At 37.1% G+C, this 72,089-nt stretch overlaps 3 protein-coding genes across 3 annotated transcripts; 2 read left to right on the top strand and 1 right to left on the bottom strand.

The window, feature by feature from the left end:
• Positions 1-28,171: 28,171 nt before the first annotated feature.
• Positions 28,172-34,297, top strand: LOC127100600 (polyadenylate-binding protein 2). The gene is made up of 5 exons (XM_051037833.1): positions 28,172-28,481; positions 28,878-28,948; positions 33,360-33,551; positions 33,655-33,782; positions 33,880-34,297. The coding sequence occupies exons 1-5, from the start codon at positions 28,271-28,273 to the stop codon at positions 33,926-33,928; spliced, it is 651 nt and encodes a 216-aa protein (XP_050893790.1). The 5' UTR covers positions 28,172-28,270; the 3' UTR covers positions 33,929-34,297.
• Positions 34,298-40,121: 5,824 nt separating this feature from the next.
• LOC127102239 (uncharacterized mitochondrial protein AtMg00810-like) lies at positions 40,122-41,175 on the bottom strand. Its single transcript, XM_051039638.1, has 3 exons — positions 41,033-41,175; positions 40,542-40,614; positions 40,122-40,403 (listed from the first exon to the last, which is right to left on the bottom strand). The coding sequence occupies exons 1-3, from the start codon at positions 41,173-41,175 to the stop codon at positions 40,122-40,124; spliced, it is 498 nt and encodes a 165-aa protein (XP_050895595.1).
• A 15,123-nt stretch (positions 41,176-56,298) lies between these two features.
• Positions 56,299-60,895, top strand: LOC127101368 (uncharacterized). The gene is made up of 3 exons (XM_051038756.1): positions 56,299-57,022; positions 59,874-59,984; positions 60,335-60,895. Exons 1-3 carry the CDS (start codon positions 56,453-56,455, stop codon positions 60,440-60,442), a joined length of 789 nt encoding a protein of 262 aa, XP_050894713.1. The 5' UTR covers positions 56,299-56,452; the 3' UTR covers positions 60,443-60,895.
• Positions 60,896-72,089: the final 11,194 nt, after the last annotated feature.

Below are 72,089 nucleotides of genomic sequence, written 5' to 3'. Positions count from 1 at the left end.
ACTGATGACTGGGAGGAAACTCGACGTTTACTGGACATCGAACAATGATGCTTACTTGACACCAAAGAAAGCTCGACCAGACATTGACCAATGACCGGGAGGAAACTCGACGTTTACTGGACATCGAACAATGATGTTTACTTGACACCAAAGAAAACTCGACCAGACACTTACTGATGACTGGGAGGAAACTCGACGTTTACTGGACATCGAACAATGATGTTTACTTGACATCGAACAATGATGTTTACAGGACATCGAACAATGATGTTTACAGGACATCGAACAATGATGTTTACTGGACATCGAACAATGATGTTTACTGACACCAAAGAATACTCGACCAGACGGTGATCGACACGACACTTACTGGTATCACAAGGATGACATCCACATATTTCTAAACCAGGCAGACGCTCGCCGGGGACTAACTGGGAAATACTGTTGCCCCAAAATCACGATGCTGAACTCCTCAGAGTGACACCTTCACCATCCAGCGAAACCAAATCTCAAGCGGTAACCACGGCTTGAATCGCGCTGATCGCGTAACATTCCCATCTCTGTTCGACAGAAAAGTCTCCTCCAGTATCGCACTACTGGGGTACATTGATGTCATGATGTTAGACTCCTCAGAGTAACATCGTCTAACTTCTGTCTCGCACGACAGAAATCTCCTCCAGTATCGCACTACTGGGGAATACCGTTGACCTGACGTCACGATGCCAAACTCCTCAGAGTATCAACTTCACTGACCGGCAAAACCCATTCTTGGATGGTAACCACGGCTTGGGTTAACTTATGCTTGCAATGCTGATGTTGATCTTCATTTCCATCTCTGTCCGACGGAAAAGTTTCCTCCAATATCGCACTACTGGAAAAGTACTGTTGATAAAAACACGGTGCCACACTCCTCGGAGCAACACCTTCACCCTCAGGCAACCACCTCTCAAACGATAACCACGGTTTGAGACTAGCTTATGCTTGCAATATGATGCATGATTGATTTTTCTGCGTAATGCTCCATAATTATGGAAATGCTACGCGATTTATTATGCAATATGCTATGCTTATTCTACATGATGAATGCATAAAAAGGGCATCCCCCTCAAGGGACTCTTCCAGGGAGCTCGAGACACTCTGCTGAGGAACTCGCCAACACTCTGATCTCCACCCTGTTGGGGAATAGCACTGCTGCTGGGGAAAGGCAACCCTTGCTGGGGAAAAACCTCCTTTGCACCCAATCCGCCCGGGGAATTGCTGGGGATAGAACCACCAATGCACTCTGTGGGGATACAACAGTCTTTGACTTGCTGGGGATGCAACACTCCTGACTCTGCTTGGAGAGACACCACCCACAGATACCTCCGTTGGGAAACAGCAACCTTCAGGCCTAGCTGCTGGGAAAAGGGCCACCCTTGCTGAGGATAACCATCCTGACCCTGCTAGGGAATCCATAGACCTTGAATCTGCTGGGGAATTAGTCATTCCGACTCTGCTTGGGGAGGAGGACAGTCTGGTACTGAACACCCGTCGACTCATCGAACCACGACATTCATATCCAACTCCCATGTCAGTTTCCAATTTTGAGAACTCCCAGACTCGTCTGGACCTTTTCTGCTCCATCATCTTGTATTCCCATCCGCTCCGTGCTCGACGGAGAACGAACTCCTGGGATTTATACAAACTTTTCAATCTTCCGACTTTGAAGAGTCTTCTTGATTAATTTCAAGGGTCGCCGTACATCTTGTCGTCTTTTCACCGCTCTCCTATTCATTCGTCCCTGATCGGACTCCATGGGGATTTGTTTTGTCCACAGCTTCCACATCACAACCTGCAAGTGAGTGAAAAGATCTAACAGTACCTGCAAAACAGATCGTTAGATAAAACCGTGCCCCAGGCGTGTCAAGATTTCAGCACTTGGGCCACTCAGCCTTCCAAATAAGATTTCAAGTTTTCAATCTTATAAACATGCATTGGAAGGGACCTGTTTGTCTTAAAATGCAAGATTCTTTATCAAAATAATCGGATGTTTTTGCAATCAAAGCGGTAATGAAAAACAAAAACAAAATTATTTGACTGAATATGCATTTTATTGATTGAAAAGATGTGTGGCTCAAATTGAGCAATACAAAGGAAGCAATTCCTGAAAAGAGGTAATTGCGCACAAAAGGAAACATCTATCCTAATGGCAATGTGAAACCCATGATCTCATCGAGTTCCAACTCAGTTACACCCCATATGTCCTCAGACTCTCCATGCTTTCTGCCTTCTGAACAAGACGCTTCCAACTGATCCCTACCGAGTATTATCCATGATGCTTTAACCAAAGCGCAAACGACCATGCCAGACGCAATTATTCGTTTCAATCCCTCTTTTGCCCGGACCGCCCTTTCGGGTTTTCAGTCCACCGGGATACCCTTTTTTGCCCAAGTCGCCCTTCCAGGTTTTCGACTTGCCGGGTGTACATTTCTTATTTTATCCCTAATTTTTGCCCGAACCTTTTTCCTGTTTTTTTTTTGGTTCGCCGGGATGCCCATTTTTGCCTGGACTATTTTGTTCTTTTTCGTCCAGCGGGTCTATTTACACGAAGTATTTTTTAACTGCGTCCGCATTCACAGGGGATGGAAAATCTTCACCATCCATGGTCGTTAGCAACAAGGCTCCGCCAGAGAAGACCTTCTTGACCACGAACGGACCTTCATAATTGGGTGTCCATTTGCCCCTTCGATCGTTTTGAGGAGGAAGGATCCTTTTCAGCACCATATCACCTACGTGATATACCCGAGGTCGTACTTTTCTGTCAAAAACACGCTTCATCCGTTGCTGGTACAACTGTCCATGATAGATGGCTGCCAACCTCTTTTCTTCGATCAGGCTCAACTCTTCGTACCGGGTCCTTACCCATTCAGCCTCTTGCAACTTCACGTCCATCAGGACTCTCAAAGAGGGAATTTGAACCTCAACCGGTAACACGGCCTCCATCCCATATACCAACGAGAAAGGCGTTGCCCCAGTAGGCGCACCGAGGTTCGATACCCGGTATACAAGATTCGTACTTGCCACATTGTCGGTGCATTCAAATGCTATCCGGGAAACGAAGGGAACATGGGATCCCTTTGGCATAACCAAAGCACTAACTCGTCCACATTAACCCCATCAGACATCAGAATCCGTTCGGATTCAGGGTCAGGCCCCTCCTCCGGGATCGGTCACTCTCAATCTTTCGATTGGAGCACCTCGAGATGTCCTCATCAGGGAACTCAAACCTCATCGGTTGATAATTCTCCACAGGTTGTTGGGCGAGGTAATCAGACAATACACTCCCCTTGATTGCCTTCTGAGAGTATCACAAATCGTATCAATCAACATCATTGGCCCTTTCGCAACCCGTCCGGTCATTGCTGGCTTCTCAGATATGTACTTGATTAGATCCATCTCGAAATCCACAAAGTGGTATGAACCAGCATATACTGTCTCAGTCGGCGAGCAGCCTATGCCAAAGTACATCAAGTTTTCTCGAACAGTGAATGTATTGTTTCACAGTCGGTAAACTTTTTGCTAAGGTAAATTGCATGCTCTTTTCAACCAGACTCGTTATGCTGCCCCAGTACACACCTCATAGACCCCTCGAGGACCGTCAAGTACAGATTAACAGTCTCTCTCCATAGGGAGATGTCAGAATCAGAGGTTCCTGCAACTTATTCTTTGTGCTTTCAATGCCCCTTGGCAACCATTATTTCACCTGACCGCTTGATCTTTTTTCCTCAACAGCTTGACTATGGGTTCACACGTGGCTGTTAGGTGAGATATGAACCATGACATGTAGTTCAATCTACCCAGGAGACCACGAACCTCTCTTTCTGTTCTCGGTTCAGGCACCTTTTTTTTTTCTCTTTCTTTTTTTTTTTTTTTTTTTTCTTAAGCAGGATCTACCTTGATTCCTCTTTTCCAATGAACCCCAGCAGCTTACCGGCCCGCACCCCGAAAGTGCACTTACTTGAATTCAACCTCAGTCTGAATTATCTCAACCGGTCAAACGACTTGCCCCGGTCTACCAAATGCCCCTCTTCTGTTTGGGACTTTGCTATCATGTCATCAACATAGCATTTGATTCCACGATGAATCATATCATGAAACAAAGTCACTCTGATACGCGGCACTGGCATTCTGCCTCTCTAGAGGACAGTCTTCTCTCCATGGTAGCTTGTGCATAATGACATCGGTATCCGACCCTAGCATATTCTGACACGACCAGGCGAAGGTATCCACATGCTCTTTCAACAGGGCTACCATTCTGCTCTCGACTCGCCTCTGAAACGGCCCTAATTTTTGATTCCTTTATGACCTCGGCGGTGCTTGGAATAACAATCTCGCATCGCTCCTCGAGCGTCTGAATCACCTTCTCCTCTTGTTCCAACAACCTGGCTAATTCCAGTAGATCACAATCTTCTTCGCCTTCCTCTTCGGCATGATAGATCGGATTGTCGAAGTCATACAGAGGTGTAACCGAATTGTTATCAATGAGATCCGGAGACTTATTGTTCGAAGTCGGAACGAGACAAATCAAAAGAGAAGAAAGTGAAAACAAACATTGCCATTTTTATTTGTTTTTTAAACTGCAAAAATAAATGAAAAACAGGGAACACCGCTTTTAATTGAAAAACATCCTTTTATTAATGATGCAAAATGTTGCAAAATGAAACATGAGGTGGCCCTTACAATGGACCAATACGTTTCGGGCAAAACGTATGGCTTTCATGCAAATAAAACTGAAAAACAGAAATTATTACTCTTCCGGATGAGTGACAGTGATGATCTTTTTAGGCCTTCCAGTTCTGGATTCCCATCCCTGGTGCGCACAGTTTTATCCAACCATCAAACTTGCAGTCACTGTCAGTCCTTTCACCTACCGCACAGGCGTGATCCGAATCTTCAGCAATTGCACTCACCATCGCCTGACCATGTGCCGGCATGGGATTGGCATTAACATTCGGAGATGGTGCAAAATTGATGGCCTTGGAGTCTACCAAATCCTGGACAACATGCTTGAATGCTCTACAGCCCTCAATGTTATGCCCTGGTGTACCAGAATGGAATTCACACTGGGTGTTCTCATCATAATTGGGAGGCCTTTGATCTGATCTCATCGGAACCATCGTCCTCGGCTGAACCAACCCAAGATCCATCAGCTTCTTGAACAGAACAACATACGTCACGGGTGGCCTGTCAAAATGGCGATCAATCCCCTTTCCTCTCACCTGGTACCCATCTCTCGGTGCTCTCTGTTGAGGCGACTGTTGTTGCTGTCGTGCAGACTGATTACCAGTAGGGGTGGTTACCGCAGCAGTGTGCTGGTAGTAACGATCCCTACCGTGTCCCCTTTGGGCATACACAGCACTCGATTCACCCTCATTCTTCCTTTGGCCATTTTCGAAGGGTTTCTTAGATCCTGATGATGAAGCATTACCACCCTGGATCTTCCCCATTCTTAGCCAACTTTCGATTCTCTCCCCAGCCACCACAATGTCTGCAAAGTTGGTCACCGGGCATCCAACCATTCTCTCAGCAAAAACCCCTTGCAGGGTACCCATGAATAGATCAGACATCTCCCGATCCACCAGCGAAGGTTGCACTCTGGCAGCCAACTCCCTCCATCTTTGCGCATATTCTTTAAACCCCTCATTCGGCTTCTGAGACATACCCTGCAGCTGGGTACGACTAGGAGCCATGTCAGCATTGAACTGGTACTGTTTAAAGAATGCATCGCCAAGATCCTGCCAGCTTTTAACATCAGAAGATTTCAGCTTGGTATACCATTCCAAGGATCCTCCAGACAGACTGTCTTGGAAGAAGTACATCCAAAGCTTTTGATCCATAGTGTATGCAGAGATCTTGCGGACAAAGGCCTGGAGATGAGTTTCCGGGCAAGAACTCCCATTGTACTTGTCAAAAGCGGGCGCCTTGAATTTCTGCGGGATCACAATCCCCTCAACTAGCCCCATATTTGACATATTTACCACATCGGGAGTGGCATAGCTTTCAAGAGCTCTGATCTTCTCAGCCAGCAACTGAATCTCCTTATTCTGTGGTTGGGCACCATACTGCCCAAACGGCTCATTGTGCATGGAAAACTGATCAGCTTCTCGGTCCTCCTCTCTGTCATCATCAACCCCAAAGAATGGAGGAAACAGGCTATCCTTCATATTAGGACCCATCGGACCATGTTGACCCCCTGTAGCAGCACCAAAGCCGGCAGCATTATTTACTATCCCCACAGTCGTCCTCTTTCCACCATCTCGAGAACCACCCAGCCCCTGGTTGGAGACACCATCCAGGTTTACACCACTATTAGCAGCAGAAGCCCGCTCGAGCTTCTCAACCTTGTCAGCCAGCGCTTTCTGACCAACTGCAAACCCTTGCATGATGTTGATCAGTTCGCTCATCTTATCTTTCAGCTCGAGGATGTCTGAATTAGGGAGATCCATCAGTCTGGGAGTATTGCGTCGAGTGAAATATTTGTGCGGGCGTGTTGAGTGCAAAGGTACAACTCTACGAGCACGAGCAATGATTCCTGAAACAATCAAGCACGTTAGAACTGATACCTGCAAAACAGCAAACAGGTTAATATGCATGAATGCAACGTCTATCCATACGAGGAAACTTCTGTCTTTCGATCCTGGTTTCATCGAGACAGATAATATTTCAACAATAACATTCTGACATCAGGGTGTCTCTCAAACAGAATCTCAATCGAGAATGTACCCTGAGTATGGATAGACATGAGTTAGATGCCAATGAATGCAAAATGGGAATGATGCTGATGAGTAAATGCAATGCATTGTGCCATCCTCCGAGTCATCTGATCATCTGTTGCACTGAAGCCTGATCTCCGAACTGATCACAACCACCTGAGGGAACATGTAACCACAAATCCAACTCAAGGGAGTTCCAAAATAAACGGAACTGAAAGGTACATCATCATCATCATCGTCAGACAAAACTCTGAGCAGATACCCATATCAATCTCTGAATCGGCCCGGGGAATCCTGAAATAAACGGATCCCCACTGATAAATAACACGGACAGCACTCCGGCGTCTCAGAAATAAATGGCCATAAATCCGACTTATAAATAGGACTCTGATCAACGGAACCGTTAGTCACCATCAAAGTCACCATCTGAACATGCATCTGTAAGAATCACCCTCCCCTCATATGTAAATTCTAATCAGGTCATCCTAAGGCGGATAATAGTCTCGACAATCGGGCAGAGATACTCAATGGGTTTGCCCTTTCGGGTGTGCCATTGTAGCTCTCCTGAGATCGTCTAAACCAAAGATCCGGGAAATGATCGGTCACCAGAGTCAATAGTTCAGATGAAGTGACACAACCAAAGTGGATACTCCACAAAGGAAGGGCACTATCAAATGAACCTCGTCCGGCTTGTGGTATGTCACGTTGCAACAATATGCTGATAAAGCAAATGAGGAACGTGAGACCACACTAATCCTAGGTGTATACTCGGGCCTGGGTTTTAGCCCCACTCAGAACACCCACCCCAAAATAGAAGAACCACCTGTACAGAGGACGGCAACATGATAGTATGATGCATGCAAATATTTATGCAAATATATACACAGTCAGAATAATAAATGCAATAAATAAAGCGGCACAAGCAACTTAGACTATCCTAGAGCGCTAGGAGAGACTCGCTTAGGGAAAATGGACCAGCACAGGTCAACATCTACGAAGTCCCCAGCAGAGTCGCCAGCTGTCGCATCCGCGAAAAAACAACCGGCGGGCTAAAACAAAAACAACACAGAGCCGCCACCGTGCGTTATTTATCCCAAAAGAGGGAAAGGAAAGGCTCAGAGTAAACCTGGAAAAAGCATGGTCTCGCGACCAAAGAGAATGGGATCGGGAGTCGGTTATTCGAAGGGAAGGTATTAGCACCCCTACGCATCCGTCGTACTCGACGGGATCCACGCTCTAAAGGAAAGAAAAGGTTGCTAAAACAAACATCACACACACAAGAAACACAGGTGAGAGAAGAGGGGAAGAGGGCTCGCTAGAATATCGCATCCTATGCCTACGTATCTCGTCTGAAACGAGAATCAGAGTTGCCGTAGTTCGACTCACGCACGCCAAACAAGACACACACAAACACGGGCAAACATGGAACCCGAACGCCAATCGCTGGACTTACATCGGCTTCCGAACCAAACAAACACACTCAGGATACGGACAGCCAATCGCTGGTCTTACATCCATATCCTAGCACACAAGAGGGCTAACAAGCAAACAAGCTACTAAGGAGTCGGGAACTCGAGCCTAGCAGCTGTCAAGCAAACAGACACAAAAAAGAAAAAAAGTGCCCAGAGAGACCTCGCACGGTCTCCTGCCTACGTACCTCATCTGGTATGAGGATCAGGGCGACGTAGTTCCCCTGAACGGGAAAGAAATTCTAACCAGATACAAAGGGAGACACACTACTAGGGAGCTGTACTCGAGCCTAGGTGTTATCATGCATCATTGCCCTATGTTATGGTTTCTATCCTAACTTGCTCAACAACAAGCTAATCCTAACCAGGAAACACAAAACACACATGCTCAATCAAAATAAAGCAAACATTTCAAATAGCACACACTATATCCAGTCAAGTGAGGCTCAAACAAAGGTGAGACTGCCAAGGCAAGTCAACTGTACAAGGTAGTGTTCGCTCTTAACCCTGACATTGAGAGTCAGGGTGAAGCAGATGAAAGGTGAGTGAAGATGAGACTTCACAGCTCTTATCCCTGGCCAGGGAGAGCTTCAGACAAAGGAGCGTGGGTCCAGAAAGCGGGAACCCTTCTACACTCAAGACTCTGACTCAACTGTACAACAGTACAAGATCTTGGGTTAATGTCCCAATGCATCAACACAGTGGTGTGAGAAGAGGGACGACTCAAAAGAATAGCGGGAGATAGATTGCGTATCTCTTTGATCCGCCAATTGCCTCATAGAGGTCTTTACCTGCTTGGGGACAAAGTTAAACAATCACAAACATCGCCTCTTAAGGAGGACTTCAGATAGTTGCCTGGCTAAATAACAAGCCAGGTCTTCCAGACTACATGGAGACAAGAGAGTCTACCTCAACTGGTTTATACAACCAAGCAGCAGCACAACAAGTTCTTAAAGAACTAAAGCGACTATGGTACCTGAAATCAATCCAGTACAGTCAGTATACCAATCACACAGTCAAAACAGACAAGTTAAGAATCAACAGTCAATACAATCAACCAATGCAATGTGCAAAGCACAATCAACTCAAGTGAGCCAAGCATCCTACAAAATACCAAGTTAGTTCACAACAATTAGCCAAATCAAACTCAATTAACTTGCATCATTCTCCTTTAAGGCATTTGCATCTCAACCTGTAACACAATTCAAAAGTGAGAAACAAGACCACTAGGACAAGCCTAGGGTCCAAAGGAGATGAAAAATTCAAAACAGCAAGTGAAAATTAACCAAAACCAAAATTTATCAAGCAAAAACAGAATCCAATTGGTCTCACACCAAAACTATGCACCAAATCCATTTCATACACAAAACATGCCAAACTATGCATTTTGGAAACATATTAGAGCAAACAGAATGATCATAATCAAATCAATATCAAAACAGCTCAATAAATTCCACAAAAATTCAAGCTTAAACAGAACACATTCAATGAGTAGCATATCAAATTTCATGCCATTTGGACCAGAGGAAGTATGGAAATTAAATTCATAAAGTTCAGACAAGTTCAAGCAAGCCAACACAAGTCATCAAAACAATCATCAACTTCCATCAATCATAAAACAGTGACAAAACATGATAAATGAATGGGATAAAAACCAAAATGACCTATAATGTGTCTAGAATTCACATGTCAAATTTCACATTCATCCAATCAATAACCAGAATTTCACAAATCAAATGCCAACATGTGTCACAAAAAATCAACAAATGACCAAACAGGGGAGAAAATTCCAATCAAATAGGAAATGCCATCAATAAATCCAGAAACATTCCCATGTAATCTCAACATCCATATGCTCAATCATGCAAAAACTCAACTCAATCCAATGTTCACAAGCACATCAAATAAAATCATGAAATTCACCAAGCATGGTGTGACACAAATTGTCACACCTCTAATCAAAAATTCATATCTCATCAACCAGGGATCCAAAAATTGAAAACTATACATCAAAATCACCAGCAAAGAGTCCAAAACATGCACAAAAAATTTCAAGCATTTCTATGGAAGCATCATCATTTTATGAATGAAATGGCATGGCATACACAAATTGGACACATTCAATCAAACCCTAGGCAATTTATTTTTTCACACGTGCACAAAAATGATAAAAATCACCATAAAAAACTACACATCACAAGGAGAATGGTGAAAAAAGTCTCATCAAATTTGGACAAAAAATGAATCACTTATGAATTTTTGAAGATCATTGATCAAAATGAAATGAAAAAGAAAATGAAATAATGAAATAATATTGAAATAATGGCAGTTTTGTAATATTCACAGCGAAATCCAAAACGCGGTCGTTTCATTTAATGGAGTGGCGCGCTATGATTGGCTGGCGATGGCGGTAAACAACAATTTGAAACAAGCCAAGGCAAAAACAGATTGAACACGGCCTGGAGAGTGTTCTTCATCAAGAACATCAACAAAATTTCCAGAAATCCTTAAGAACACATCTCAACCAAAATACACATGCCATACATCAAAATCACCGTCTAATCACGTACATCATGAATATGAAATTAGTTTCTCCTAATTCTACTCATGTTAACCGGATCGAGCGAAAATAGGTTTGCACATCAAACTTCCAATCAAGATTTCTCTCTCGATACTCAACCAAATTCAAAACCACGAGCAGCATGCTATCCTACGTTGAAAGATCTATCTAAGCCACATCTTAATTCAAGCAATGGTTGAGATCGAAAATTTACCTTATGGATGAAGCAGATGTTGAATCACGCGTTTCCAAGTCCAAGAAGGTGAAACAGATGAAGATCAACGTTGTGGAAGTTGAATGGAATGAATGCCTCAGCTCAAAACAACTCCAGCTCAAAGATTCTTCAATTTGCCATGGTAGATCAAGCCTTCAACAGTCACGATTCAGCAACCTTTTGGCCTTGATTTGATGAAACAGTTCCTCAATGATGCATGTAGAAGGTGGATCCAACAAGAACGAGCCAAATTGATGAAGAATTCAATGAGAAATGATGAAAAAAGTTGGAAAAAGTTTGGAGAAAAATGAGAGAATTTGGAGGGAAAGTTTGTTAGATCTTGAAGAATGAAAAATGATTATCAATTCTGTTACAATTAACATCTTATACCACATGCTTAATCCATTTCTTAATCACAATTAGCAAATGAAGTGAAATTAGTGAAAATGAGTTTTCATGTGAAAAGGCAAAAATGTCCTTTTGCAAATTAGGCAATGTAACAGTAGAAAATCAGTTCAAGCAAGTCACATTGGCCATTTGGAATGTGTTGGAATGAGTTTTGTGAGCCAATGCCTTGTAATTTGAAAATTCACCATTTCACACCAAAAATACAAAAGGAATCACTTGAAAAATGACTTTTTGCTATGATGATTTTTGATGAAATATGATGATGCATCATGAAAGTACATGTAAAATGTGGTTTGCTCAAAGAAAGATCACCCAATTTGGCCATTCCATGTGAAAGTTATGACACTTTGAAAATCAACATTTTTGGAAAATGATTTGATCATAACTTGTCAACCACACATGAGAAATGAGTGTTCTTGGACTTTTTGGAAAGGTGAGAGCAAGATCTAAAACTTTCATGTTGAACAAAATTTCATTTGAAGCGTTTTTGGACACGTAATTTTGAGGTGAAAAACTTTCCATTTTTGGCAATTTTCAATTACAAGTCACCTGCCATTTTTGGAAAGTTTCCATCTGACTTTATTTTCTTCATTCTTGATGTTTGAAATGCCAAATGAAACTTGTTCACACATGAATGAAGTGTATCTAACCCTCTCCCACCTCCAAATCCATCAATTCAGGCACAGTTGACCACAATTGACTTTTTCAATTGATAGATGAATTTGGCTGTGCACTGATCAAGTTGAACCTCAAACTCCTGATGAAATGGCTCAATGATGAAATCCTAGCTTCCATAAGCTCAATATAATCATGTGATGATCCCCATGTCCATTGAAAACCTCATCTCCTTGCCAAGCCCTGATTGGCCCAATTCAGATGATTAGGGTTGACCAGAGGTCAAAACCCTAATCTCAAGGTATCTGATCAAGCACAAGGAATCTCTTGGTGATGACAAGCTCGTGATGATGATGATGTATCATTTCAACCAAGATAAAGCCCAATCTCCTTGACAACCAAGAAACCCTAATTTGAATCACACATCCTCAGATGGTTAATGATCAATCCATTCAATGAAACCCTCAGGCTTGAATCTCAACCTCTTTATCTTCTGACCAAGACCTATGAGGATGACTTGCACAATGTTACCACATGATATGCAATTATGCAAATGCCTAATGACCTAAAAATACAATGGAATATGTTAAGCTAGTCCCAAGAGAGGAGGGCAAATTTTAAGGTGTTACAAAATGCAGTGAAATGAAATGATGATGGGTTAATGGGGATTGTGGCCACCACAGGACTCCTCATCATCTCTATCAGGATTTCTGAAGCTTGGCGGAGATGGAGGAGGAGGCATTGTGTCTGGATTTTGGCCCATGAAGGAGTAGTGCCTAAACCGGTCCTGAACTTCAATACTTCTAAATATGTCCATAATACCAGGATTTTCACGGCAGTCGTCCATAAAGCCAGACATTTCATTGTAGAAAACTTGGTGCCACTTAACCAAGTCTAGGTGCCAAGAGTGTTGATTCTGATACATCCGTGTATGCTCATCATGCCAGTCACGATGCTCCTTATGCCACTCATTTTGTTGTACATGCCAATGTCGTGCCTCTTCATGACGTTCTTTATTGGCAAGTTCCATTTGTTGAAGCATATGAGTGATGTCCGCAGTAGGTGTTGAAGATGACGTACCACCAGAGAACGGAGGAGCCGTAGGTTCAGGTACATAGTTGGTTGGAGACCACCTTCGTGGCACCCAATCACCCCAACCAGCATTGGCCTCAGCTGGTGGCACATCTGCTTCATGCGCATCCTGCATCTCTTCATCAGGCTGGTCTTCAACAACATGGATTCGTTCCGAAGGCACATCAAAATTGTAGATTCTTGTTTTGGATTTTCTGTCAAAGAAGTAGAAGCATTTACGGTCCGTGTCCCACCGATATCCCATATGCGATAAAGTGGAAGAGTCAAACTCTTGGACAGCGGATGGAGATAGGAGAGGAACTAGAGGGATTGCAACATTCCAAAAGTTTAGAATTTTCATTATTTGAGAAGCATAACCGAGAGCAACATTCTTGGAGTTGTTGCGCACGAAAAATAGACGCTTCACAAAGTAATTAGCCCAATTTAAGGGAACCTTATTTTGCAGAATATATAGGAGATGTAAGCTTGCCCTGTCCAACCGAGAGTGTCCACTGTTTGCTGGACGCAGAATGTGCGAGATAATCCAATGAAGAATACGCGGAGTTTTCTTAATCATACCAGACGTGACGTGTTCATCCTCACTCAGTGGTCTGTCTAATTTTAAGATGGATGGAGTAAACTCCTTCATGTTAAATTCAGTATCAAAATGCAAGTCATGCCAGGACTTGAAATTAAGCGACGGAGGCGGAATCTGAAACACTGTTTCCCAATCAGAAGCTTCAAAGGTATATGTTTTGACACCGATAGAACACCTAAACATATAGCCTCTACCAGATTGTAAACCAGCATAAAAGGCCCGGATGAAATCCTCATGGTAATCGTCCTTTGTAGACAAAAATGACCCAAGTCTTTGTGCATGTAGGAGTTCAACCACATCATTTAGATGCAGATGAATAGCATCAGTTTTATCAAAGACATGGGGTTTCATAACTAACCTTGTCTTGAAGGAGTCCTCAAACTCTGTAGCGATTGCTGGATGAAGCAAGTCTAAGGCATTTGGAGGAATGTCCGGTGGCTGCTGAGAAGTTCCAACTGGTTCCTTTCCTTTTCCTTTTCCCTTTGGTCTGGCTGGAATGGTGCGTGGAGGCATGATGATGAGAGATTTAGGGTTTTAGAGTGAGTGATGATGAGGAAGATTAGGGTTAGCCGCTGGTTTTGGGGTTTATGGGTACTGATGATATGAAGTCTTGAGATAGGATGTGATAAGAGTGGCTGATGTGTCGATGCATGAGAGAGAAAAAGATGCATTTAATTCAAATGGCAGTCAGTATGTGTCGATGCATATGGCCATGGATTGATCCAGAGCATGCAATTTTGTTTTTAAAGGGTCTATGTGTCGATGCAAACGACAGATGGATCGATACATCCTGAACCATTTTTGACAAATTTAAAATGCAGAAGATATGGATCGATGCATACATGTTTGTATCGACACATACTGATGTCAAACCAGATTTTAATGAATTTTGGTGCAGTATGGATATGCATTATGAAGTATGTCATGATAATTATGCCCAAGTATGATTCACAGGTCAGAGTTTTAATGTTTAAACAATATAAGCAAAGACATTTACAAAAAAAAATTTGTTCTAACATACACAATCATATAGTTCTAAATGAGATATAGAGAGGAATGATATTACCTCTGTTGATGTAACCTTGTGAGGAATAAGTGTATTCTAAAACAAATCTCATCAAACATGGTGAGGCATAATATAAATAAGAAGAAACATGCTTAAGACATCAATTGAGAAAGATATAAGATCCCTAATTCACGACGAATATTGAAGAACGGTTCCGTTGCCAAAGGTTTAGTGAATATATCAGCAAGCTGATTTTTGGAGTCAACATGCTCAAATACAACGTCTTCTTTTTCAACATGGTCGCGAAGAAAGTGATGTCTAATCTCTATGTGTTTAGTGCGTGAGTGTAAAACAGGGTTTTTAGTAAGGTTTATGGCACTAGTGTTGTCACATTTTATTGGAATACGTTTGAGTTGAATGTTAAAGTCTTGTAGTTGTTGCTTTAGCCACAAAATCTGAGCGCAACAACTACCGGCTGCAACGTATTCAGCGTCTGCAGTTGACAAAGCCACAGATACCTGCTTTTTGCTATGCCAACTTACCAAGGAGTTTGAAAACAGGTGACATGTACCACTTGTGCTTTTCCTATCTGATTTGCAGCCAGCAAAATCAGAATCGGAGTAACCTACTAAACTACAATCACTTCCTTTGGAATACCACAACCCATATTTAGGTGTTCCATGAAGATATCTAAATATGCGCTTAACAACTTTTAGGTGTGATTCCTTAGGATTTGATTGATATCGTGCACACATACAAACACTAAACATGATGTCAGGTCTAGAAGCAGAAAGGTACAGAAGAGATCCAATCATACCTCTGAACTTTTTGACATCTACCCACTTACCATGCTCATCCTTATCCAGATTTCCGTTGGTAGGCATAGGGGTGTCAATTGATTTTGATTCATTCATTCCAAAGCGCTTGAGTAGTTCTCTGCAGTATTTTGTTTGACATACTGTTGTACCCTCATCAAGTTGCTTTATCTGCAGTCCTAGGAAGTAGTTCAACTCCCCCATGAGACTCATCTCAAATTCACCCTGCATAACCTTAAAAAATTCTTCGACCAAGTGTATGTTAGTAGAACCAAAAATTATATCGTCTACATAAACTTGAACTAAAAGGATGTGCTTTCCCTTATGTTTAATAAAGAGAGTATTATCCACTTTACCTCTTGAATATCCATGATTAATTAGAAATTTGCTAAGCCTTTCATACCAAACCCGAGGGGCTTGTTTAAGACCATACAAAGCTCATTTTAATTTGTAAACATAATCTGGATTTTCAGCATTCTCAAAACTAGGAGGTTGTGAGACATATACCTCTTCATTTATGACACCATTTAGGAAAGCACTCTTTACATCCATTTGGTAAAGCTTAAAATTATTAGAACACGCATAGGCAAGCAAAAGACGTATAGCTTCAAGGTGAGCAACGGGAGCATAAGTTTCCTCATAGTCTATGCCCTCCTCTTGATTATACCCTTGTGCTACTAAACGTGCCTTGTTCCTAGTTATCACTCCATTTTCATCAAGCTTATTTCTAAAAACCCATTTAGTACCTATGATATGATGATCTCGCGGACGAGGGACAAGTTCCCAAACTTCATTTCTTTTAAATTGATTAAGCTCTTCTTGCATGGCCATTAGCCAAAATTCATCAATCAAGGCCTCTTTGGCATTTTTAGGTTCCACTTGTGAAACAAAAGCGAAGTGAGAACAAAAATTACTTATCTTAGAACGAGTCATTACTCCCTTTGAAATGTCTCCCAAGATGTTGTCAATAGGATGGTCTTTTGAGGATTTCCAAGTTGTTGGAAGATCATTCACTTCAGCTGTCTTTTCTTCCTCATTTTCTTCATGACTAGTATCTTCCTCCTTCTCATGGGCAGCTGTTTTGGACTGATCAGTTTCCTCAACAGCTTCCTTGAGTATGTCTTCTGTAGATACACCTGCGTCATCAAAAGAAATACTTTTTCCGACATTTTTCGGATAAGACTCATCAAAAGAAACATGAACAGATTCTTCAACAGTAAGTAAACACTTATTATACACTCTATATGCTTTACTTGATAGTGAGTATCCAAGAAAGATACCTTCATCCGCTTTTGCATCAAACTTCCCAATATTTTCCTTACCATTATTCAAAACAAAACATTTACAACCGAACACGTGAAGATGTGACAAGTTTGGCTTTCTTCCTTTTAAAAGCTCATAAGGGGTTTTGTTTAAAATGGGACGGATTAAGATCCTGTTTAAAACATAACAAGCTGTGCTAACTGCATCAGCCCAGAAGTATTTTGGTAATCCACCCTCATTTAGCATTGTTCTTGCCAACTCCTCTAAAACACGATTTTTACGCTCCACAACGCCATTTTGTTGTGGAGTTCGAGGAGCTGAAAAGTTATGCTCAATACCATACTTGTCACAGTACTTATCAAAGTGATAGTTTTGAAATTCACCACCATGATCGCTACGGATTGTAACTATTTTGGAATTCATTTTGTTTTGGGACAGATTTGCAAAATTCTTAAAAGCAGAAAAAGTTTCATCTTTGTTATGAAGGAATATAGTCCAAGTAAATCTAGAGTAGTCATCAACAATTACAAAACCATAATAATTTCCACCTAAGCTCTTTGTCCTAGAAGGTCCAAATAGATCCATATGGAGAAGCTCAAGGGGTCGTGAAGTTGAAATTACATTTTTAGATTTGAAAGAGACCCTTGTTTGTTTTCCCATTTGGCACGCGTCACATAGGTGGTCTTTTGAAAATTTTATTTTTGGAAGACCGACTACTAGATCCTTAGATACAACCTTATTAAGCAAATCGAAATTAACATGCGCTAAACGTCTATGCCAAAGCCAAGAATCATCATTCAAGGTAACTAGACATTTAGTACTTGTTAAAGATACATCAAAAAGGTCAAGCATATAGATATTGTTTACTCTTACTCCTTTAAACACAACGTTCTGTTCAGCATGTTCAATTATGCAGCAAGTTTTTGTGAAAGAAACTTTATACCCCTTGTCACACAATTGACTTATGCTTAACAAATTGTGTTTAAGCCCCTCTACTAAATGGACATTAGAAATAGTAGTGGTAGAGGGATTACCTACATTACCTTTGCCGAGTATAGCTCCTTTGTTATTGTCTCCATAAGTAACATATCCCTTCTTCTTTGCTTTGAAGTCTATGAAAAGCGATATGTCACCGGTCATGTGCCTTGAGCAGCCGCTGTCAAGAAACCATCTTCTATCTACGGAAGCAAGGCACTCATCCTACAATATCAAAAGAGAGAAGTTGGTACCCAATTTTCATTGGGTCCAAGTGGGTAAGTGCTAACATGGTTGCCTTTTGGCTTCCATTGATAAATACCTTTAGGGACAAGAAATCTCCTAAACTTGCATTTCTCAATGGTATGGCCAGCACGACAACAATAATGACATAAACCATGATGATGTGGTTGTTTATTCTTGTTCATTAAATCCTTTGGAATGAAAGAGTATCTTGCATATGGTGGATTTAACGACTTCTTAAACAACCTAGAGTCAACGGCATAAGTAACCTTAGGTTGTAACGCTTTTTCTAATTTGACCTTGAGAGTGTTTACCTCTTTTTGCCAAATATGACAAGCGTCACAATACCTAACTTTACTGCATCCATCAATGTCAATATCTTTTGAATTTTCTGCAATACTAGCTTTTAACGATTCTAAATCATTTTCAGCTTTGTATACTTTACCTTCCAGAAATGAAAAAATTTGTTTATCGGAAGATAATCTTTTAAAAGCATCTACAGCTTCGTTATGCAGTTTTTCAAAAGCTATTTTCAGTTCAGAAAAAGACATAGAAGAGAAATTACTATAATAGGCTTGTTTTACCTTTTTGTCATTGATTTTCTTCTTGTGGTAGGACAAATTTTTGGTGTGAGCCATAAGGCACAGATTTGCGGTTTCATCACTATCACTTGAACTTTGTGTGCTTGATGAATCACTATCACTTTCCCATGCAATGTAAGCTCTTCTTTGTTTGCTGTACCCTTTTGGTGAAGCTTTTCTTTGATCCTTATATTTCATAGGACAATCTGTTTTATAATGTCCAGATTTACCACAATTAAAACAAGATCCTCTTCCTCTACTCTTCTTATTCTCTTCCTGTTTCGCATCTGTAGATTGTCTTCGAAACTTCATGAGGTTTTTGTCGGAATGCTTGACTCCATTCTTTCGAATGAATCTATTATATCTCCTTACAAACAGTCCCATTTCCTCATCATCTGAATCTTTGCCACTACTAGAATCATTGTCACTTTGCTCTTTTCGTGAGGACTTAGAGCTAGAGGCCACAAGAGCTATTGGCTTCTTCTCTCCCTCTTTGTCTCTTTTCTTCTCCTTTTCCTTCTTACTTTTGTTCTCATATTTTTCAAGACTTTCCAATGCTTTCTGATGTTCTTCCAGCTTTCCAAATAGAGTTGTAATCGTAAGTCTTGTTAGATCGTTGGCTTCCTTAATTGCTGTTACTTTAGGTTGCCATTCCCTGCTAAGACACCTGAGAATTTTATTAGTAGCAATTTCATTGGAAACAGGTTTTCCAAGTGCATTCAACCTATTTGTGAGATGAGTGAATCTCTTTTGCATGTCGGAGATAGATTCTCCTTGTTTCATGCGAAAGAGCTCAAACTCTTGATTTAGTGTGTTAATGCGGGACTGTTTTACTTCAGTAGTACCCTCATGGGCAACTTCTAAAGCATCCCACATTTCTTTAGCTGTCGTGCAATGGGATACTCGATAATACTCATCAACACCAAGTGCTGAAATTAGCATATTTCGAGCTTTCCAATCACACGACCACTTTTTCTCATCTTTCTCATTCCAATCAGCTTCTGGTTTAGGAACTATGGCGCCAGCCGCATTTGTCATAGTAATTTGAAAAGGACCATTTTCAATGGCAGCCCATACTAGCCTATCCACAGAATTTATATGAACTCGCATGCAGTCTTTCCAGTAGCCGTAATTTTCACCGTTGAAAATAGGCGCTCTATTATACGCCCCCTTTGGTTCAGAATCCATAATGTTACAGGCAGCCATAGAGCACCAGCGAACCGGCGCTCTGATACCACTTGTTAGACGGTGTGGCTAGTGATCGAGAGGGGGGGGGGTGAATAGATCACCTCTTTAAAAATAAACGGATTAAAAATTTTATCAGAGTTTTTAAACTTGGCGGAAAATTTCAGTCCCGAATCGACTTCCGTCTATTCTGAACCGCTACTAGAAAACCGGACACGCGAATTTATTGCTGGATTTGAATTAGAATGACAGAAATTATTACCACTAGAATCTTATCAAATTGAATGCACTTATCACTAAATCCTAATTCCAATGAATAAAATTCAGCTAACAGTTTTGTCAAACAGTTGGTGTGTGTGTGATCAATGATGAACAACAGTGGAGTTTAGTTAAAGAAGTTTTCTTGCCACTGCTTTATCACAAAAGGTACAGCCACAATACACTAACTGAAATTGCGAAACTGTTGGAAATGTAAAGAGAAGTAAGGAAAGAATACGATACGCAGAGATTTGGTAAGGAAGTTCCCCACGTCGTCCTCGCGTGTGGGTACGTCTCCCTCTCAATTTCAAATGAAATTGAGAACTTTGATTATCAATAATGCTGAATTTGTTGATACAAGGTTACGATACAAAGACAGAATTCTAAATCCCAAGAACTTCTTCTTGTATGAAACCTCCACTTGATCTGAGCACGATCAAGAATTTCCTGCACGAAAATGCAAACAATTCACCGGTTCCACGACCTGTTTGCGAAATCCCCCGATCTCCAAACGCAACGCTGCGGCTAAATCTGTTCTGCAAACGTGACTGACAAACCCGTAAGAATACTCCAGTTCTTGAAGGACAAACCAATTGGTTTTTCCTCGAAACCCCCTTCAATCTTCAACTCAGCTAGATCCTCGATCGTTCCACTGAACACCTCAGCTAGATCCTTGATCGTACCATTGAACATTATCTCGTTGATCCTTTAATCCAAAGAACAAGAATGATTATGTGTTGATGTTCTTGAAGAAAAGTGATTGAGAAGATGAAGAAGATGAAGTCTCTTTCAGGTTTCTAACTGCTCAAAACAATTGCTGCTACACACTCCTTTGATTGGTGTCTCAACTGTTTTTCCCTCTCAGAATTCGTTGCTTTCCACTGCTGTCACAACATTTCTTATATATGCAAAAACAGAAGCTGTTAGATCATAAAACAGACTTATGTATTGATACATGAGTGTATGCATCGATACATACTGTAAGATTAATGAGTTTTTGGGGAATTTAAGTAAGCATGGATCGATGCATAATTCGTATGTATTGATACATATGATATTTCAACTAACATGGATCGATGCATAATTCGTATGTATTGATACATAGGACTTTTCAACTAACATGGATCGATGCAAGGCACGTATGGATCGATCCATAGAGCATTTTGCCTGTCCATGTATCGATACATGACTCGTATGGATCGATACATACTGAACAAAAGAATTTTGTGGTTTACAACATACTGTATGGATCGATGCATAGGATTATGTGTTGATACATACTGACACAAAATAGATTTTATGAGTTCTTTTAAGAGATGTATCAATGTGGGTCTTTATGTACAGTCATGCAACAATAGAATGGGATAAAAACACAAATGAATCATGTAAGGTAATGCACAACCAACATTTGGATGATGATCACACAATTTGCTATCATTCAAAATTTATTCAAAGTAAAGAATTTTCTCACACTTTTGTTTATTTGTGGTGTATGTGCTCTCGTGGAGTACAAGCGACCCGGATAAAGAGCAACTGCTTGAGGTAGATGCCGACTTCAATGCCTCCTTAGTTGCTTATTCATTCGGGTCTTAGTGGAGTCGCTCTGATATGTAACATTGGGGGAACATGTTGTTCTTTATTTTATTTCCGGTTCTTTTTATGCTATTTCAAAGTTTTTAAATAATTTTGAGTATTTTTTTCAATTTGATGAGATTATGGTGTTAAACCAATATGTGGTACCTTGATTCATGATGCACTAACCACATTATTAGTAATAAATACTGGTTCACCAAGTTAGATGAATCAATTAAGAAAGCGATCAGGTTTGCAGACAGTTGTCATGTCATATCAAGTGGAAAAGGAAACATAGTTGTGGTGAGAAAAAAATGGTAAGAGAGCTAGTATTACTGATGTATTGTATGTACCTTCAATGACAAGTAATTTGATGAGCATATGTCAATTACTTGCCAAAGGATGTAACATGGTGTTGGAAGAAAATCTGATGGAGGTGTATAATGGTGAAGGAATGATGATTCTGAAAGCACCATTGACTGATAACAAAACCTTCAAAGTAAAGATCAACACGGTTGATCATCAATGTCTTGCTTCGATTGCTATTAAAGACAATAAATGGCTATGGCATCACAAGTATGGACACCTAAACTTCAGAGGTCTAGGTATGCTCAACCAGAAGAGGAAGGTGTATGGATTACCTCAAGTGAAGGAACCAAGTCAAGTGTGTGACAAATGTTGCAAAGAAAAGTAGGTTAGGAAGGCATTCAAACATGAATTGTTCATGAAGTCGATAGAAAAGCTGAAGTTGATTCACTCTGATGTGTGTTGACCTTTGAAATTAAAGTCGAATGGAGGTAATTGCTATTTTCTAACTTTAATAGATGAATTTAACAGATATATATGGATTTACCTTATTGAAAGGAAGAGTGGGGTATTCACACAATTCAAGAAGTTTAAGTTATGTGTCGAGAAACAAAGTGGATCCAAGTTAAAGAAACCGAGAACTGATGGTGGAGGTGAATACACCTATAGAGAATTTGCAATTTTTTCTAATGAGGAAGGTATAAAGCATGAGGTCATTTCACTCTATACATGTCATCAAAATGGTATAATTGAGAGTAGAAATAAAATTATACTGAACATGACCAAGAGTATGTTAAAAGTTAAAGAAAAGCCAAAGAGATTTTGGGTGGAAGCAACTTTGACAACAATATACATTCTAAATAGACGTCCAACCAAGAAGATAGTAGAGAAGACACCTTATGAGGCTTTGACATGATTAAAGCCAAATTTTAGTCATCTTAAAGTATTTGGATCAATGTGTTTCAGGCATGTACCTGAATAATTGAGGAATAAGCTAGATGGTCAAAGTCAGGTCATTATGCTCATAGGTTATCATTCAACTTATGCATACAAATTGTATTTTCCAAATGATGATAAGCTAGTGATCATTAAGGATGTTTTGGTGGACGAAAGCAATGAGTGGAATTGGACTCAGGGGCCAGTTCCATGATCAAGACACGGTCAAAACTATGCTTGAAGAAAATCAACAAAATGAAGTCTCAACCAATCGAAACGAAGAACGACCTGAGTAGAATGTTAGAAGATTTACTAAAATGAGAACTGAGTCGACAAGGCTAGTTGGATATGAGAGATTTCCAGATCAAGCAATCAATGCAGATGATGACTTCATAGAATAAGTGATGATGATGGTTGAATCATAACCAATTGATTTGGGTTAAGCATGAATGATCCAAATTGGTTGTTATCCATGCAAGAAGAACTCGGGGAAATCGAGAAGAACAAAACTTGGGAACTTGTAGAAAATTCAATCAAGAAGTCTATTATTGTGAAGTGGGTCTACAAGTTGAAGCTAAGGTCAAATGGTGAAATTCCCAAGCATAAGGCAAGACTGGTGGAAAGAGGTTTTCTGCAAAAACCCGATATTAACTTCAACGAAGTCTATGCATATATTGCAAGGCTGGAAACCATATGAATTATTGTGTCGACCACAACATATAAAGGATGGACGGTACATCAATTAGATGTAAGGTCAACATTTCTAAATGGACTTTTGGAAGAAGAGGTCTATGTCACTTAACCATCAGGATTCAAAATCAAATGGCAGAAGCAGAAGGTGTACATGTTGAGGAAGACTTTATATGATTTGAAGAAATCCCTAAGGGCTTGTAACAAGAGAATATATAACTTCCTAATTGAGGCAGATTTCACAATTACATCTCAGAACATGGATTGTATGTCAACAATGCAAGCAGGCTCAGTCGAGTCATTATATGCTTGTATGTGAATGACTTGCTGATTACACGTGCAAATGAATCAGAAATAAAAGGGGTCAAGTTGAAACTGATGCATGAATGAGAAATGTCCTACCTAGGGAACTTGTTGTATTTCTTAGGGGTGGACTTTAAAGACATAAGTGAAGGAATGTTCTTTCACCAGAAGATGTATGGCCAAGATGTCCTGAAAAGGTTCAAGATCAGTAACTATAATGCAACTGTCGCACCATTGGAGATTGAAGAAAAGTTGAGAAAGGATACAAATGATGAACTTGTAAGTTTAACAATGTACAATAAAATCATTGAATCCTTAAGCTATTTATGCAATACCAAACTAAATATTTGTCAAAGTGTCGGATTGTTGAGAAAATTCATGGATAAGCCATAAGAATGTCATCTCACTGCAGTAAAGAAAGTGTTGAGATACATAAAAGGTACAATTGATCATGGTGTACTGATGCCAATGAGAAAGAATACCATCACATATGCATAAGTACATGGCTACAGTGATTAAGACTTCATTGGAAATCAAGACGAGAAAAAGAGTACCGCAGGCTACATATTCATGATTGAAGGTGCTTCAATCTCTTTGAACTCAAGAAAACAAAGCATTATGGTTTTGTCATCTTGTGAAGTTGAATGAATTAATGCATTATATGCAGCATGTCAAGCAACATGGATAAAGATGCTGCTCGAAGAGGTCAAGATCATGGAACCTAAGAAAATGAAGTTGTTTGTTAATAATAAGTCAGTTATTGACTTGGAAAATCATCTTGTGTGTAATGGTCGAAGTAAACACATAGAGAGAAGGTATCATTTTCTTAGGGATTAAGTAAATAAAGAAAATCTTGAAAATTGAGCATTGCAAGTCCGAACGACAACTAGCTGATATACTCACCAAGCTCCTAAATAAAGTTAGGTTTGATGAGTTGAAGAGGAGCATTGGGATAAGAAGTCTTAAAAACATGAATTATGAGGTGTGTTAGAATATATAATTGAATGTTTTAAGAAATCTGTATTCGACATAGTTGTATTGGTCGAATACAACATGTGTGTCAAAGTGTGTAAGCAAGTGTTCGACAAAGTCAAATACTGTAGTTTGTAAATTGTATTTTGTTGCCTATACAATTAAGCTTGTAAATCAATACATCAATTTTTTACTTCAATAAGGGTCTCTCTCTCTCGAGAGTCTCTCTCTCTCGAGAGCCTCTCTCGAGTCTCTCTCTCTCGATCTTCTCAGAGCTCTCTCTCTCTCTCGATCTCTCTAGAGAGAGCTCTCTCTCTCTCTCTCTCTCTCTCTCTCTCGAGCTCTCTCTCTCTCTCTCTCTCTCTCTCTATCTCTCTCTCTAGCTCTCTCTCTCTCTCTCTCTCTCTCTCTCTCCTCTCTCTCTCTTCTCTCTCTCTCTCTCTCTCTCTCTCTCTCTCTCTCTCTCTCGCTCTCTCTCTCTCTCTCTCTCTCTCTCTCTCTCTCTCTCTCTCTCTCTCTCTCTCCTTCTTAATATATTATATATTATCTATTCTTCTTCATTCTTCTTGAAAAATCATAATTGTTCCGACACTTATTCCTCTCCAAAGAAGAAACAAATAAATAAAAATAAAATTTAAGTAAAACAACATAAACAAATAATATTAATAATATTAATAAATGAATTATAGAAAAACTGTATTTGTAATTCATTCCTTAATGATTAGAAAAATTGTAGAAAGAACCTCACATAACAGAAAAAAATGCACTATAGTAGATTATCTTCACATTGCACACACAACTGCAATTTATTATTTAGATGATAAATCAAATATTTTCTCTCTTTGGTTTCTCTAAATATGAAAAAATAATTAGTAGAAATCTACGTAAGACAATAGAATAAAAAACTGTGATTAATATAATGAATTGTGTGTGTAATTCATATTCATCCGATTATAAAAATTGTACAAAAAAACTCACATAGTAGGAAAAAACACACTGCAGTAGATTATCTCCACATGCACACATAACTATAGTTTATTAGATGATAAATCTAAAGATAATCTCTATGATTTTTTTAAAGATGAAAAGATAATTAGTAGAAAATAAAGACACGTTTGATTAAACAAGTGAAGAAGAAAGAAAAAAAAGAACCTTTTCACGCAATCTCATAATACAAAATTTTATTTTTCCTTAGTAGAAGAACAATTAAAAAATTAGTTTTGGTAGAAAAATTATGAGATTATGAATAGTAGAGTTAATGGAAATAATAGAAGTTTTTGTTTTTTTAATAAGATCGGTAGGATAATAGAATGAGTGGGGAGTTAATGAAAATATGAATATGAGTAAATGAGTTCATAAGTAAATTAGTCTAAATAAAACGTTGGTATAATAATAATAATAATAATAATAATAATAATAATAATAATAATAATAATAATAATAAGGGAGAGTAGTGGTAGAGTGATGATAATGTGTTCTAACTACTAATTTTGTGTAAGGTGGATGTGTTGCTACAATATTATTGTGTTCACGTGTTGGAGCATCTAGTATGACATCTAACCTTAAGCATGTGTGAGCTGATCTGGTTGTGTATGAATTCTGATGTTCTTGATATATAGTAGTGGTGGTGTGTGTTGACTTCTGACCTGACTGACAACTGACTACTAACTTTGATGTATGTGCATGCTGATTATTTATGCTCCTAACTTTGAGAGCATTGTATTTTCTGTTGTAGCAATCAAATTTCATGTGTTTTTACTATGCTACTTCTGCTGTTGCTGATTGCTCTGAGTGTCTGTGTGTGGTGTGCTTAATGCTCAACTTATGTTGCACATCTTGTATGTTTTTAAAAGTGTTGTTTTGATAAAATTTGCCAAAAGGAGAGATTGTTGTTCCTTTTGGATTGACTGCTTTATGCAAAAACAACATGATATGTTCAAGCTGTCTCTGTGAAGATCTGACACATGTTAGACATGATGTTCTAGCAGGAATGACACATCTGACCCAATTGTTTTGTGAAGAAAAGACACATGTTACACATGATGTTCTAGCAGGCGTGACACATCTGGCATCTACTACTGCTATTGCATTGACACGTTTTCTGTTTGAACTTTGAACGCGTTTTTGGATTTTTCTGATTGATTTGTTGCTATCTTTTAGCAACCTAATTAATTGGATTTGTTTGATGATTTATTAGATTCAAATTTAAAATATTTGGAAATTTAAATTTGAATTCAAATTTGAATTCAAATCAGATCATATCTTGTCGTGGAGTTGTTTTAGAAAAACAAATCTTAATCAAATCTCCACTTTATTTGTTGATGCCCATTGAAGAAAAGTAAACATATGAATTATATTTAAGAGATTCAATCCCATCATTGAAGACAACAAGCAAGTATTTAAGATACCTAATGTTAAAGTTTTTATTCCTTTGTTTGTATTACTTGTACACCATGCCAGTGCCCTCATTCATATCATAAAACATAATGTTGGTTTGTTTAGTTGAGTTGTAATTCAACATTATCTAAGTTGTTTATTGAAGGAACAATCACTTGGGGTTAGTGATTGAAAGAAGGTAAGAGGGATTCTCATATTTAGGGGGGAACCTAAATAAAAAGTCATTAGGATTAGGAAGAGACAGTAGACAACATGAAATTGTTGGTCCTATAAGACTAATTGTACTAATTTAAGACAATGAATTTTCTTTCTTGAGTAGAGTGCTCCCTAGACATAGGTATCGTTTCATCAAACCGGGTTAACAATTCTGTGTGTTCCCTTATTTCTTTTCTACTTTATCATCTTGTTTATCAATTGTTAGGTAGTTATAGTGTAAGATGTTAAACACCCTTACTTAAGTACCTGGTCCAACATTTTTTCCTTAAGAACATAATTTCATCTAGTTTGAATTAGACGACATCCTTGGAGGTCGACCTCAATTGCTAAAGGCTTCCCCAACTCCATAAGCGCCTAACAAGCATTTGGGGCAACTATTCTGGACCAGACAAATGCTCAAATGGCCAAGACCCGAATCAACTCAAATTCACTCCATTTGATCCAATGTATAAAAGTCATCTCACATTGAGAAGCAAGATACAATTTTTGATCTCCACTTTTTACTACAATCATCTTGAATCTTGAACTAATTTGGATGTTGGAGTGCTAGTCTTACATGTTCACCATGCACCGCCATTTCTGATATCAGCATCACCGTTTCAAGATTTCTCACAACTTACTTCAACTATTTTTGATTCCAATATGGAACAAAGGTTATATTTATATTGATTACTAACAAACAAGTAAAAAAGAGAAGTTTACGGGGCAATTGATTTGCTGAAAAGGATAAATTTGGTATTACATATATATTTTTCTTAGAGAGTGGACTCCATGAAAAACTAGTGCATATAAAGAGAGGAAAATGAACTTATTTTCAATAACCTAATTCACATCTCAATAGAATTTCATTGCGTAGAATCAAAAGATGGATGAGGAAGAGCACGAGGTTTACGGAGGAGAGATCCCAGACGTCGGAGAGATGGAAGGAGACGTCGACATGCCCGCCGCCGACGATGATGCCAGCGGTATGAAGGAGCTCGACGAGATGAGGCGGCGCTTGAAGGAAATGGAAGATGAAGCCGCCGCTCTTCGCGATATGCACGCCAAGGTCGAGAAGGAGATTGGTTCCACTCAAGGTTTTCAGAATCCTCTCTTATTCATTTTATTGATCTTATCATATTTCCTTAATCACTCTTGAAAACCTTGTTGAGAAATCTATAATCCAATTCAACGTCATCGTGTGCAATTATCTCACTACTGTTTCAGCTTTTAGCTTTTACATTTGAACTACACCCGTGAACATGATTATCGTTGTTACAGAACGTGAAATTCTTCAATTAACAGAATTCGAAACTTTTCAGTTTGCTCATATTTTATGATTGCTGATATTATGAAATTAGGAATAGCTTGAATTGTAATTAAAAATCTTGCTTTGAAATTCGAAATTGTATTTCGGAGTTGTGATTTAAAGCAAATTGAAGTTTTATGATGCTCTTGGTTTTTTCAACTCATTGATTGTATTTCTTTTGTAGATCCTGCTGCTGCAGCTGCTTCTCAGGATAACAAGGAGGAGGCAGATGCTCGTTCTGTTTTTGTTGGCAATGTATGGATCTCTCTATTTTTTATCTTTTACAGTTTTTCAATTGGAACCATGGTTCCTTCTTTATGTGCAAGTTTTGATACTACTCTTATTTTGGATGCAAAAATCTGACTCTGTTTTCCTAATCAACTAATTTAGTAGTCTTGTATACGGAAAGTAAACACTTTCCTCTTGTGATAAAAAAATAAAAATAAAAATGGCAGCAGTTTGTCTCCATCTACTAAGAATCCTGATCACCCTACACATATGCATTTTCATCACGATTAAATTTATACAAAGAATATAGAAATCGGCGAAATAGTCCGAGTAGGAAACCCTCTCTTCCAATTTGTTATTTTTTGTGGTCTTCACCTTAACTGTCCTCTATGTGGATACAACTTCTTCCCCCAATAAATTTTTTATTTATATCCCTGTTAATAGCACCACCCGTTGCGTTTACGTTATAGTTTGTCATAGTGTTAGCTTGGTTCTTTCTGTTAACTTAAATGTCCTCGCTAGACCAAATGAATGCCACATAAGCTTGTCTCTTAATCAGACTTGTCTAATTGCAGCTATAGTAGACCTCTAGCATAGCTGAATTTGAACAAATTGCCATTGTTCCACAATACACTAGTTAGTGCAAACTGTCGTCAAGTAGTGGTTATAGCGGCACTATAGCACTGTGGCATAGCGAAATTTACGCTACTTCCCTGAATCCGTGATTGAGAACATTGCTCTTAACTCCATTATGTCTCAGTTTCCAATGACACATCTGACAGCTTATCTTCTGAAGCCATTATTTAGCCATTTTCCCTCTTAGGCCAGGCATTAGTTTGAACCCATTTATCCAATGTTCTTTATATCAAAACAGGGGTCGCCGAAACTACATTTGTAAATAATGGTCCATAGTATAGTTATTGAACCCATTTGACATCAAAGCTGCTATAGCTAGATGACCGCTAAGTATTTAGATTGCAGAGTGGAGAGGTATAAACAATTTTAAAAAAATCGAGAGTACGAAGAATCGGTAGAGGATTGAACAATCACAACTCGAGGATTGTAGCACAAATTGTAAGATCCTATAGTGAATTTTTTTTTATTTATAAGAGAAAGAGGGAGCACAGTTTATAGTAAGGAAGATGAAGCATGGTTTATAGTAAGGAACAATGTTATCAAATATCTGCCATTGTGGCGCTATGGCGGATATGTATGACGGTTTTAGGGCTCGCCGCAATGGTAAATATTGTCTGATATTTCGGGGTTTTCCACCATAAAACCCCTATATCAATGCCACAAATCGGCTAGTATGGAAGAGGAATTTATAGAGAAGAGAAAGGTTTATACTTTACAATAAGGAAGAGGAATTTATAGAGAAGAGGAAGGTTTATACTTTATAGTAAGGAAGAGGAATTTATAGAGAAGACGAAGGCTGCTGGATGACGGTTGGTTTTTTGGGAAGAAGTAATACTGAATCATAATTATTCACGTTAATTTGTTTTTTTTTCTAAAGGAATGTGAAAATATGTCTGAATAAATTTCTAATTAATATTATTAAATATTAATTATGGGTTTTAAGTGAACCCGACCCATATCCAGCTCATTTTAAAAATTTATGTTTTTTTCAAAACAACCTCAAAATACAAAGCGCTGCAACTTAAAACTCCGAATGAGTTTGCTGATCAACTCGTGCTAGTTTGCCGATCAACTCGTGCTAGTTTGCCGAGTTTACCTACTCCGATCCCACCTGAATCGCAGCACGCCAGTGTGAGTTTGGGACGTTCAACCTACTACAGTCAACTCGTGAGTTTGCATACACGGTTATAAATGCTCAGGAATTAAAAATTACCATATTTAAACTTTAAAGTCATTCATAATTATTAATCGAAAGTTAGTATTAAGCTAAACACACAAATGAACAACAATAAAAGTCAAGGATCATAAAGGGGGGGAATCAGAATAAGTGCCACTTCAAAATTAAAAGTTGAAAGGCAACTTTGATGAGCAGGCGAACATGTTTGTGACCTCTCTTGAAACAAAAAACAACACAACCATTTATATATAAGCATAACACTAGAAAAATGAGAAATAGAACGAATGAAAGCTGAAAAATTAAACAGACAATTCTCTGAATTCGTGAGGATGTGAACAGAACAGAGACCAAATGACAGTTGTGTTCTGATATGTGAAATGAGGATTAGCTGGAAAGTGGAAACAATGCCGGCTTGCTGCTGAGTTTTCCGGAAATGCTGTTAGAGAGGCGTGCAACCAAGATTAGACCAATGTGCTTTTGTACTTGAAAAATACCATATTCCATTTTCTTATTCCAAGTACTTATTGTATTCTGGTTAATCAAGAACTTGTTACTCTTGACTGTGTCCAAGAGTCCATATACATGTGCTTTTGCACTTCTTGAAAAACACTATATTCCATTTTCTTGTTCCAAATACTTATTCTGGTTAATCAAGAACTTGTTACTCTCGACTGTGTCCAAGAGTCTGTATAACTTATGTAACACATTTTTAGCTTTATCTATTCTTTATTAACTGCTTAGTTCAAATTTGTTCACATACCTTATTAGGGTAAATGCTTTTCAAAAAGCATTTGTAACTATTCGTGTAGTCATAGGAATCTGAGGCTTTCATTGGTTGTAAGTGGTGGAAAAGAGAGATCATCCTTTGTCACTCAAATAGTGCTGGGAGAGACTGACCATTTTTTCTAAAATCAGACTTATTTCTATGGATTTCTGGTTGAATTATATAGATTCATTTCATATGGCATTCTTTTTTTATAATTTATTTAAAACTGTACATTTTTTGTTTGGAGTGATTACTGACAATCTTCAAAGACAGGGTTTGACACGTGTCACTATGATCGCAGGGTTGTTATTACTCAAGTCCTATAATAACCGCTGGATGTTAACATTGTATTTTGTGGGTGGGCGGTTGGTGTTTTTTAGGCTCATAGTAGAGGGGGAAAAGATTGTATATTGTTATGAAATTTAGTAAGATACATTGTTACTAAAAAGAAAAGAATAGAGAAAAGAAAGTAGAAAAGATTGAGAAGAAAAACTTGTAAGTTTATGAAAAAAAATACAAAAGAAAAAATTGAATGTAGTTGAAAAAAGGAAAGAAGAAAAGAGAAAAGAAAAGAAAAAAAAAAAAAAGAAATGAGAAAAGAAAAAGAGAAAAGAAAAGAAAAAAAAAGAAATGAGAAAAGAAAAAGAGAAAAGAAAAGAAAAAAAAATAAAGAACATTTTGAGGAAACTGTGAATGGCATCACTTATGAGAATGGCAGAATAGTACAGCTGAAGGTAGTATGCATTAATGATGATTCAACTTTACAACTGGAGCAGACAGCTTGTGGTTCTTTTGGAAGAACCTTCTGAAGTTTTGGGCATCCATAGTCATAGAGTCCTTTTGTTCACTGCAATTAGGTCAGTGGTGCCTCTATTGTATCATTTGGCCGAAGCGCCAAAGGGTATGAAGCTGTTGCTTCCCTTTGGACTTTATCTCATAATTGTTTTCACGTTTATGAACCAGGCTTACTGATTTTTTTTAGGCTTTTCCTTTTTCCCTTTTCTGTAATATCTTACAAAAATGATTTATTTTTTCAAAAGCAGTTAGAATTCTAACCAAGTTATTTCATTAACTATTGATTATGTGCTGGATTCCTGAATTTTGTACAATTTAGGTAGTACAGTCTTCCTTATTCTTTTAGGTGACTTGTAGATCTGATAAGGTTGGTGCTGTTGTAAATTACTATTATGAGGAGGACAGTAAGTAGTAGGATGTGTGAGAAAGCCCATAGAGTTTGAGAAAAGCCTGTAAAGTGACTAATTCATAATGAAGGTTGTCATAAGCATACTCATTTCTTTTTGGAGTTGGCTTGATTTGGCTTTATTATTAGTGGTTTATGGAGTCAGAATTGATACAATAATTGTTCTAATGTTTGAAGAGTTGTTAAATGAAAATTCATGTTGTGGTCGTGGTTGTAGTTAAAAGTAATAGCCGTGCACGAATTTTACCGCTCTAAAAGGGTGCCTTGACAATGACATTATAGGGTAGAGAATGTTAGTTCTGATATATTCAGTGATCTCTACTAGTTTTTTGATACATTCCATATCAAAAAGATCATAAATGTGCAATAGTCTTAAATTTTTTACTTTTATAAATTGCATCTCTAGAAAGGTTGCAGCTGAAGTTATAGATGATAAGCTTTGAATCCCTAAAGATTGTTGTTTTTTTGTAAAAAATGTATAGTTGGTAAAATAGTTTTACCAAGACAAGAGTCTTGCGTATATGTGATCTATAATAGTGTGTTTATGGAGTTTAGTTTATTTTCTTATGATGAATGAATCAGGTATGGGCTTATCTGGATTAACATGACATCTAACCCACATTGGCACCAAAATGCCTTGAAATTCATGTCTTTACAGGTTGATTATGCATGCACACCAGAGGAAGTGCAGCAACACTTTCAGTCATGCGGTACAGTGAACAGGGTCACTATCCTGACAGACAAGTTTGGTCAGCCTAAAGGTTTTGCTTATGTGGAATTTGTTGAAACTGAAGCTGTTCAAGAAGCTATCCTGTTGACTGAAACTGAATTGCATGGCCGACAATTGAAAGTATGTGTTTTTCTTAAATTCACGTGAACCTTGATTTAAATTAGCCATGAGATCAGTATAGTGAATTTGTAGTTTTTAATGATATGGATGTCTATGTTTTCAGGTTCTGCCTAAGAGGACCAATGTTCCTGGAATGAAACAATACCGTCCTAGGCGATTCAATCCTTACATGGCGTACGGCTTCAGGAGGCCTTATGCTCCTCCTTACATGTACTCCCCTTATGGATATGGGTATGCTGCATGCCTCATTTAAATTTCTGTATGCTGTACTCAATTGTTAGTTATAAATTGACATTTTATGGTTTCTTTTATTTTGCTCAAAATGCAGGAAGGCTCCTAGGTTTAGAAGGCCAAATCGATACATGCCATACTATTAGATGTTCATATGGAATGGTGTTCCAGATTTGATGATAGTGTGTCCTGGAGTATTAGTATTTAAATCCAGGGAGCATTCAGCTGTACTAGTCTTCATCAGCATAATATACACTGATCAAGAACAGTTATTATCCATTTGTCCTGGGATGTTATTGGTCTCATACTTTTTTTGCTCAGTTTCTGGAATTTGGTTTAAAAATGCCTTGGAATTTAAAGTTAGTGAACGTATACTACAGCAATGTCAGTTTTTAGTTTATACTGACCACAGATATATGCTGCAGTAAATTCATCCGGCTCTTTAACTGTTCAGTGGTGCCAAAACTTATATGCATGTTGATGAAATTTATATCATGTATCTGAATTAAAATTGAGTATTTTGGCTTATGATGTATAACATATTAGTTGTCAAGATAATTGTAATCTTTATAAACTTGCCGGTGAATCGAGTCCCTGCTCTGGTGTGGCAAAAGAAAAGGTCCATTCCAAAGTTATCTTCATTGAGGACACTTTAGTAGAAGGCTTTGAGTCATGATACAATCTCTAGGACTCCGACTTCTTGAGTTATAAAGGGAGTCCCATAGTGTGCCAGGGTTGCAATTTGGGATGGTAAAATGGGTCCGGTCCGTTGGGCATTATGTCCGTTTTGTCCGTACTTTAGTGCGGGGTGTGCTAAGGGTTTAGACTCTCATTCTTTAATGTGAAGAATGTGTCTGTTCCGTTTTCTTCGTGGAATTTTGCCAGTACGAGTATTTATATAAATTTTTACGTTTTTAGGTTTAGAAAGTACGGTGTCTTTGGGCTTTCCCATCCCGTCTTCACTTTTTGTGTGTTTTTAAGCTCGTATATCTAACTATGTCCCCTCCACTCGCTAACTATGCCCCTCCACTCGCTTTGTTAGGAGTTGGGTACTCATGAGTTTCTTCTATTTTCTAATTTTGTGGAGGGTTGATCCTTGTTTGGTTGATCAATTATCTTGTTTCATAATGATTCAGGACCGTTTGTTTTTACTTTTTTTTAAAATGATTTTATAGGGGAATATAATTTTATATTAACAAAATTTATGAAGAAATTTATAAAAAATTTAAATAAAAATTTAATTTAAATTATTATTCTAAAAATATCATTTGGATATTTTATTAAAAAAATTTGAATAAACATTATTTAATTTTGATGTTATTTTAAATAGTTTTTCCAAATTAAAAAAATTGTGATTTTAGTTAGATTTTGATTTTATGTTATAGAATATTAAAATTAATCTTTTAATTTTAAAAAATAATACCAAAAGACTTGTAATTATTTTGGAAAATGATTTTATATAATTTAATTTTTAAAATAAAAAAAAAGTTTAAACTTATTTTCTTGGGTGGTGATAAGTCAAGGTTTTGATAGCACTGATAGAGTTGAGGTAAATGGCAGGCTGCTTCGGTGGCTCATGGATATTTTGGCTGTGTGTGCTATTTCCTAGTAGTGGATTAACGTGCCGTGTGGAGACATTGTGTTTAGTAAGTCGATCAATAAGCTTTGGTGTTCAGCAGTAGATTTTCACCTGAATTATTTTACCTCCGAGACAAGCTTCGGTGGCTGTTTAGTAAGTCGATCAAGAAGTTTGCAAGCTATTTTTATGTGTGCAAGGTTTTGAGGGCTTAGCTTTCACTTGGAGATAGGGGGAAAATTGGAGGGAATGTATAGTGTTCACTGTATTGAGAAGTGGACAATGTACATCCTTTAATCATCGTGTAATTGTTAATTTTTATAATTTATTTTTAAAAAAGTATTGCAACAATTCAAATTTTTGAAAAATATAATATTTTTTCAGATTTTTCATAACCGCTATTGTATTTTCGTAATTCATTATAAATAGTAATTTTAGTACGATATCATGCATTTCTATCGAATTTTTAAAAAAATTCAGAAAAGTGTATGCACTTTTATCGAATTTTTTGGTAAAAAATTATACTTATTTCCGGATTTCTTAAAAAAATCGGTAAATATGTATACAAATTTTTCGAATTTATTTTATGAAAAAATTAGAAATAAGTATGAATTTTTATCGGATATTTTGAAAACTTTGCTACTTTTTTTTTTCCGGATTTTTTGAAATTTTTTATAGGTTAATTTTTTTTGAATTTTTTTACAGTGAGGAGCAAATAAAGAGATGCCACGATTGCTTCTCGTCAACGTGATATAGTTGAAGTTGTTGTAGGCACGACTCGAGTGAGGCGAGCTGATGTAGTTGGCTGCATCTCCGTGCGGGAAGAGTATACCTGATCGATTCTCACAGGAAGCGGTTGGCGACATATCAGTTTCGTGCACTCCATGCTACTCGGCATAGGGATCTAGAGCTCCTGTTGGATGAACCAAAAATGCTGACGATGAGCCTGTTCTTGAGGATGTCCAGCCAACACTTGAGGATACCATGCAGATGGTGGCAAAGTCAGATGTGCCACATCCTTCTAAGACGTCAGAGATGCCTCATTTTTCTAACATACAAGCTCATACTACTAAAGAGGTTACTTCCCAGATGGTACTGTGGTTTGTGCTACTTAGGCGCATGCTACAAAGGATATGGGTGTCACTTCTTCATTTGAGACAGAGGTGAATGCTTCAGCTTCGACAGAGTCTTATGTACACACATATGAGGGTTTTCTAGAGGGTCCAATGACTATTATGTGCTCACTACATATGTCAATTATGTGGCATTCAAATTATGACATGGAGAGGTATGTATATGATATGCCAATGATGTGATTTTATTTATTACTCATTATTTATTACTCGCACATTGAAATTAACTAATGCTTTTGACTTTGTTTGTTACAGGACCGACCTCCGCTGAAGGCACCCGGGCAGAAGCTAAAGAAGTTCTTAGATGTCGAGATGCTAGAGGAGGTTAAGTCGATTCTTGATAATTGCGGTCTCTTTTCACTGGTGGACTATTCGCTGACCATGCTCGACGGCCAGTCATTGACGATCTTGGTTGAGCGATGAAATAAGGAGATATCTTCCTTCCATTTTTCATTTGGTGAGATGACGATTACCTTGGATTATATCTCCTATTTGTTCCATCTTCCACTGGAAAGTAGTTTCTTCACCGTTCCTCTCATTAGCTAGGATTTTACATGTATGACTGTTGTACAAGACTTGAAGTTACTGAGGAGCAGGTGATAGAGGAGTTTAGGACTATGAGACATGCTCACTTTTTCCTATCTTGACTCTGGGACAGGTATAAAGATCTAGTGCAACAGGGCAAGGCATCCTCCAGGGTATACATAATACATCTTGTAGATCTGGCGCGAAGTACACGTGGCTGTTTAGTGTTTAGTGACCTTGACCATGTCGGTTGGGCATGGGGGTATACTGCACTGACGATTCTATATGCTGCATTTGCAGAGGCGATTATTTTTTAGACGGGGTAGCTTGCTGATTATATAAGTTTATTTCAGGTATACGAGCATTTCCCTGAGACTATTTTAGTTTTTTTATGACATTTCTTAATTTTCCTATGTTATTATACAATGTTAGATATACGAGCATTTCCCGTCCATTTGTGACAGACCGATTATTCCTACCACTGCAAGGTTCGCACGGGCCAAAGAGATGAAGGGGAAGGCATGCACACCCATGAGGTGTTGCGGAGTACATAAAGAGCATTAATGTGATGGTTGTAGACAATGACGTTTGGACACCATATGCAGACCAAAGAGTGCATCATGAGTTTGATGACACTTCATTATTTTCTAATTATCTGCGATGGGAGATCTTAGTGGATAGACACTCACCTAAAAGGTGCCTGCGCCAGTTTGGACATGTTCAGGACATCCCATGACCAGTCCCTGCCATTCCATTTAAGGATATTGACAGCTGGTTTTTTGGTCACGTTTTAGGGTCTGCCTGTGCCATTATGAATCGTGCAGTGGGTGTTCAGTTTCCAACATATTGTGTGGATGGGTACTTGGAGTGGTGACTTATTGTATCACACCCTCACATCATTCCACGTAGGAAATATGTAGATGATGTCGAACTTTCTCATGTTGGACATTCTGATGTTGGGGGACCTTCTCATGACGTACCATCACCTCCACCGCCTCCACATGGTGCGAAAGACACTCATCGCTTGCAGATGATATCGGTCCTTATGAATAACCTCATGGGTTTGGTGAATCCAGAGGTGAGGTTTATACTCTTCCATTGATGCATGATGAACATAACCCAACATTTGACAAACAATTACATTACTTAGACATACAATTACATAACTTAACAAAATAATAATAGATAATAATACCTAAACACTACTAAATGATTCTGCATGTTTTAACATCATGATTATGTCGTTGACATATCTAAAAATTCTCGCATCATACTCGACCGGTCCGTTAGTTAGCCTACAGTGATATGTTTTCTACACAACTTTCAAATCTTCATCGGTCTTCAACTCAATAAGGTCGTATTTCACCTTTCCATTAGTATCAATCCAATCTATATGAAACTCGATCTTACTCACCTTTTTGCTCTCGGTTTCGGGAAACATATCATTCAACTTAGATCTCAGAACGAAGAGATAAATGGTGCCCTCTGATATATGCCATAAAATACCGGATTTTTGAAATATTCAATTTACCTAACTTTTCATATACACTACAAGATTTTTTGATTTGTACTGAATTTTTTTTATTGTTCTACCAGATTTTTCGTTTGAATTTTTTGTTAAAATTTTGACAAAGTAGTATATACATTATGAAAATATGTGGGAGTGCTAGATCAAGGTGGGGGGTTGCAGGATAAAATACCACCTTACAATCATGGGTATAAGCGTTTGACCAATTATTTCTTTCTTGTGAACAAAACTCTCATCATGCATACTTAGCATATGGCAGGCCAGTTTGATCATGAAACTAGTATTAAACAAGCTGAAGTTGTTATGGAAACCCTATATGATTTTGCATTGCTTCGGTCTTAAAGATAAACTTAATGAATTCTAAATCCATGTGCTCTAGGATGGTAAGTAAATCATAATTCTCAAGACGACTATTTTTTGAGTTTCTTTTCAAAATTTTGTGCTTGTGCTTCAATGATATGCTTATAGTTTGATATATAAAGATTTATTCATAATTTTTTTTATTGAAATACGACTGGGTTCAATAAAAAACATTAGGTAGTCCTCCAATTTTGATGCGTCCCTACAGTCCGCATTAGAAAAATCCTGAGTCGTCATACGCACCAAATTTTCAATATTTAGATCCCCCTTTTTACAACCACAATAGAAAATTGTTTTAGCTTTTTCAACTTAACCAAACGACATTATATGTTAAAATTCTAAAATACTGCCTCTGTGACGCAACGCGCACAATGCGCATAAGAACTCAAATATTTCTTTAGTAAAAAATTATGTTCTCCAACTAGATTCGTCATGTATTTCGTTATATTAGAACGAAGACGGGGACGAGCCGAATAATACTTTGAGAGATATAATTTTTTGGAGCACAAGGTGATAAAGATGAACAATGGAACAAAGAGAGATAAGATAGAATAATAACAAACTTCCACTACTCTAAAACGGTTACAAATACTTGCACACACACACACACACACTGCTACACAACATTACACAGACTGCAAAAGGAATGATAATGATCACACTACTCACTTGCTTAAATACAAGTGAGACTTAAGTAGAAATACTAAAATACCCTATAATAAACTTTTTCTACAAGTTTCTAAAAATGAATTAATTCTAACACCATCCCTTAATAAATATTAAACCTAACCAAAAGTAACAACACCAATTCCATCCCTCAAGCGGAGAAATTGATCAGTCTTGATCGCCTTTGTCAGAACATCTGTCATCTACTTCTGGGTGCTACAGTGCACAACTTCTAGCACTCCATTATGAAGTTGATTTCTCAGAAAGTGATACTCAGTCTCAATATGCTTGCTTCTCCCATGCAACACTAGGTTCTTGGTAAGATTGATTGCAAACTTATTATCAATCATCAGCTTTAGAGGCTTGTTTACTTTGATCTTCAAATCTTACAGTAAATTCAGAAGCCACACAACTTGACATGCAGTGACAACATCTGCAATATATTCTGCTTCACATATTGACAAAGCAACAACTGGTTGCTTTTTGGAACACCAAAAAGTAGAACTTTTCAGAAACTTAAATAGGTATCTAAAAGTACTTCTTCTATCAACTCAGTCTCCACACCAATCAAAATCTGAGTAACTCAGAAGTTCTGAGTCAGTTTCAGCACCAGAAGGGAACAAAACTTCATACTTCAGAGTTCCTTTTATATACCTCAGAATTCTGACAGCAGCTTGGTAATGAGACCACTTCGGTTTACTCATAAATCTACTCACCATTTCAACTACATAGAAAATATCAGGTATTGTATTACATAAATACCTCAGAGAACCTACCAACTGCTTAAACATTGTCGCACCTGCATCATCACCATCAGAATCAGAATCCAATTTCTAATTTATATCAGCAGGTGTGGCAACAACTTTACAATTCAGCAACTCAAATCTCTTTAGAAGCTCAAGTTCATATTTCAGCTGATGTAAAATTATGCCTTTCTCAGAGTATATAATCTTCGTCCCTATAAAATAAACCATATTTCCTATATCAGTCATCTCAAACTCATTCATCAGCTCCTTCTTGAACTTAAATATCTCATGTTCACAACTTCTTGTTAGAAATATGTCATTAACATACAGACACACCAGAATCATATTGCATTCAGAAGTATGTTGAACATAGACACCATACTCTATCTCACATTTCTAAAATCCATGCTTCTTGAAAAATGAATCAATTTTCATATTCCAACTCTAGGGGCTTGCTTTAGTCCATACAAAGCTTTGTGTAATCTAAACACCATCCATTCCTGATTATTTTTCTCAAATCCAGGAGGTTGTGACACATAAACCTCTTCTTCTAATGGATCGTTTAGAAATGCATATTTCACTATAAATGCATTAGATGCCAATTCCTGTTAGCAACTATCATAATCACCAACCTGATTGTTTCATGTCTTGCTACAGGCACAAACACTTCAAAGTAATATAACCCAGGTTTCTGCAGAAAGACTCTCACAACTAACCTTACTTTGTGTTTTCCAATTGATCCATATGGCTTTAGCTTCACCTTATAAACCCATTTCACGCTGATGGATTTCTTGTTCTTTGGAAATTCTGTCAGCTTCCAAGTCTTGTTTTTCTCTATGGCATCAAGTTCTTCTTTCATGGCCTTCAGCCAGACTTTCTACTTGAGAGCTTCTTCCGTACTCACGGGTTCAGAATCTACTGACATGGAACATTGAATAACTTCCCATTTAGAATCTATTTCAGTGTCTTGTAACATGTCAAACTCTACAAACCTTCTCAGAATATTTCTTATGCTTTGTGACCTATGAACTTGTTTATAAAATTTTGATTCTGGAACAATATCAGATGCTGGAACTCCAGAAGTACCGACTTCAAAAGCATGACCACCTTCGAAATTTAGAAGATTCCCAGAATTTGGACTACCACCAGAATCTGGATCACCAGAATCTAAATCACAGCCAGAATCTGGATCAGAATTAGATTTTTCCTTAGAATCAATCTCTCCTTCTGATTCGGACTCACTCTCAGAATCATTTTCAGGCTCTGACTCATCTTCAGAATCAGAATTAATATCTTCAGAAGTTAACTCTGCACTGGAGTTGGATTGCGACTTGCTCAAATCCCATACTTATGACTCTTTCACACTAACATCTCTATTGACTTTAACCTTATTATTAAATGGAGAATAAATCTTATAATCACATATACTGTGATACCCCACCAGTAACATCACCTTGCTTCTATCATCCAACTTCTTTCTAGTAGCATATGAAACGTGTTTTTAACAGACAGAACCAACTACTTTGAAATGACTAACACTTTGCTTATCTCCAACCCACCTCTCAAAAGGAACAATTTCCTTCAGCTTCTTGGTTGGACACCTGTTGAGCATATATGTTGTAGTGGCAATAACTTCTCCCCACAAAGTGTTAGGAAGCTTCTTCTCCTTTAGCATGCTCCTTGCCATATCAAGCAACTTTCGATTTCTCCTTTCAATAAGACCAATGTGTTGAGGAGTATATGGAGCAGTCACTTCATGATCAAATCTATTCTCTTCACATGACTTCTTGAACTCTGTAGAGTTATACCCACCTCCAACATCAGTTATGAGAATCTTCAGAGTCTGACCATTCTATTTCTCAACATTGACTCTGAATTTCTTAAATTCAGAAAATACCTCGTATTTGAACTTTATAAGGGATACCCACATCATCCTTGTGAACTCATCCACAAATGACACAAAGTATTTATTCCCTCCTAGTGAAGGTTCTAGAAATGGTCCATACACATCATAATGCACCACACCCAGAGCATGCTTTGCTCTTGGAGCTACTTTTGATACAAATGGAAGTCTTGGTTGCTTCCCCCTCATGCACATATTGTATGACTTTTCTGGTCTCTTAATTACAGGAATTCCATGTACCAGTTTCTTTGAATATAGATGCCCTAAGCTTCTAAAGTTCAAATGACCAAATCTTTTGTGCCACAACTCACTTTCCTTCACAACACTTGTTGCGCTAAGGCATTCAGAGTCTGTAGGTTTAACATTCACCTTGAATTTTCTATTCCTTCCCTGTTCTGACTCCATAATTAGCTTTTGATTACAATCATACAACTTTAAAAGATTGTCCTTCATGGTAACTGAGAATCCCTTTTCAATTAATTGACCTACACTCATCAAATTTCTCTTCATGCCAGGAACATACTAGACGTTCTAAATTAACACATATTTTCCATTATTCAGAATCAATATAACATTCCTCATTCCTTCAACATTTAGATACTTATCATCATCATATCTGATCTTGGTCCTCTTCCCAGAGTCAAAATCAACCAACAATTTCTTATTTCAGTAAGATGTTTTGAACAACCAGTGTCCATATACCACCAGTTTTCTAGAGACGTACTATCAGAATCAGAAGCCATTAATAGCACATGTTCATCATCAGAACTTCTGGCCATATTCGCTTTTTCTAATTTCCTCTCCTTATTTGACCAACAATCTGCAACGAAGTGGCCCAACTTCTTACAACAATAACATATAACTTTTCTCTTGTCATACTTCTCCTTTCCCTTATGACTCCTAGAAGCCGAGGCTTCTAACTTCTGAGACCAACCATGTATTTTCTTGGCTTTTGACTAAGACTTCTTCTGGTCTTTCTTAACAAAAGAAGTTTTCAGAGCTTGCTTTACCTCTCTCTCAGAGGTTTTTTCACTCAGACACAACTCTTGCACCTCTAGACTTCTTTGCAACTCTTCTATTCTCATGGTGCTCAGATCCTTAGAATTTTAAATTGCTACAATGATGTAATCAAACTGAGGAGTAAGAAAGTACCTTCTCAATGATAATTTCTTCAGAGAGAGTTTCTCAACACGACTTCATCTCATTTGCAAGAATCACTCTGAAGATGTAGTCAGGTACCTTCTCATTGTTCTGCATGTTGAGATTCTCATACTACTTACGTAGAGACTGAAGTTTCACCTTCTTCACTGATGCATCACCGCCGTAGCACCGCACCAGTATTTCCCACGCAACTTTCACCATCGTCGAATAATCAATTTTCTCAAACATGTTCACATCCACACACTGATGGATGTAGAACAACATCTTTTGATCCTTCTTCCTTATATCACACTGAGCATTTCTCTGCGCATCCGTTGTATTTTCTGGAAGTGCAGTGTAACTGTCCTTGACAAGATCAAGAACATCTTGAGCTCCAAGCAACACACATATCTGAATCATCCAACGATTCTAGTTCTTACAATCGAACACTAGAAGCTTGGTACTCAGATTACCGTTTCCTTTCATCTCCAACCTTGTGCAATACACTCAGATCTCACATAGACACAATGTTTTCCAATCCCTCATAATCAAGATATGTGATTCTGATATGATTCTGATCAGAAATTCAACACGAACTCTCCAAACATAAATCAATCACACAATGCGTCACCGTTTCATTCGTGTTTCCCGTGGTGTTTCCCTGTGGATCTAAATCGGAGCTCTAGATACCAATTGTTGGTGCACAAGGTGATAAAGATGAACAATGGAACAAAGAGAGAGAAGAGAGAACAATAACAAACTTCCCCTACTCTAAAACGGTTATAAATGCTTGCACACACACACACACACACACTACACATACTACAAAAGGAATGATAATGATCACACCACTCACTTGCTTAAATACAAGTGATACTTAAGTAAAAATACTAAAATAACCTCTAACATACTTTGTCTACCAATTTCTAAAAATAAATTAATTATAACAGTTCATAGGAACAAAAATGTGAGATAAATAACATTTCAACTATCAATTTTGTAGTGTATCTAGGCTACTACCTTGACTTCCCTCTCATCAAGGGTTAAGTTTACAATAATGTTTTATAATGACATCCTTGATAAAGTGTCCAAAAAATTATCTTCTTGAAATGAAAACTCTTGAGTATAGTAGGAAGCGATTACTTAGAGACATCTTTTACAACAACACGTCATTAATACTTTTGGTAAATTATACAATTTTTGAGTTGAATCATGAGATTCATTAGGTTGGTATATTGACTAGACTATATTCGATCTTCTTTGTTACTAAGCTCTATTTGTTAACATCATCAATATGTGTTTGAAGGATATGTTACACGGGGATGTATAAGACCTACAAAGTCTTTCCACTATGATATTGTCTGACAATATTGACTACATCCAACAATTCCCAACAACGAATACCTTAGACGTAAAGCTTCAAGACACATGGACTTGGAAGCATGCCAAAAAAAGGTGTATATACTTGCTCAAGTGGTAACTAATGGTTATCACATCTGAAAGCCCTAAAAAAATTATAACACTTTATATGAATTGGTTTCCACAATTCTCTCTAAGATAATGGTGGTTGATATCATTGGAACATGGTAGCCTCCCCCAATTTGCACTCGTTGTTATTTACCCATGAAATATATTCTCCATTTTTCATGTGAGTGCCCTCATTCAAGAGAACTTTGACTTCCTTTAGATATTAGGTGTTACATTATTTTTTTCTCTCTTACTCATGTTAAACTTTGGCTTTATGAGATATCGTGTGGTGCCTCAATAATTTTGTTTGTTACAAGTTTATGAACCACTTGATGTTGGATCTTTGAGGATCGAAAATAGCGTATCCATAAGGCTGTGAAGATGATCATCTCTTTTCGTGAAGGGTGTCTTACTTATTATACCCACCCTGGGGTGAATTTATAATCATTGTGTCTCTTGAATCATTAGAGTCGTGCTTTTGAAGGCACTCTTAAATTTACGGTTAATGGTAGTTATTTTTTGGAAGGTTTTTTGTGTTTAGGTGCTAGTGGAATTGTTTCTAACATACATGGTAAATAGATAGTTGGTTTCCATTATTATAAATTTGGAGGTGACATGTTATTGGTAGAGTTAGATTCCATTCTGACGGGCCTTGCTCTTTGTTATAACAAAAGCTACAACAACCTTATTTGTGAAAGTGATTGCATGGAAGTCGTTGATCTGGTCATTTTGGCTGTCACCATACCTTGTGTTCCTCTAGAGAATTAGAAATGCTTGATAAAATGATGGATTAGAGTCTTGATAGGATGAGGTTGATCTTTGGTACAATGGCGCATGGGTGGATCAACAAGGTTAGCACTTCAACACCCAAATTAGTAAGAGAATGAGGAGTAAATTGAGTTATGAATTATAGAGAGAAAACCTCGAGTCTCGCGTGGGATAACTTTATATGAAGGGAGATTATGGACATTCTCTGTCATTTTGGCATGGAATGTGAGAGGTCTTCCAATGACATCTAATGATAGGTATTACCCATGATGTGGATCTGGTATGGAGATTTGGAGTAGGGTTACATTGCACATTCAATGCTTTGGTGGAGTGACTTGGACTGATTATTGTGCCTTCACTTTTTGGTCAAGTGGCCGACCTGGAAAAATTCCCCCCAAGACTTGCTATGATGCAACAATGGGAAGTCTTAGATAAAAATGAGTCAGGTTTACCGTCTCTTGTCCATTGCTTGGAGAAGTGGAAACGATCTTGGAGACGACGTGAGTGATCTGAGAAACAAACACATAAATGCTAGTTGTAACACCTCAAAATTTGCCCTCCTCTCTTGGGACTAGCTTAACATATTGCATCTCATTTTGTAGGGCATTAGGCATTACATCTTTGCATATCATGTGGAAACAATGAGCAAGTCATCCTCCTAAGTCTTTCTCAGAAGATAGAGAGGTTAAGAGATTCATGCCTGAGGGTCTTATTGAATTGATGATCAGTCAACTGAGGGCTAGGAGGTGGAGAGATAAGTTTCAACATCTCATTCATGTTCAAATGGGGCTTATTCATCATGTCAAACATCTACCTTGAAGGTTTTGAAGCCAGATCAAAAGTTTCCAAAAATGGCAAATTTTGGACCAACTTCAACTCAACTTTCCAATATCAAAGAAGCTTCAAATGAAATTTTGTCCAACATGAAAGTTGAAGATCTTTCTCTCCCATTTCCAAAAAGTCCAGGATCATGAATTTCTGATGAACGGTTGAGGAGATATGATCGAATCATCATCAAATGTGCATGGCAAAAAGTGCTATGTATCGATCCATACGAGTTATGTATCGATCCATGCAAGGCAAAAAGTGCTATGTATCGATCCATACGAGTTATGTATCGATCCATGCAAGGAAAAATGTTCTATATATTGATACATACGAGTTTTGTATCAATCCATAACTCTGTTTTGATCATGCATTGGCTACTGTTCACGTCCATATTACTTCATGCACCGCTAATTTTCAAGTTTTGTCAAAACACCTCATTTTTGCCATACACCTTGTTTTCACTTAATTTCAACTTAACTTTGCTTAATTTTGATTAAGAGTGGATTAGCACATCATATATATACTAAATCATAACAGAATTTGGGAGGTTAATCACAATTCACAAATTTCAGATCTGAAATTTTTTCTCTCAAACATTCTCTCAATTTTTCTCACAATTCTTCAAAGCAACTTGCATTTTCCTTGCCAAATTCACCATCTAGGATCATCATAGAGCAAGCTGCAAGCAAGGTTCATATGAATTCGTGGAGTTTGGAAGCATACATGAAGCTTGAACAACAATGGTGAAATCTTAAATTCGTGGATTCAAAGCCAATTGAACATCAAGACTTCATCCATACACTCATACCAGCTTGCTAGAACACGATTGGAGCACTGCAAAGGCCTTGGAACTACACAATTCGAAAGCTGCTCTTCAAGAGGTTTTAGATCGATTATCTCTTTTCTCAATTTCATTATGATAAACTTGTAGATCGTGTTTGTGTGAGCATTCTGAGCTTTGTTTCACTTGATTCCATGCCATATCCATTGAGTTTCGAAGATTTGAAGTTTTGTTGTTGAAATTTATTTTGCTCGATCCATGAGAATTGTGATGTTACATGCTTGATGATTACTTGATTCATGATCCTTGACGTAAGATCTACATGTACATATGCTTAGTTTTCAACTCTGGAAAAATTGTTCATGTTGATCTTGAAGCTTTTACTGTTCCTGGAAACGTGTTTGTGAAGAAGATGATCAGGGGTTTAGGCCACGGTTTTCATGTTGTTTTTGACCACGCTTATCCGTTGCGAAAGGTTTCGCTAAACCGTTGCCAAAGGTCCCTAGGGTTTTTACTCTATTGGCTGCATGCGTACTTCATGACGCGTTCTGATTGGCTGAGCCAATCTCTTAGTAAAACGCCGCGTTTTGGATAGTGGCGCCAAATGCCAATTCAAATTTAATTCAATATAATTCAATTAATTCTTTTTTTCATTTCAATTTTTATTTCATTTTCCATTTGCATCTTAGAAAAATCATAATAAATCAAATAATGATCCAAAAAACATGGGGATTTTTGCTATGGTTTTCTCTTTTCCTCTAGTTTTTTTATCAGCATGATAATCAAAGTTGTGCCTGGCCTGAATTTAATTTTGCCTAGGATTCTTGTACATGTATGCATTTTGACATTGCTTTGCCTTTTCCTTTGTGAAATAATGAGATTTAATCCAATGCTTCTGGAAATTTGCATGATGAAACTACACTCTTTGATTGACATTTTGGTGTTAAGTTTTCATTTTTATCATTTGTGGTTTCTGGTTTGTGAATTTTCTAAGTAGGTGTGACAATTTGTGTCACACCTTTGCATGTTCATCTTGTGCTATGTGTTTACCCTATCAAATGATGCTCAATTGTTCTGAATTTTTGCATGCTGATCATATGAGATGTCTTGAATATGTATGAATTTTTCCAGATTTTTGTGAATCATTTCTGATTTAATTGAGATTTATCTTTCTGGTTGATCACATGTGGACTTTAAAATTGTCTTGAACTTAGATTGATCATGAAATGCATTTGGTAAATGATATTGATGTGAGACTTTTTGCTATGTGTCAATAATTGTTTGAAGTTTCATCATGTCAAATTTCAGCTTCTGTTTTGAATTTTTTCCTCATCTTTGACCCTAGGCTTTGACCTAGTGGTTTGCCTCTCATCTTTGAGCTTTGTTTTCAGGTTGGGCATTCAAGTTCCTATAGTTGTTGATGCTCTATCACTTGAGCCTTTGGTGTTTACTTTTGACTATGAACCTTGTGTGTTTTGTAGGGTTGTTAACTCAATTGAGTTTGACTTGTGGCTTATGTCTTTGCTTATTGGGTTTGACTGTTGATATTAATGTTGTTTGTTTGTCTGTATAGTTGAACTGATTTGTTTGATGTTTCCACGGGTACATAAGTTGCTTAAGTTCACTTTGAACTTGCTTTTGCTTGGTTGCTTAACCAATTAGGTATAACCTCTCTTCTTCATGTAGTCTGGAAGACCTGGCCTGTTATGTGGCCAGGCACCTGTCTGAAGCCCTCCTTAAGAGGCGATGTCTTTGTGTGTTTATTCTTGTGCTAAGCAGGAAAAGTCCTTTGATAAGGCAATTGGCAGACAAAAGAGATGTGTAGTCCATCTCCTGCTACTCAGTGTGTTACTCACCTTGCTCACACCACATGTGTTGATGCATAGTGAGTAAAAACCCAAGATCTTATAGAGTCTAATCCTTGTGGAGAAGAGTTCCTACTTTCTGAACTCCCACACCTTCTATTATTCAATGCTCTCCCTGACCAGGGATAAGAGCCATGAGGCACACCCCTCATCTCCATTTCATCTGCTTCACCCTAACTCTCAATGTTAGGATTAAGAGCTAACATCACCCTGATACAGTGGCTTGTTTATCGAGGTTGACATGACCCCTTGACTAAAGCCTAACCCTGTGTGAGCCCACTTTGTTTGTATATAGTGTGTGCTAACTGTGTGTATGCTTGCTCTTGTGTTTGTATTGCTTTGCTTGTGCTGCTTAGGATGGCTTGCTCCCTGTGCAAGTTAGCTAGAAACCTTAACCTAGGACCATGGTGAATTTGCATGATAACTATTAGGCTCGAGTTAGTCTCCCTTCTAGTTTGTCATTTCCCAGTCTCTGGTTAGGTTAGAAGTTCTTTCCTTGTTAAGGGGAACTACGTCGCCCTGATCCTCATACCAGATGAGGTACGTAGGCAGGAGATCGTATGAGATCTCTCCGGGCACCCTTTTCTTTTTTTTGTGTGTTTGCTTGATAGCTAGCAGGCTCGAGTACCAGACTCCCTGTTAGCTTGTTTGTTCAACCTTGTTATTTGCTTTTGACGATTCAGCGTCCGGTACCCTTTGTGTGTGTAGGAGTCCGACGTAAGTCCAGCGATTGGCAGTTGGTTTCCTGTGTGTGTTTGTTGGTTCGGAGTCTGATGTAAGTCCAGCGATTGGCATTCGGTTTCCATGTTTTCCTGTTTGTGTGGAGTCTGACGTAAGTCCAGCGATTGGCAGTCGGTTTCCTGTGTTGGTGTTTTGTTTCGGCGTGCGTGAGCCGAACTACGGTAGCTCTGATTCTCATTCCAGATGAGATACGTAGGCATAGGATGCGATATCCTAGCGAGCCCTTTCCCCTCTTATTCCACCTGTGTTTCTAGTGTGAATGTGCATTCTTGTGAGCAGTGTTTAGCAACCTTTCTTCTATCTTTTTGAGCGTGGATCCCGTCGAGTACGACGGATGCGTAGGGGTGCTAATACCTTCCCTTCGCATAACCGACTCCCGATCCCATCTCTCTCTGGTCGCGAGACCATGTCTTTTCCAGGTTTACTTCGAGCGTTTCCTTTCCCTCTTTTGGGATAAATAACGCACGGTGGCGGCTCTGTTTGTTTTGTTTTTTTCCGCCGGTTGTTTTTCGCGGATGCGACACTAGTCTCATCATTGAAAAGTCTCACAAGATTATTCTTACATATGACCCTAGCTAGTTATTTAGACTAGGGTGTGACACTTCCCTCTAGGATTCTCAAGTGAACTCAAGTGTTGTTATAGTGTTGAGGAAAATTAAACATTTTTTCCATCCGCCCCTTTTATTTCATTTGGAACTAATGATTTACCTGTCCCGCCTAAATATATAAATGTTACTTCACCTTCCTAACCATATTTCCACTATTTGCGTAAATTGTAATCCTTTTCTTCTTCTACAAACTCCAATTGCTTTCCCCAAAGCCCCACTGATTCTTGTTCCATCTGTCTTTTTTCCTTCTTTGGGTTCTGCATTTTCTCAATTCATGGCACCCTCAGAACTATCCTGTGTTTTAATCATTTCCTCAACCTTAAACTCTTTCAGGCACCATTTCCTCCTTGTTTACTTCTTATTATAATTTCCTTCATTGTTTTAGTCATTGATGATATGGGAGACAACCATGGAAATGTTCTATACATATTTAGTGATGCAAATTACACTTTATCTCATATTGAAATAGTAGACTAAAAAATTTCAACCGTCAGATTTTTAGCAGTTAATCAACCCATTATGAACCTCATTACTCTCAATGACAATTATTATTCTAATGAGGGTTCTATCGAAGATGGCAATAAACCTTTGAGTTTCCATCCTGGAAGAAATACAAATGATTATGCTGGTCCCGATACTAGGGATATTGATGTGACCCATCTTCTCTTGCCTATCATATTGCAGACCCGAAACCTGTTGAGGCCCACCAGGATGTACCATGTGTTAAACACATGACTTCCCACACAAGAAGGGGGTAAATTTTATGGTTAAGAAAAACTTGATTTTGAAAAACTTTTCGGATTAGAACCAGAGTTTAAAACCATTTTGAAAATAGTAAAATATTAAGCAGCGGAAAAATAAATTGCAAAATATAAATTATGGAAAATAAAGAGTTAAGGGATAAAGAGGAACACCAAGAATTATAGAGGTTCAGTCAAGAAACAAATTTTTCCTATCCCTAAGAATTGATCTTGAGAGTATTCAATAAATATTGAGAGCTTTTAGTAGGTCACACTCACGAACCCCTTATACAAGGAAAACTAGTTGACTTCCAACCAAACAATAAGATTGGGAATTTAGCAGTTTGAATCTTATCTTCCAAATGGTAGATTGAAAGAGTTATTCATCTTTCTATGGAGTAGATTGAAACAATTAGTCTTCTCTCCACGAGAATCTTGGTGCGGTTAGTCTTCAAGCTTCTAAACAAAATTTACAAGCTTTTACCACATGCTTAGTTCACGAACCTTAAACCTTAGTTTTACACGTGCTAACCAATAACTTGGGAGATTTTAATACCAGGTTAATCTCTAACCTTACCCAAGCTTTTAATATCAGGTTAAAATTTAACCTAACCTTGGTTTTACCACGCGTTAACCAAGAACCTATAAGATTTTACCAAGGGATGATCTCGAACCTAAACAAGGGCTTGATCATACAATCCCAAAACCAAAATCTTTTTAGGGTTTAGCTTTTAACCTAAACAATCCCCAAATATGTGATATTCAACCAAGGTATAAGCACAAATTTCACTTGGTGAATTTTATAATTCTACCCTTCCATAATTACAACTTATCCTCACTCACAAAAGAACTTTCTTGCATAAGCACTTAAGCTAAATTATTAGTGATAGAAAGCAAAAGAAAAAGTTAAGAGAGTGAGAAGTGTGAAAATACGATTCTTGATGGATTGAAATATGGGAAAGAACCTCTATTTATATGTTAGAGGTTGACTCAAAAAGGAATTTGATTTTAATTCTTTTTAAGACAAGCTAATCGATTATCTTCTAATGCTAGTTGATTAGAAACTTCAAAGGTAACTGTTACCATATCAAAATATGAAATAAAAGATATCTAGTCGTTGCATATCATTAATATGTTGTCCTAATCTCTTAGAGATCAATTTTGAATTGAGATATTCGATTAGATTAATGTCCTAGTCGATTAGAAAAGATAAAACTTTGCCTAGAGCTATTCTGACAACTCCCAACTCATCTGGCACAACTTCAAGAAATTTTTGAAGATACTTTCCTGAGAAAAATCATCTCGGAAATATGTTTTAGTGTGTGTGTGTGTGTGTGATTTAGCCATGCACTTTTACGAGATTTCCCTTATGCGTTACAAAGTGTTCACTCATATTGTTTAAGGTAAGGCTTTCTTGTACTTTAAGACTTTTCCAAATGCTTTCTTTTGTAAACATCTCCTTGAACTTATTTGAGATGAGGCTTGGGCTTATATTCTATATGATTCCCATCATCAGAAAGCATTAGTTGTCATCATCAAAAGTTATTTTCCTTGTTCAAAGCATATTACTTGTAAAACAAGGTTCCACACTATGAACTTGTCTCTTTATTAATTCATTTAGATCTGCAAATGGTTGGGAACCAAGTACTAAAGAGGTTAGGGATCACCTCAACTTTCAGAGCCATTCTCTTTTTCATGACATACATTATCTTTTTCGTGACAATTGAAAAGTCACGGTTCAAAAGGATCGTCAAGGTATTGCCATGATTTTTGGCACTGCTTAATACCACTGGCTGGAATCGAAGTTAGTGGGAACAATTTCCTTTTTTAGCATTACTCAGAAAATGGAGGAAGCTTAGAGAAATATGGGAACTTCTTATGATTGTTATGTTTCCCACATCGACCCCGACAAAAGGATATGTAACTCCTTTGATTGATAATCCATATCTTTTTATGACTGTCTATTTTCCAGGCTGATATTCAAGTTGTCCTTCAACAATTTTGAGGAAGAGGTGTTGAATCACTTGAGAATCTCCCCCTCTTAGTTGCACCCGATCGCTTGGGCCTTTGTCAAAGTGTTAGAATATTGGTGTGAGTATCGGGGAAAGGTGTCGACCTTGAGGTTATTCTTCCATCTCTTCAACATGATGCACACTTTGGCTAACAGAGGTTGGGGGAAAGGACTGATCTCCTTCACTATCCATTGAATACTTTTACGTTTACCTTGAGAGTTGGAAAATCTTTAAGGAGCATTGCATTTTGGTGACCCTGCTAGAGTTTGTTGAGACAAAATTGGTTTGTACCATGTCTATTAGGTTTTGAAGATAACAAAGTATTTAAAGAACAATTGAGTATACTAATATTTTTTCAAGTGTGCAGGACCATAGACTAAATTTTCATATAGAATCCAAGTATTAGTTTGATTGTGAACATTCAATGAGAATCTTAAAGACCAAAATCGGATGGATTAGAAACTGAAGGCCAGACTCTGAAGAGGTCAACGTCTGAAGGTCAAAGTTTGAAGAATTCAACCTCTGAAGACCAGATTTTGAAGAAGTCTACTTCTGATGATCAGAACCTAAGCCAGTTAAAGCGCAAGGACCAAGGTGACCCTGATAGGTCATTATTCATCTCTGAACATACTTTGTCACATGAAAACCCAAGCTCTATTTTCTTCATAGAGTCTGTTGGGATACAACTGCTAATTCCTTTTGAGGAAAAGAAAATTCAAACAAGGCCCCCTAACCTAACAATATGGTGAAACATCCCAATGTCTCTTTTGAAGCTTCCCAAAGGTCTCCAATGTGTTACATCTTCAACAACTTTTTTTATTCTCTATTTAAGGAGCTAAAAGACTTGAAAAAATATATACCAATTGACATCAAAAGAGAAGTCACTCTATCAACATAAAAGAATAAGTTGTAAGTTAGGATTTCTTATCCTTGTATATCTTAGAAACCCCTAAGTCTTAAAAGAGTCTATTTGTTGTGTATTCTTTATACACCTCTGATTATATCTGAAGTTTATTTTCTTAACAATCATTTATCTGCTAGGTAGATTGTTAGAAGTCTCTTACTAAATGTTTGAGCATTGAAAGTTTCTTGCTTGTGTGCTTGAGCAAATAAATATCTTACTTTAGTATTTGAGCAAATGATGTCTCTTGCTTGTGTGCTTGAGAAAAGAAGTATATTTCTTTAGTGTTTGAGCAAATGAAGTCTCTTGCTTGTATGCTTGAACATAAAAGTCTCTTACTTGTGTGTTTGAGTAAAGTAACTCTGTTGCTTATGTGCTTGAGCAAATTGTAATCTTGTGTGATTATAGTGAAAATCTCTTATAAGTACAAGGGGAGTGAATTACTCTCATGTTGTGAGAGGAACCAGGATAACTCTATGTGTTATTCTTTTTTCTTTCATATTATATTCAATGCCTACCTTTGACTGAATCAGAATCTACAACCTTGTGTTTAGAATCTGACTTAAGAGTTTGAAAAGAAAAAAAAAGTCAACACAATTCAACCACGCTTATTGCCTTTTTGTCACCTTCAGAGTCAAGAGGATCACTCTTATTTTTGCATACTTCCAAAATAAGGTCATTCTCTCTCTAGCCCCCGCATTTGGAGCCGGTGAAATGTAAAAACAAGATTCATGAATGCTGAGCCCAAAACCATTTCTTTCGTGCTCCAAAAATATAAATCTTCGCCTCTGACTCTTTGAACCAGAAGGAAAACTCATTGAAAGATGACTTAGTCGCCTTCTGAGAGAGTTTACGTTATGAAAGGGAGTCAGCCCATTTGGATGTACCGCCCTCACAACAGAAAAGGTGATATATTAACACGTGTTCGATTATGAAAATGACTACTGCTCTCTAGATAAAATATATTTTTTGTGAGGAGAGTGAATCATCTTTATGTTTGCCTTTACTATTCATAAACGTATTCAAGAGGAAAAATGCCTACTTGGTGAATGATGCTCCTTTGTCTCCTTCTCTGACTCCTATTGTGGCCCCGATTGAAACATGAAAAATATGGCTTCAAGAGAGGATGAGACTTCACTTGCTGGGGAGACACAAACAAACCAAGTCGGGCGAGAAAATATTGTAGACCCAAGGCGCCAGCCATTTGAAATATAGAGCAAGAAGTCTCACGACTGGTCCACATCAGTTATTCGTAAAACCTCAAAGAGGGACCATGGCAATGGTCAAGACGTGAAGGATAATACTTCCCAAAGATCTAAGCCATTTGGTTAAGAGGTGGTTATTAATGGGAAACTAGTCAGTGTTGATGAATGAGCCATGTGGTTTTGTAATTTGCAGTTGATTTTGGCGATTTTAACAACATTTTATCTAGTACATCGTAATTTGACTTGTTAATAAATATATTCCTTTAGTACTTGGTTTAAGTGCATTGTTCATTATTAATTCAGTTCGGGGGTCAGTTCTAACATAAAGTGATTCCAACCTCCTCTCGATTGTAGTTGCTGGAGATTGAATTGTGATCCTCCCTACCAAGTGCAACACCAATCACGCTTGGACCAACTAACGATTGATGGTCTTCCATGATTTTATTTCATCATATAATCTGGTATAATTTTATTTTATCATATGATTTGCCATAATTTTATTTCATCATGTGGTTTCTATGTTTTATTGGGACTATTCGGGGGTCAACACAATGAAGCATTTTTAACACTGTGGTCTTTTTTTTATAAGGAATACACATTTGTGAGAGACACACCACATATTCACCCAAAATCTTAAGATGATATGTGTGTAGATTCTTCCACTTATAAATGCTCAAATCTCCACATTTCTAACCCGTGTGAAACTTTCTTACACTATTCACACTTGTTATTCTCAACGGATTTCATCATATAATCTGTCATTGTTTTTTATATCATGTAAAATTCTTTATATTAAAACATAATACTTTATAATTTTTCATAATTTTAACAATTTTTAATATTTTTAACTCAAATCATTTTTCATAATACTTATAATTTAGATCAAATCATTTTTGCCCTAAAATTTACTCTGTCTTTGTAAAAGGTTTGGTTAAAACTCATTCTTAAAAATTTTTTACAAGAATTTAAATACGTTAGTTAATTAAAGTTAAAAAATGCCGTCAAAGTTTTTGGTGTTATCTGTGAGAGATGAATTCATCCAAACTAAATTGCCTCAATCCGTAATAAAAAAAATGCTGAAAATCATATTGTGATGATATCGATACAAATCAAATCAATGTTGCTTCTTCTTCTTCTCAAATCACACTAACACTTTCAACTTAAAACCAAAAAAAAAATGTTACTCACTCATAACCTTCATCTCCCTTTCACTCATTCACTCTTCACCACCCCCTTCCGCCCCTTGCACCTCACCACTCCAATCCTCAACCTCAAATCACCATCCACACCCCCCAGGTTTACTTCCTTCACCGTCCACGCCGATTCATCTAGCCGTCAATCCCAACCGTCTATCCCCAACCATGTCGTCGTCAATTCCATCTTCGATTCCTTCCTTTCGCTTCTCGAATTCCTGTGCCTTCTCTCTTCGCTCATCGTGTCGGTTAGCGTCGCCGTGATTGCGCTTTGGAAGAAGGAGTTGTATGAAACGATTGGTAACAGAGTTGCTCCGTTGAGTATGTTGTTGTTGGTGGTCGGTGTTTTGACTGGTGCGTTGATTAGGAGAAGGAGGGATATTATGATCAGTGGAGTTCCGGTGTCGAAGATGAGTCTGTTGCCGAGGATTCAGAAATTGGAAGGGGATTTGGCTAGGTCTGCCGATGTTATTAGGGTTTTGTCTAGGCAGCTTGAGAAATTGGGGATGAGGTTTCAACTCACTCGGAAGAATTTGAAGGAACCTATATCTGAGGTAATTACTCTCTCGTGTTTAACTAGTAGTAATTTTGTAGCCATTTAAAAAAAAAGTAGTAATTTTGTGACAATGTTAGAAACAGCTTTGAGATAACACCTATAGTAGAAAATATCGTGGAAATTAGGTTTAGGTGGTTTGGATATGGAGAGTAAAACTGGGAATTCTTTAGTAAGGAAAGTAGAACAAATTGGAGGGTAGTCAAATAGCTATAGAAGTAGAGAAAGATCTCAAAAAAGGGTAAGAGGAACTATTAAGAAGGATCTTGAGATTAATGAGTTGAGTAGAAACGGGGTTTTTAATCGAACATATGTAGTAGTTTGATTTATGTATATGTAGTTGACTCCACTTATTGCTATTGTTGATTTGTTCGCGTGTAAGATGAATTCTTGAGTCAAATTCAGAGCTTGCATGGAAATGAGTGCATGTTTGATTCAATCTTTGAAGAGAAAGGTGAATCTAGAGTCATAAATTTTATTATTATATGTTTAGTGTTCTTGAGTAGAGTTGATTTTTTCTTCATAATAGATTGTTACTTTAAGCTAGGATTTTGAAGTCTTTGAACCTAACATATAATTTTAGCATGTAATTATAGTTAAATTCACATTTTAATTAAATCCAATTTTCTTAACCGTAGAATGAAACACATATTCAATAGAACTTTAACCAATGGAAAAGGCCTAGTGAATACCAGATGAATAGGACGGTATAAGTGATTTCATTCATAGAGCAACAATGTAAGGATCATAGATGTATTGCCCGATTTACAAATAAAAGGACTAGTTCAAATAATCATAATACTGACAATCGTGTTTTTGAAAGTATAGTATAAATGTGTTGTATGGTCATAGGGTTTTATTAATATATGTCAAATATTCTAGCAATGTTAGGTTGCTAACAAGATTAAGGTTCATGGGCAATTTTGGCAGCCCTACTTTATAAAATGCATTACAAAATTACCTAAACAACCTAGATTTACAATAGGGATGGTAATGGGAAAAGTTTGGGTATGGTACTATAGTATCCGTCCCCATATCCACAGTTGGAAAAAATTCTCGTACCCGAGCTCATACCCATTTGGGCACCAACATTGGCACCCATGTAAGTGTCCGTATCCGTTACCTGCATTTCTAATAAAAATAAATATATCAAATATAAAAGATCATATTATTTTAAGTTTTTAAAAACATTAAAAAGTTTTTAAAAAAATTTATTATTGAATTATGAAATAAATTACCACTTATATTAAATATGTAGTAGTTTAAAATTGATGTATTTTTAAAAATTGATAGACATTTATTTTTATATAATAATATACATTACAATATATAAGTATATATTGTGCAGGTATGGGGCGGAGTGGGTACTAGGGTGCCATCCCCGCACACATTCCCACTTATTTAAGTGGGTAATTACCCGAGCCTGTGCCGGTACCTATTTTTGTGGATTTTTACCCTATCCGTTGTGAGTATTTTTGTGGGTACCTAATGGGGATGGCCCAAATTGTCTTCACTAATTTGCAACCAGAAACACTTGGGTGAATTAGAAAATATAAAGAATTCCAAGTGTGTATTCATGGGTTCATCATCAGATTCAATTCCATGGTTGTAATCAAGCACCAACTTTCCAAAAACATACTAGCTTATAGGTTGAAGCTCATGAATGGATGATTTTATGTCTCTAAATGAATCGCTTACACCTATATGAGTGTATTGGAACTTGAAGCATTGATGCATGGCTCTCAATCTTGGATAGTTGGTGCATAATGACTAACCACAAAACTGCTTTAGGGAATAGAGGCTGCTGCATTATTGAAGATCATAGATACAACTTACAGGACATATATAAATGCTCAAAAATGAAAGATTACTCAAATTTAAATAAATATTCTAACTGATAATAAAAATAAATCATAAACAAAAAACTCAACACAGGAAAAAAAAAGGAAAAACAGGAATGAGGAGTCTGAGCAAGAGAACAAAGGATAGGAAGGGAATTAACCTGTGTGAGAACTCATAACTAGAGTCTAGGGATATGCAACTATGCAAGAATACTGAAAAGAAGACGTGTGTAGACAGTGAACAGAACATAGTACTTGAATAGAACAGAGCAACGGGCTTTACAGAAAAGGCGGGTATTGGCTGGAAATGAGGTGCTAGCTCACTAGTAAGAGCTTAGCCTCGTAACCTCAAGGTAGTGGTTCAAATCTCCTCGGGGACAGTTGTAAAATGGTCATTAGTGTCTCTTGAATTAATACAAATTTCACCCTTCCAAGTTTTCTTAAAAGAAAAAAAGACATAAGAAAACTATGTATCAGGAGTTTTTGTGCTGAAACAGAGGAGATAATATTTGGTCAACAAGAGTTTAAATGATTGAATGGTCAAACAATGGTTTCAAACCCTATGAATGTTATTCTGATAAAAAAAACGGAGAAGTTATGAAAGTGTCCCAAAAGAAGGGAAGTTGGAAAACAAATGAACTGGGTACAAAGGGTTTTACCCCCATTCAGGAGAGTCGCCACTACAATTCTGAAATGTGAAAATCTGTGTAAAAATTAACACAATCTGGTTGCAGGAGCATGAAGCAAAAAGTCTCCAGGATGCAGATCATGTACTGTAATGTCCTCTGGGGATGTCGTATACTGAAATTCGTATTTGTTGATTAAAAAAAGATTTACACTAACTTAATATTTATTAGTGCTCACTAACTTAATATTTATTAGTGCTCACTAACTTAATATTTACTAGTGCTCCTTAACATTTTGAGTAACTGGTTGAAGGTTGATATATACTGTTTCAATGTGAATTGAAAAAGACTGAAAAACATTTAATTATTTGTTCATTTCTTGAAGACGGCTTCTCTCGCACAGAAGAATTCCAAGGCAGCAACAGTATTAGCCATGCAATCAGACGTTTTGGAGAAGGAGGTCGAGGAAATTCAAAAAGTTTTACTAGCAATGCAGGTAGTCATTTCTCCAATGTTACATAAACTCTGCACGACAAAACACAATTAAAAAATCGAATGACACTAGTTTGTTACTAGGCTTTAAAGGTTAAAATTATTGTGTGGCGGTAGCATTCATGGTCCGCAAAAGTTTAGAAATTTTAGAAATTCAACACTTCTTTAGAATATTTATTTTGGTTCATTTACAGTATTACTCACCCACACAACGATATGACAATTTTATATTCTGAATGAACATGTTCTGCAACCATGAATCTAGTGTTCTCTTGAACATTTTCTTTTCTAAAATATTCGTTTTTTATCATGGAGTTTGACTTGTCTTGATGGCATTTGACCGTTTATGTATAGGAACAACAGCAAAAACAACTCGATCTCATTCTTGCAATTGTGAAGCCAGGTAACCCATGGGAAAGCAAGCAAATTAATGAGGTGAATCAGGAGGTCCACCAAATTTGAAGCTTGGTACAAATTCCAGAGTGATGAATCTTAGCGAAACATTCTGATTTTTGATGTGAACACTGAATCATCTATCAACACACGAGGTCAAATTAACAATAATTTTATCACATAAATAATTATTACACTTTTCTAAGGGCACCGTCGGAAGGTTCCTGTGGATACAGGTGAAAAGAAATTAATCAATGAGTCAATTCAATCTAAGGGGAGAATGATCTGAACTCTCTGATTTGTGGTAAAGTTCGGGAACGTGATGTTGGTTCTGTGTTTGTGCATGTACTTTCATTTCAAGTTTACATGGTGCTCATCATCAAAACTTGTCACAGTTCACATCTTTACTTTGTATCAAAAACATATGAATATACATAGGTGTGGAACACTTTGGTCCAGACTAGTGATTGTTCTATTTGGGTCAAGTTTTTCTATATCAAATGAAAAATAGGATTGAAGTCATGGTGGTTGTTTTCACACCCTTGACAAGTGTACCTCAGATTGTTGTTTAGATAATATTAAATTGGATTACACCGTTTTTTTTCAAAAATACCTGGACTCGAGTGTTCTTCTGGCTGTTTTCTAAACTATTTCAGTTGTTCTCATCTGAATTTGGTTTGGAAATACTTCAGAGGTTTTTACATCTGGATGTGTATTTCTATCATTTTTGTGTACTTTTTAACTCTTTCAAATTTTACATATTAAATTAGGGAGAAAAAAATATTCATTAACAGGGTAAAATAATTGTTTGTACTGTCAACCAATTAACAACGTGCATCCTATAATATCACGTTTTAATTTTAAAACTACGTTGATGATATGATAAGTTGATAAATTTTTACACTGATATTGTACTACCTTTAATTTCATTAAATTAAAGATCTTACATTTTTATATTTCTTAATGAATAATGTTAGACCATGCTGGTAAACTTTACATATATAACATTTGACATATTTGATAATTTTTAATCTAATATTTGTATTATAATTTACTATTAGATTTGAATTTTATAAAAAAACATGCATATGATTTTGATTCCTTGTGAATGATAGATTGGATGTTTCTTATGATATGTTTTCTGGTCTTTACATTAACATTAGGTTAGAATAAAATTGCAATTGATAAGAATTGGAGTAACGTGTGAAAATATGAAAATAAGCCGTGATAACCGGTTATAGGTTGTCAATAACCGGTTACCAATACAAAAATAAGTTACTTTTTATTATTTTGAGGGGTGTAATCGGTTATAGTGTGTCACTAACTAAATACCACTCGTGAAAATGGAAAAAATGCAAGTCAATGTCGATCTGTAACGGGTTACGTATTTTGTGTAATCGGCTACCACCATGAAAATTGCTTAGATATGAGATAGAAGTGGTATGTAACTTGTTACATCCATTAGGTAATCGGTTATACATCTGAAAAATTGTTCAAACCCTTTGTTTACCTCTTTACTTGTGAATTTAGTTGGTAAACTTGTTTTAACGAATGCTATGTTTCTATGATAATGGATCTATAAGAGCATGTTTTTGCTTATGATTGAGAAATGTGAATATGCTTCGATGTAAAGAAGCTGAAATAGCGTGAAATTCACTTAAGTTAATTAAGGGGGTAAATTTAATACAGAATCCCATTGATGTGTGCGTTGTTTGCTAATGGATCAAATGGAAGTGAAAAACCCTAAGATCATATTGGAATTCGATGGTAAATAAAATATGGAAGTGTAATGACACTTCGAGTTTGACAAGTATCGATAATATTGGTTCCGGAAGAAATCAAGTATAATGATTATAGTGAATGTTGAGGCTCCTAGATTATGCCGTGCATGTAGTTCGTTATTAGGAGAGTGATCCATGCAAAAAGGGTAGGTCGAACCGTAAAACCCCGCCTTAGTGGATATGATTAGTAGTTCATCTCCAATTTTGTAAAACTAGACTCGAAAATAAGGAGTACCAGTAGGCAGTGGATGTGTGTGGTGCTAACCATCTCCTGAGTTCTACATGGCATAAGGAGTAAGTGTATCGACAACTCACATATTGTGTGGAACCAGACCAACTTTGTTCCCTCCTTGTTTTAATCATCTGAAACATGAGTATAATATTAGTAGAACAAGGATAATATTAGAACCTTATTGACTGAAGAAACTTACGATTTAGTTAAGACTCCACTAAGATAATTGTATTTTATCCCATGTTTAATATTTCAGGTAATGAAGTGTAAGGCAAAGGCAAATGCAAGTTGACTTGAAGAGAGTTTGAAGTCTATGTGATCTATTTTATGCTTTTCCATCGTGCATTTTGTCATTCATATCTCTTGGTATCATACATCTATTTTGTATTTGTACTATGGTTTTGAACTTGTATCGTACATGTATTGGATTACATCTAGACACTTTTGTTGTACTCAGTACCACATTTTAACATTATAAATATTATGATTTCAGATGCACATTATTTGGGGGTGTTACAATTTGTATCAGACTTGGTCGATTCTCGACCCATCCATGAGACGTCAACAGTCAATTATTTTCCTCCTCATATGTTTGTATTCTGGGAGTGATCTTAAAGGTCATAATATTTAGTATATGCCTGATCAACTTCATATCTATAAACATGTGCAGGCATGATCATAGTTGAGCGACCACGGGGACGTGGAAGGCCGAGGGTGACTCATGGATTTAAGTATTACTCACCCACACAACGATATGACAATTTTATATTCTAAATTAACATGTTTTATAGATCATGAATCTAGTATTCTCTTGAACATTTTATTTTCTAAAACATTTGTTAACAGTCTATCAACATTTTATCGACAACTCACATATTGTGTGGAGCTGGACCAACTTTGTGCCCTCCTTGTTTTAATTATCTGATACATGAGTATATTATTAGTAGAACGAGGATAATATTAGAACCCTTGACTGAGAAAACATATGGTTTAGTTAGGACTCCACTAAGATAGTTGTGTCTCACCCTATGTTTAATATTTCAGGTAATGAAATGTAAGACAAAGGCAAAGGCAAGTTGACTTAAAGAGAGTTTGAAGTCTATGTGATCTATTTTGTGCTTTTCCGTCGTGCATTTTGTCATTCGTGTCTCTTGGTATCATAAATCTATTTTGTATTTGTATTATGGTCTTGAACTTGTGTCGTACATGTATTGGACTAAATCTAGACACTTTTGTTGTACTTAGTACCATATTTTAACATTATGAATATTATGATTTCATATGCACATTATTTGGGGGTGTTACAGTTTGTATCAGACTAGGTCAATTCTCGACCCATCCATGAGACATCGATAGTCAATTCTTTTCTTCCTCATATGTTTGTATTGCTGGAGTGATCTTAACTTCCATAATATTTAGTATATGCCTAATCAACTTGATATCTATATATGTGTGACATGCATGATCATAGTTGAGCGACTACGAGGACGCAGAGGCCAGAGGTGAGAAAAGACGTTGGGCACAAATGTTGCAAATGATGCAGCAGATGCAAGGCCATCCTCAACTTAACCTTCTCAGCAGAGTGTAGGAAATTGGAGCTTTTGGGATTTTTATCGGATGAATCCCCCTTAATTTGAAGGAAGTTTCAATCCACTACCGGCACATGAGTGTCTTAATATCATGGAGTGAATCTTCCATGCGACTCCATGAAGAAGAGAAGGTTACCTTCGCCACCCATATGCTAAGAGGACCAGCAAAAAGGTGGTCATCCAGTGCCTCAGATTGCATGACTACTCATGGTACTCTGAATGACTAGGAACATTTCAAATTCGTGTTTTTGGACAAATACTTTCTAGATAGTCAAAGGGATTAAAAGGGGTTAGAGTTATAACAATTGAATTAAGGGAATATGTTGCATAAAAGTTTTAAGACATGGCGGCTTATTCTAGTCAAGCTTTATGTGCCGATGATGAAAGGTGGAAGATTAACCAATTTAAGTTTGGTCTCAAAGGAAGATTGAGCGTAACATCGCTCATCAGCGGTTCAAAACTTATGTTCAATTGTTGTAGCAAAGTTATGTCACTGAAAATAGTTTGAAGAAGTTTCAAGCCGAAAAAGATCAAGCAAATCGGTTTCAGAGGAATTCCAGTAGAATTAATCAACAATTGAATCCAAATGGATCTTCATACAAAGGGAAACAAGTTCAGGGTGTGAGATCAGTGCAAACTCCACAATACAACACCTATAAGAAGTTTCACTTTTGGGAGTGCATGAGTGGAATGTGGAAATGTTACCGCTGTCAAGAAATGGGTCATATTCTAAAGGATGGTCCAAATCCAGGAGCTCAAAGAGCATTAATAAGAGGAGTATGTAGGGTTTACACCTTGGAGGCCAATAAATACAAGGGTAACAATGACTTAATATCAAGTACATTTTATATGCATGGATAACCTTTATTTCTTATTTTTAATTGTGGAGCATTACACTCCTTCATTTCAACCAAGTGTGTGGAAAGACTTGGATTAGAGGCGATCCCTCTACTGTCCCCATTGGTAGTCACCACCGTGATGGATAACCATGCAAAAACTCAATGGGTGTGTGAGAATTACCTGATATCTATTAATGGTCGTGTTTTCTTAATCGACTTGATATGCTTACCTTTCAAGACGATCGATGTGGTATTGGGAGTGGATTGGCTCTCTACCAATTTTGTATACATTGGATGTAAGGATAAAAGTAGTTTCATACCTGATGAAGCAGCTACCCTGGATGATGTGATGTACACCCAATTGAAAGGTACAATCAAAGTATCATCAATTCGAGTAAATAATTCTGACACATCAAAGACCCTATTCAGGACTCGGTATGGGCACTACGAGTTTCTGGTAATTCCTTTTGTAGTAACAAATGCTTCAGCTATTTTTATGGATTACCTAAACCGAGTGTTCCAACTGTACTTGGATCCTTCTTTTGTGATCTTCATAGATGATATCTTGATTTACTCTCGTACTCCACAAGAGCACAGAGAGGATATGAGGATTGTGATATTCGTTCTACAGGAATATAAACTTTTTGTAAAATTCAGAAAATGTGAATTTTGGATGTTGTAAGTCAAATTCATAGTTCATGTAATTTATCAAGGAGGTGTGGTGGTAGCCCCTTCAAAAGTGGAGGTAGTGATTAATTTGGAAAGACCTAATAATTCATCCAAAGTTAGAAGCTTCTTGCAGTTAGTTGGGTATTATCAAAGATTCATCATGGTATTTTCTCAGTTGGCATTACCTTTGACAAGGATCACTTTCAAGGAAGTATCATTTAGTTGGAATTCAGAGTGTGAGCAGAGTTTTTGTAAGCTAAAGGAAAAGTTGATTGTCGCTCCCATTCTAGTGATTCTTGATCCTAACTAGAAATATGAAGTTTTCTGCGATGCCTCAGAGAAAGGGTTGGGATGTGTTCTAATACAGAATAGCCAAGTTGTAGCTTATGCATCTCATCAATTGAAGACTCATGAGGAGAATTATCGAACGCGTGACCTTGAACTAGCTGCGATCATATTTGCATTCAAAGTGTGGCGACACTGCCTATATGTATTACACTTTGAGATGTTTTGTGATCATAAGAGTTTGAAGTGTCTATTTGATAAAAAGGCTAAACATGCGTCAATGAAGATGGATGGAGTTTATGAAGGATTATGATTTCAAATTGAAGTTCCATACCGGTAAAGCCAATAAGGTAGAAGATGCAGTTAGTAGGAAAAAATGCATACAATAGAGTTGATGAGGCTGGAGCATTATCTGTTGGAGAGATTTTGGGACCTTGACCTATAGCTCACATGGACTTGGAATGGAGTTCTAATCATCTAGATGAGTATTGTATGTGACTTGAGGGAAATGATAATACATGCCCAATTAGCCAATGCAAAGTTGAAATCGAGGGTTGACCATCCAGGTTTCACCTAAGTCGTGGATGCGGTTCTTTTGTTTAATCAGAGAATGTGTGTGCCAAATATTCAGAATTGAGGAGAGTAATCTTGAAGGAGTCTCATAAGAGCGATTTTACAATTTACCATGGCTCTTCTAAGATGTATTAAGATTTGAAGAAGAATATTTAGTGGGCAGACATGAAGAGAAATATTGCACAATATATGGCCAGGTGCATAGTATGTAAAAAGGTGAATATTGAGCATCAAAGGTTGGGTGGCATGTTAAAACCCTTAGCATCTTGATGGACTTCATACTGGGTTTACCTCGTACACTTAGCAGTCATGATTCGATTTGAGTAATTATGAATAGATTAACCAAGTCGGCTCATTTTCTACTCGTCAAAACTACATATAAGGTTATTCATTTGGCGAGGTTCTTCATTGCAGAGATAGTTTGATTGCATGGTGTACCAACTATTATCGTATTCGACCGAGACCCGAAGTTTACTTATAGGTTTTGGAAGGCTTTCTACCATGCGGTGGGAACTAATTTGAACCTCAATACCTCTAATCACCCTATATCTGATGGGAATACAAAAAGGACCATTCACATTGTTGATGATAAGTTACAGGCGTGTATCTTAGAAAGTAGAAGGAATTGGAAACACCATTTACCCTTTATTGAATTCGCCTATAACAATAGTTATCACTCGAGTATCATCATGGCATCATATGAAGCATTGTATGGAAGAAAATGTAGGACTCCATTATGATGGGTGGAAGTTGGAGATAAAGGGATTCTTGGACCATAAATAATCTAAGAAACCACAAAAAAGATATGAGTGGCCCGAGAAAAGATGAAGAAGGCTCAGGGCCATCATAAAAGTTATGCGCCCCAAAAAAGTTATGGGGGGGATGTAACATCCCTCATTCCATTTTAGTTATGGTTAGTGTGAATAATTAGAAGAAGATTAGTATTAAACTAATATAAGTTTTCTTAACCTAAGCTAGTAGTGGTATCATTAGTAATTAGAACCAAATGACAAGGGAAAAAGGGTAACTTCCATCCTTGAGTATATAAACAAAAATTTAAGAGAAACATCCATTTATCATTGATTCTTCTCACTTCAAAATCAGAAAGTTAAGAAGAGAGAGAGAGAGAGAGAGAGAGAGAGAGAGAGAGAGAGAGAGAGAGAGAGAGAGAGAGAGAGAGAGAGAGAGAGAGAGAGAGAGAGTTGAGTTATGGCAAGGAAGAAGAGGAAGAAGGTGATCAAGCATTTGCATGTGTGATTTTTGAACACCTTGAAAAAGAATCAAGACTAAGTTGAGAAAAACTTCAAGAGTTCATTAACATTTTCATCTCACCACATTCAAATTTAGGTTCTTAAGGTAGGTTCTTAGGATTTAATTGGGAATATAACAATTAGGAATAATGCATAATGAGATTGAGATTAGAATATATGATTACATGTTTGACTTGTGTGAATTTTATGAAAACACATGCCTATTATTTTGATTCCTTGTTAATGATTGATTGCATGTTCCCTATGATATGCTTATGGTATTTACATTAGGTTGGAACATGATTTCAATTGATAAGAATAAACATTGAGAAACATATGAAAATATGGAAAAGAAACAGTGGTAACCGATTATAGTCTATCAATAACCGGTTACCAGAACAAAAAATAAGTTAATTTTTGTTAGTTTGAAAGGGTGTAACGGATTACAGTTTGTTAGTAACTGATTACTACTCGTGAAAATGGGGAAAATGCAAGTCAATGTCGACCTATAATCGGTTACATATTTTGTGTAATCGGTTACTATTCTGGGAAGTTCCCAAATATGAGACAGAACTGACATGTAACCTGTTACACTGAAAATCCCATTTGGTTAACTTGCTATTTGCAATCCGTTTTTGACACAAATCAAGATAATGATACCTAGCATTAGCAAAATAAGTAGATTCACTATCCACACAATCCTTCGAGAAGATAAACAAACATCTGATTGATGATTTTTTTTTAATTTAAGAAAAGTGTGATAAATTTTATCTCAAAGGACTTACTTTTAAAGTTGGAGTGCAATTTTTTTAATATCATTGTGTAAAATGTCAATTTGAAAAAACCTGTCATGATCTTCAATACTTATGTGGGAGTTTTCAAACATAAAATATAAATTATGTTGGAACCCTGATTTGTGTTTCTTTAAACAATCTATGGGTATTACATTCTTTAAACACAAATTGGGTGATTGAGCTTTCTACTCTCCCACAGTAAGATTAATTGTTTACTTTAATATGTGCATTCTAATCACTTAGTCATATGTTTCAATGGACTCATTCATGAAACCCTAAAATATACAATAAAACAAAGATTATCACTATATTTTTTATGTTAAAACAAAAAAAAATTATTTAAGAAGAAAATCAAACTTTCAATTGTAATAAGTCAAAAATGTTGTAAAGCAAGATCATTGCACTTTGTGAGAATCTATTAGGATATTTATATATCTTTCATGTTTGACGTACAAGTCAAGATAAGTTTGTTTTGATAAAATAAAATAAAAACTATCAAAATAAAATAAGTATATTATTATTCACATAAAGAAAAAAAACTCCTTAAACTAATAAAAGATAGAAAAGGGAGAACAAGTAAAATATCAATGAACTAAAATTGTCTAATATATTAATATAAAAATAAATAAATCATTAGTAACACTTTTCAAATTAAAAAAAAAAAAAAGAAATCGGAGATCTTATCTAGTGGAAAGAGGAAATTGTTAACATACACATATGTTTGAGTGCCTATAAGAAACAGCTGAAGCCTAGTTTAAATAGGTCATGTAGATATTTTACCACATGCAAGTGAGAGTTTAAGATCAAAACTTTGCTTCATAAACATAAATATGGAAGAAAGTTCTTCAACAAGAATGCTAATATTAATTGGGTTGCTAGAGTGATTGTAGACAAGTTGAAGAATAATTTAAAATATGAAATTAAATGAAGATATAACAAATGTAAGACTGAGGTTTGCTACAAAAATCACTGGAAGTAGGGCTTTCAAAGCTAGGCAGCTAGCTAGACAGGTTGTTGAAGGGGACTCAGTCAAGCAATATAATATGATGTGGTCATATGGTGTTGAATGAGGAGGGCATAAAAAGGAAACACGTTCAAGTTAAACATTGGAAGACCAACATTTGGCTTGCAACCAAGGTTTGAAAGGTGTTACGTGTGTTTTGATGGTACCTAAAGAACGAATATGGTGGAATTTTATTGATTGTTGTTAGTAGCGATGCCAATGACCAATATCTTCATATTACTTTTGGGGTTGTAGAGAATGAAACCAGAGACTCTTGGAGTTAGTTTGTTAAGTTACTTCTTGATGACATTGGTGGTGATAGTAGGTGGTGCTTCATATCTGATCAGCAAAAGGTATGTGTAATGGTTCATTAGTTATTATGTGTAATGTTACTTCTTGATGACATTGGTGGTTAGTATGTGTAATGTTTTATATTATTATATGTACAAGGACTAGTGCAGGTATTTGAGGAAAAATATCTTGAGTTTGAACACGAGTTTTATCTAAGGCATTTATATGCTACTTCAAGAAGAAGTTTGGAGGTGGTACATTGTTCATAGATCTCATTATGGTTGAAGCAAAGGCAACCTTTTATGAAGCGCATGAATCTAAGATGATTTAAATTAAGGAGGTAAGTTTAGATGTTTTTGAATGGTTAAATGTTATACCCAAACATAAATGGTGTAAGCATGCATTCCCCTTTTACTCCAAGTGTGATATTCTGATGAACAATCTTAGTGAATCATTCAATGCAACTATATTGATGCAAAGGGATAAACCTATTATAACCATGTTTGAGTGTATTATGAACTACCTTATGGGTAGGTTTTCCATACTTAGGGAAAAGATAGAAAATTACAAGGGGGGATCATGTCTAAGCCATTTAGGAGGTTAGATGGAGAGATAGAAAAAAGTGAAAATTGGTTGCCAATATATGCAGGGAGATTAACATTTTAAGTAATATGTGTCATGTTCATAGATGATTTTGTTGTAGACTTGGCAAAACATACTTGTTCATGTAACTTTTGGGATTTGGTTGGTTACCCATGTAGACATGGTGTTGCTGCAATACATAGGAAAGTCGATGATCCCATCAAGTATGTACGTAAGTGTTATCATATGACCATTTACATAGCATGTTACAATGAAGTTATCACTCTCATAAGTGGGCAAAACAAACGGCTAAGGACTACTGATCCTAAAATCTTGCTATTAAGTTTCAAGAGAGGTCCAGGGAGACCAAAGAATCTTTGTAGAAGAGAGTCAAATGAGGCATCCCAAACTAGATGTCAAAGGATAAACACATGCCACATGTGCAAGACATGCTTAAAATATAGGCACAATACCAGAACATGTAAGAAAAATAAACAACATGTAGTTGTTCCTGGTGAATTGCTAAGAAATGTTGAGACACCCATTCAAGGAAGCCATACTCCAATTGTGCAGACAGGGCCAAAGAAGAGGGTTAATAACACTTATTCTTGACACAATTGATTTTTTACTATCAGTTATTATTGGAAATGACTTGTCTCAATTTGCATTGGTTGCAAGGTATGCCAAAATGGAATATCAAAAAGGGAGGCCCAAGTAAAAAGACAAAGACTATTTCTCCTGCATAACATGCTGAACATGCTCAACCTGATATGACTCCTGCTCAACCTGATATGACTTTTGTTCAACCTGACATGACTCTTTCTTAGGATTATGATATGACTTCTGCAATACAGTTTTCTGTAAGTTATGTTGAGGTAATAAGAATGTATTGCAGGATAGATCCTAATGAATTGGTAGCATTGTTGAATGATGAAGACATATTATACATTGAACCACTTAGTGTTGATACTAGTTCTGCAAAACTACATGTTCCTGCCAAACAACCTGCTAATGTTAACCCAATTAGTTTTGATATTACTACTGCATCATATGCTCTTGTACAACAACCTGTCAGGACTAAAACTACTGTCAGAAATTACATTGGTGCAAAACCAAAAGTGCCTAAGTCTACTGTCATAACTTTCATTAGTCTAAAACCAAAATTCCCTAAGTCTATTGTCAAACCAATTCCAAATGATACCAACAAGGAAAAAGTACAAGCATTTACATACAAGCCAAGTATGAGTGATCCTATAAGTTACCAACTTATAACAACTGATCTTGTTTGATGTTTTATGTGAATTATTTTAGTAACATTGTGTTGTCATAACGGGTGAAAAGTATGATACCACTAAGAAAAAAGGCCAAGTATGTTGAAATTCCAAAAAGAAAGAGTGATAAACTTATGACTCTGAAAAAACTTGACATAGTGGGACTCGGGAAGCATGCAGAGGATCCATTTGTGAATCCTAAGGAAAACATAAGTGTTGGTAGCTGTCGCATCCGCGAAAAACAACCGACGGGAAAAAGCAAAACAAACAGAGCCGCCACCGTGCGTTATTTATCCCAAAAGAGGGAAAGAAAACGCTCGAAGTAAACCTGGAAAAGACATGGTCTCGCGACCAGAGAGAGATGGGATCGGGAGTCGGTTATGCGAAGGGAAGGTATTAGCACCCCTACGCATCCGTCGTACTCGACGGGATCCAAGCTCAAAAAGATAGAAGAAAGGTTGCTAAACACTGCTCAAAAGAATGCACACTCACACTAGAAAGAAACACAGGTGGAATAAGAGGGGAACGAGCTCGCTAGGATATCGCATCCTATGCCT

The sequence above is a fragment of the Lathyrus oleraceus genome, chromosome 7, assembly GCF_024323335.1.
Source record: "Lathyrus oleraceus cultivar Zhongwan6 chromosome 7, CAAS_Psat_ZW6_1.0, whole genome shotgun sequence".
Lineage (NCBI taxonomy): Eukaryota > Viridiplantae > Streptophyta > Magnoliopsida > Fabales > Fabaceae > Lathyrus > Lathyrus oleraceus.
Note: the sequence above shows the minus strand (reverse complement) of the source record. Positions and strands in the feature narration are given on the sequence as shown.

Bases quoted from the DNA above. Each gene is read 5' to 3' on its own strand.
- LOC127100600 (XM_051037833.1), top strand. From the start codon at position 28,271: ATGGATGAGGAAGAGCACGAGGTTTACGGAGGAGAGATCCCAGACGTC. The intron at 28,949-33,359 runs GTATGGATCTCT...ATGTCTTTACAG, and splicing joins GTTCTGTTTTTGTTGGCAAT to GTTGATTATGCATGCACACC. The intron at 33,552-33,654 runs GTATGTGTTTTT...CTATGTTTTCAG, and splicing joins TGCATGGCCGACAATTGAAA to GTTCTGCCTAAGAGGACCAA.
- LOC127102239 (XM_051039638.1), bottom strand. From the start codon at position 41,175: ATGAAAGAAGAACTTGATGCCATAGAGAAAAACAAGACTTGGAAGCTG. The intron at 40,615-41,032 runs GTTAGTTGTGAG...TCTAACAAGAAG, and splicing joins ATTGGAAAACACAAAGTAAG to TTGTGAACATGAGATATTTA. The intron at 40,404-40,541 runs GTTTATTTTATA...GATATAAATTAG, and splicing joins TGACTGATATAGGAAATATG to AAATTGGATTCTGATTCTGA.
- LOC127101368 (XM_051038756.1), top strand. From the start codon at position 56,453: ATGTTACTCACTCATAACCTTCATCTCCCTTTCACTCATTCACTCTTC. The intron at 57,023-59,873 runs GTAATTACTCTC...CATTTCTTGAAG, and splicing joins TGAAGGAACCTATATCTGAG to ACGGCTTCTCTCGCACAGAA. The intron at 59,985-60,334 runs GTAGTCATTTCT...GTTTATGTATAG, and splicing joins AAGTTTTACTAGCAATGCAG to GAACAACAGCAAAAACAACT.